Source organism: Eleutherodactylus coqui, chromosome 10, assembly GCF_035609145.1.
Source record: "Eleutherodactylus coqui strain aEleCoq1 chromosome 10, aEleCoq1.hap1, whole genome shotgun sequence".
Classification (NCBI taxonomy): Eukaryota; Metazoa; Chordata; class Amphibia; order Anura; family Eleutherodactylidae; genus Eleutherodactylus; species Eleutherodactylus coqui.
Genome location: NC_089846.1, coordinates 78,434,160 through 78,506,248, shown reverse-complemented (window position 1 = coordinate 78,506,248; position 72,089 = coordinate 78,434,160). Strand labels below are relative to the sequence as shown.

General features: G+C 44.9%; 2 protein-coding genes across 2 annotated transcripts; one reads left to right on the top strand and one right to left on the bottom strand.

Annotated features, from left to right (window-relative positions):
• The first annotated feature begins 40,896 nt into the window (after positions 1-40,896).
• On the top strand, positions 40,897-51,500 carry LOC136581098 (olfactory receptor 5AR1-like). Its single transcript, XM_066582085.1, has 2 exons — positions 40,897-41,810; positions 51,431-51,500. The coding sequence occupies exons 1-2, from the start codon at positions 40,897-40,899 to the stop codon at positions 51,498-51,500; spliced, it is 984 nt and encodes a 327-aa protein (XP_066438182.1).
• A 3,159-nt stretch (positions 51,501-54,659) lies between these two features.
• LOC136581096 (olfactory receptor 6C1-like) lies at positions 54,660-55,604 on the bottom strand. Its single transcript, XM_066582084.1, has one exon. The coding sequence runs from the start codon at positions 55,602-55,604 to the stop codon at positions 54,660-54,662; it is 945 nt and encodes a 314-aa protein (XP_066438181.1).
• Between the last annotated feature and the right edge of the window lie 16,485 nt (positions 55,605-72,089).

Here is a 72,089-nt window from a genome sequence, read left to right as displayed (position 1 = left end):
GGGGGGAGGACACTGTGGGGGGGGCACTGAGGGGGGGTACTGTGGGGGGACACTGTGCAAGAGTGCACTGATGTGTGGATCTTTGTTCTGCCTGTGTCTTGTTCTGTCAGTCTCTTTTATAGTATGTATACATGCGGTTCAGTTTGATTTCTGTCTGTATTTCTCTTGTCTGATCTCTGTCTGATGTTCTGTTTTGGTGTATGCCTGAATTATGTCCTATGTCTGATTCACCCATCAGTTTGTTGGATGCCCGGTCAATGTTTGTTTCTCCTACCCTTTCATCAGTAGGCGGATGAGTAGGATGTGGTCGGGTCCTGAGCTACCCCCAGGAAGAAGATGGTAGAGTCCCATGACAAGGCATTTCTCTACCCCACTGTTTCCTCGGCTGTGGGGCCGCTCCTCGGCTATTGCAGGGCAGAGCTTTGGCGTCATGAACAGGATGATTCCTCCGCACCTTTACCGAAAAGCATTAAGGACGATAAGTGTCCTCACTGTTAGCCGTGAGTTATCAATCACAGATGGCGGAAGGAGGGAAGAGAGACCTGCGAGCCGGCCAGGAGGAAAGGCATAACAGAAGGGCCTCTTGTAACACAACTAGCAGCGGCATCCTCAAGTTAAATGCCACAGTCTCAGTGAGAAGAGCTCAGAGGTAGGCGTGACTGTGCGGAGGTGTGTGAGCGGCAGCCAATGTGAATCTTTTGGGTGTGAACTCTAACTCAGGTGGTCCAACCCACAGCTACTAGTGCAGTATGTCTATACTTCCGGTATAGACATACTGCACTAGTATCTGTCTGTCACAGGAGACGCAGCCTCATTATAATTTTTATCTAGTCAGCTCGGTTTGGAGTATTGACTCAATGCTACCACTCTTCTTGAGATTTAGAGGAGTGATGTTCATGCCACTTTCCTCATATTTTTTCAAAGCCTACCAGTCACCCTTTTCTACTCACATTTTACGCTACAGTGTTGTATCTTTTCTTTAGTCTTTTGGGGAGAAGAATTATGAAACGGACCCATAGTAATACTAGTCCTGGATACGGTCCAGCCTAGTAATACTTTTCTCAATAGGTATGGCCATACCATTTCTTTACATGCTGTAATGTATTACGGCTTTTTCCTTCAAAAGTGAGATCCCAGATAGTCTGAGTACACAGGGATGGGTTATCTCTGAGTAGTAACCGAAGGGGGGAATTGTGTAATGGTTTTGCCTTACACTATCCTAGACTGTGTTAGATAGTTCTCAAAGTGATAATGGGTAGAACAATGAGGAATTCCAATCCTGGACTTATGCTCTGTTTTAAAGAGCCGCCGGTGTTAGCTTTTATTAAGTAGGGGGGAACGGTAGTGGAGACAACCCCGATGCAGGGACCTAAAGAAAAATCCGCACAGCGCTTACCTGAATCCCCGCGCTCCGGTGACTTCTTACTTACCGGCTGAAGATGGCCGCCGGCATCTTCTCCCTCCGTGGACCGCAGGGCTTCTGTGCGGTCCATTGCCGATTCCAGCCTCCTGATTGGCTGGAATCGGCACGTGACGGGGCGGAGCTACACGGAGCCCCATTGAGAACAGAAGAAGACCCAGACTGCGCAAGCGCGGCTAATTTGGCCATTAGACGGCGAAAATTAGTCGGCTCCATGGGAACGAGGACGCTAGCAACGGAGCAGGTAAGTGAAAAACTTCTTATAACTTCTGTATGGCTCATAATTAATGCACAATGTACATTACAAAGTGCATTAATATGGCCATACAGAAGTGTATAGACCCACTTGCTGCCGCGGGACAACCCCTTTAATGGGGCCCCTTCAGAATGTTCAATGTCTGTCTTATGTCAATGTCTTGTAAGTGTCTTGTTTGTGGAGTGCATTTGATTTATGTGTATTGTATTGCTGCAGGCATGAATGGGTTAATGTCTGGGGATGTCTGGAAATGTATTGTTTTGTCCTGCGTGCAGTATAGAAGAAGGTTCACATATCTATGAGAGAAGAGCAAGCTAAAAGGAAAAAAGGAGAGCAAGGAGACATGGAAGAGTCAGAGAGGTGGTCAGCTGTTCCTGCCAGGGCCTAGCCCTGCAAAGAGACTACCTATGGCCTCCATTTGTAGTGAGAGTGAAAGCCCGGACATGATGGGAACACGTGCGTGTACAGCAATGGTACTGCATGCATCCAGAGGAATGGAAAACTGCCACTGAGCGAGAGGAACGTGAGAGAGATAGAGTTTGCCAGAGAGAACTCTTACAGAAAACTTAGACTGTGGATTATACAAATACCCCAAAAATCCTCCCTGCTTCACCACTACAATTTGCTTCTGCACAAAGACTGTTTTATTTTGATATAATTTCAAGAGTTTAAATAAATGAACAGAATCAACTATTCCTGGTTCTCATTCAGAAAATACCTTGTGCGTGGACAACTTTATTACATCTGAGAGATCCGAGGCAGAGGACAGAACGGTGGTGTCACAAGTAACAAGTAGACTACAGGTAACCTCCGTTTACTATCCCTGTGATCTCCCCTAGCAGTAACGTGGTCGGGTCCTGAGCTACCCTTAGGGAAGGAGATGGCAGAGTCCTGTGACAAGGCCTTTCTCTGCCCTGCTGTCTCCTCAGCTGTAGGCCCGCTCATCAAATGCTGCACTACTCCAACTCTCTCATCTCCTTTACTATTTCACAACCCTAAATAACTCTCTGACACTTTTAATTCCCTTCTCAGCCCTAAATTGCAGCCCCCAGTGATGGATCTCAGTGCTGAAGAGCTGGCTGCTTACTTTAAAAAGAAAATTGATGACATCTGGCAGGAAATAACCTTCCAATTTCAGACTAGCCCTGACCCTAGTCTCTTCAGTACTGCATCTAGCTGCTGCTCACTCTCTGTACTCAGACGAATGACAGAGGAAGAAGTTTCCAGACTACTCTCCTCCGCTCGTCCCACCACCTGCGCTAGTTACCCTTTCCCCTCACACCTCCTCCGGTCTCTCTCACTAGTGGTCATCTCACATCTCACCACTATATTTAACCTCTCTCTGACCTCTGGCATTTTTCCCTCCTCTTTCAAACAAGCTATCATATCCCCACTGCTGTGGTGACTACTCCCTACTGATCCTCCTCAACCTCACCGCATTTGACACCATTGACCACAAACTCCTCCTCACTATGCTTTGTTCCATACACTTAAAGGACACTGCTCTCTCCTGGTTCTCCTCCTACATATCTGACCGTTCCTTCAGTGTCTCTTTTGCAGGCTCCACCTCCCCTCCTCTTCCCTTTGTTGTTGGGGTCCCCCAGGGTTCATTCCTCGGCCCCCTCCTTTTCTCCATCTACAGCCCTTATTGGACAAACCATCAGAAGATTTGTCTTTCAGTGCTATCTTTATGCTGACAACACCCAGTTATATACCTCTTGCCGTGACATCACAGCAACATTCCTCCAGAACGCCACCAACTGTCTTTCTGCTGTCTCTAATATTATGTTCTCTCTCTACCTAAAACTGAACCTCTCAAAAACTGACCTACTCGTGTTTCCGCCCTCTGCTAACCAACCTCATCCTGGCATCTCCACCTCAGTGTGTGGCACCACCATAACTCACAGCACACTTGCTCTCTTGGAGTTATATTTGACCTCTATCTCTTCTTTATCCCCTATATCCAATCTCTCACCCAAACATGTCAGCTGCACCTTAAGAACATCGCAAAAATCCACCCCTTTCTCACCGTGGACATGCTAAAAACACTCACTGTTGCCCTCATCCACTTTCTGCTCAATTATTGCAACTGACTGCTGATTGGCCTCCCCTGCGCCAGATTCTCCTCCTTCCAATCCATCCTGAATATGGCAGCCAGGCTCATCTTCATATCTAGCTGCTACTCGGATGCCTCTGCCCTGTGCCGGTCACTGCACTGGCTGCCCGCACAATATAGAATTCAATTCAAACTCACTACCTTCATCCATAAAGCTCTCCATAGCACAGCCCCATCCAACATATCCTCCCTCAACTCTATTCACCACTCAGCCGCGCCCTCCGCTCCGCTAATGAAATTAGATTAAGTGCTCCTTTAATTAGAACCACTCTCTCCCGCCTCCATGACTTCTCCAGAGCAGCACCAGTCCTCTGGAACGCGCTTCCTGGGCAATCCCTGACACACAAAACTTTGGACGTACTCTAAAAACACACCTCAGCCACCACACGGCTTACGTCTGACCATTGTCTATGAGTATAGCATCCCACACTCTCTACTCTGCCATACCGTGCATATCTCCAGCCCCTTTACCTTCTGTATCCCTCCATTATTTGTAGTATGTAAGCTTATTGGAGCAGGACCTTCACCTCTACTGTCTCCATCAACTGATTACTGCATGTAACAGTGGTTTTTGTATTTTTGTTTTTTGTAACTGTTCTCTCCTGTTTTGTAAGCACTGTGAAATATGTTGGCGCTATATAAATAAAGATTATTATTATTTGGCCACCTGTTTGTATTGGTGTTGGTATACACGTCCATTAATGTTGTTGGTGTCCATTCGTAAGTATATACCCCTTCCTAGAAGTTGAATTTGTTTAAGTCGTTGTTCTCATGGCAGCACAGACAGGACAAATAACAAGTGTAACACAGAATACTTAATACTTTCACAATGGCAGTCAGTTTCGGAAGCTGTGGCCATGAAGAAAAAAAATGATGTTCCAGTACTTTAGCATAAGAATAAAATCATAAATATTTATTTAATTTTGACCAATAAAAGCGTCATTTGAACAAAGTAAAAAACTGGAAACTAGAGATAAGCGAGCATACTCGCTAAGGGCAAATACTTAAGCGAGTATTGTCCTTAGCGAGTACCTGCCTGCTCGTGAGAAAAGATTCGGGTGCCGGCGGAGGGGGGGGGGGGCGGTGGGGGAGAGTGGGAGGGGAACAGGGGGGAGATCTCTCTCTCTCTCTTCCCCCACCCGCTCCCTCCTGCTCACTCCTGCAACCCACCGCTCACCTCCGCCGGCACCCGAATCTTTTCTCACGAGCGGGCAGGTACTCGCTAAGGACAATACTCACTCGAGTATTTGCCCTTAGCGAGTATGCTCGCTTATCTCTACTGGAAACGCTTTTTAAGGGGTTCTGTCATTAAAAAACAAAAATTCTATACTCACCTATTCCTCAGGTGTCTATCCAGCCTTTGTTTGAACACTTCCATTGAAAGAGAATCCGACACCTTCCGTGGTAACCCGTTCCAGTCAGTGATCACCATCACTGTCAGAAAGTTTTTTTTAATATCTAATTTGTGTCTCCTCCCTTTCAGTTTCATCCCTTTGCTTCTAGTCTTTCCTTGTGCAAATGAGAATAGGGCTGATCCCTCTGCACTGTTACAGCCCTTCAGATATTTGTAGACAACTATTAAGTCTCCTCTCAGCCTTCTTTTTTGCAAGCTAAACATTCCCAGGTCCTTCTATCGTTCCTCATAGGACATCATTTGCAGACCGCTCACCATTTTGGTAACTCTTCTCTGAACTTCTTCCAGTTTGTCTATATCTTTTTTAAAGTGGGGTGCCCAGAACTGGACGCAGTATTCCAGATGAGGTCTGACTAAGGAAGAGTAGAGGGGGATAATTACCTCAGGTGATCTAGACTCTGTGCTTCTTTTAATACATCCCAGAATTGTGTTTGCCTTTTTTGCTGCTGCATCGCATTGTTGACTCATGTTCAGTCTATGATCTATTAGTATACAAGTCTTTTTGACATGTGCTGCTTAGCCCAATTTCTTCCAACTGTATGTGTTTTTTTCATGTTTCTTGCCCAGGTGTAGAAATTTGCATTTCTTCTTGTTAAATACCATTCTGTTAGTCGCTGCCCACTGTTCAAGCTTTTTAAGATGGTTTTTAAATATTTTCTCTCTCTTCCCTAGTGTTAGCTATTACTCCTAGCTTTGTGTCGCCTGCAAATGTGGTCTGTTTCCTGTCAATTCCCTTCTCCAGATCATTTATAAAAATGTTGAACAACACTGGGCCAAAGACAGAGCCTTGTGGTACCCCACTTGATACATTCTTCCACTTGGATGTGCAACCATTTATGATCACTCAGCCAGTTGTGAATCCACCTAACAGTTGCCTTGTCAATCCCATATTTGGTCATTTTATGAATAAGGATGGTATGAGATACTTTGTTAAATGCTTTACTAAAGTCAAGATATACAATATCTACCACATTTACCTCATGAATGAATGGCTGTGATTGGTGCATCCAGCACTGGCTGTGATTGGCTGAGCGGGCTATCATTCAGCCGACTCAGCCAATCAGAGCAATCTCTTGCTGGAGACGGGGGATTTCAATCCCCGTCACTAGCAAGATGCTTTGCCAGCTTGACAAGTGCCCAGCAGCCTGCACTGAGGTCCAGAGAGCAGCCCCTGGGACACTGACTGCACCTGCAAGGTGAGCATTGATTTTTTTCCTCTCAGATAGTGTAGCTATGGCGTTTAGCACTGCCAAAAACGCAGTATGAATTTGTACCGCATTTTCGGTAGCACTGAAACCACTGCCATTTATTTCAATGGACAACACAGGGCCGAAAATGCATGTGAGAACAGCCCCATGGAAATGAATAGTAATGTTGGACAACATTAAGAGCTGTGCTGAAAAAATTAATTGGATTTACATTGATTCCTATGGAAATAATTGCATCGAGTTTCATTGGTTTCAACTTTAGTCGATTGCTTTTGGCTAAAAGCATTACGAACAAAACTAGAGGTTTGACTGTAGATAGATAAATAGAAAGACAGATACATAGACAGATAGAAAGACAGACATAGATAGATAGACAGACAGACAGACAGACATAGTAACATAGTATGTTAGGCTGAATGAAGACAATATCCATCTATGTTCAGTCTTCTTACACGTTCACAGGGTGTGCAGTCTGACATTCAGTTTAACCATTTCTGTCTTCCAAATAAACAAGCTGTTCTTCTCAATCTAACTAGTTTATTGGTAAACATATCATAGAATACGAGTGTGCGATGATGATGATGATGTGATGTGTGGTAAAACTATAAGAATACAAATAATTTACATAAGTATGATGCATAGGAAGCACGCATAACATTACATAACAGTGACATGAAGGCACATGGTAAAATGGCTGCTACACATAGTGTTGCATGGTTAACTAAACAGTTATAACTCCCTGAGTAACAATACAACTAACCACTGAACATCTCTACATAAGATGCTATCTCAGAAATAAAGGTAGCTTTTTTACCAGATATACTTTTACAAGGATAGTGGAATTTAAAGAGGAGAGTGCAGAAGGCAGGTCTGTTCTCTGACTTGAAGACTGGAAGTCTCTCCTTCCCACAATGCCTTGCAAACTACCCATAATACATTAGTCTTTATGACAGAAAAACCAGGTGTTATACATTTTTAACACAGTTAGATGGTGCTGTAACCGCTATACACCTAAAATAGGCTGCAATGGTACCTCTAACCCTGCTGGGCAGAACACTCCCCGTCTGGCATCAATGGACGTCACTGTTGGGTCTTTCTGTTGAAAACAACAAGACATGGTCCACCACTGGCCTGAGAACTAGCTTGCATTCCGCAAGCTTCCCCACTGACCTCGACCTTGTGTACCTTCCCATCCTTGCTCGGGAATGTGTTGGTGATGAGTCCCAATGGCCACTCATTCCGGTGCGACTAGTTATCTTCTATGAGCACTACATCCCCAGGCCTGATGTTAGGCTTGTCCGTTTGCCACTTCCTTCTTGATTTTAGGGTAGAGATATATTGCTTCTTCCACCTGTCCCAAAAAGTATTAGAAAGACTTTCTACCTGCCTCTATTGTCGTCTGTAGAGATCCTTCTCATTGAATTCTCCGAGAGGAACGCTCAGAGTACTGGTCTTCTGCGCGAGTAACATAGCAGGACTAAGGATGGTCAAATCTTCAGGGTCACTGGAAAGAGTAGTCAATGGTCTTGCATTCATAATAGCTGAAACTTCCGCCAAGAAGGTGGTCAAGCTTTCATGTGTAAGTCTTGTGCTCCCCACTTGCAAGAAGATAGAAGCCAAGATTTTTCTTGCTATTCCTATCATCCTTTCCCATAAGCCGCCTATGTGGGAAGAATGAGGTAGATTAAAGGTCCAAGTGCATCCTTGCTCGTTTAAGTATCTTTCCATGTTGGTAGTGTCTAAGTTAAAAGGAATTTGAAGTTCTTTCACTGCCTCAACGAAATTTGTGCCTCTGTCCGAACGAATATGTTCCACCGGTCCTCTTATGGCAATAAAACATCAGAGAGCGTTTATGAAACTTGACATGTCCATGGATTTGATCACTTCTATGTGGACAGCTCTGCTGGACATACAAGGGAACATGACCGCCCAAGGCTTGGCGCTGGCGTGACTACCTCTAGTGTGCCATGTAGCCACTGACCAAGGACCAAATACATTTAGACTGACGTTGGTGAAAGTAGGATCCGTACTGAGTCTCTCAGTTGGGTTGTTGGCTATCTTCTGGCTCTGGAACATGCCACGAAGTTTGTGACAGGTAACGCAGCTGAAAATGAGCTTGCTCATACACCTCTTTGCTCCAACTATGCATAGTCCTGCAGTTTGCAGACTCCCTTCAGTAAACAATCGGCCCTGATGTTTTACTTGAACATGGTGATGTAGCACAAGCAGAGTTGTAACATCATAAGGTCCGGGATTTACCATAGGATGTCTCTCCATAAATTCCACCTTGGCTGCTTGAATGCGACCGCCTTTTCTTAGCGACTCATCTTGGTCAATGATGGGATCTAGCTTCTTCAAAGCGCTATCCTTGGAGACTGTTTGGCCCTTGCTGAGGTAGTCTAGTTCTTTAGCATAGCATTCATGTTGCATCATGCGAAATATTATGCTCATGGCCCTGTCCAGATTAGAAGCAGTAAAGGCGTGTTTGCAGTGATGCCAACCTTTACAAGGTCTTTGACTCACAGGTAATGTCGACCTGTAAGACTGAGCTATATGACTTAGACAGGCTATAGCACAAACGAGCAACATCCAAGTGGAGAATCTGTCGAAACGATGGGATTTGAGTTAGTGCTCCAAAGTCACCATACATAGAGCAGATACTTCATGTGGGATTTCTACATCAGTATCTGGGTTTACCAATTCAAATGAGTCCGATCCAATGCTTCAAGACGTTAAACGGTACAGGAATGCAGGACCCGTAAACCATGTTATTCTTAGGGTGGACGCACACTTGCGATATTTTCTCTCTTGCGCTGCGAGAGCACGAGAAAACTCTCGCCTCGCAGTGCAAGAAAGAGGCAGGTATAGAACCGGCATATCGCAAGTGGTTTCAATGGGGTCAGCGACATCAGCGCTAGCCCCATTGAAAGCATAGGGAGAATGCCGTGGACTTCTGCCACAGCTGTGGCAGGAGTTTCCTTCATCCATGTGGGGACCGACTGCTGAAAGAGCTTAATAGCAGTGCCGGGGAGCCAGCAGGAGGACGCGGCTGAGCGCAGGAGAGGTGAGTAATAATTTGTTTTACACACTTTGGCAGATTATCGAGGAAGGGCTTATATTTCAAGCCCTTCCCCGATAATCATTCTGCGGGGCTTGGCAGAAAGCATTGATTTCAATGGGATCGGCAGCAGTGCTGATCCCATTGAAAGCAATGGTATAGAATGCCGTGGACTTCTGCCACAGCTGTCACAGCTGTGGCAGAAGTCCCCGGCATTCTCCATCTCTTTTCAATGGGGCTAGCGCTGCTGCCGCTGGCCCCATTGAAAAGACTGGCAATATGTCGGCGTGATGCCAATATCCCGGCGTCATGTCGATTTTTTTCTTGCACTGCGATGCGAGACTTTAACTTTAGTCTCGCATCGCAGTGGAGAAAAAAATGCCAGTGGGTGTCCACCCTTAAGGTGACCCGCTGCTACAGAACTAGTTGCATGGTCTGCCGGATTATGGTGTGTAGGAACATAGTGCCATTGTTTTGGACAAGTGGATCTCCTGATCCTTAGTACCCTATTGCTGACATAGACATAAAAGCATCTGGTTTTGTTGCAAATATATCCTAAGACTACGTTGCTGTCCGTGTAAAATTCGACTTCCTCGATTCCCAGATGCATTCCTGATAGAGATGAGTGAGCACCAAAATGCTCGGGTGCTCGTTGCTCGAGTCGAACGTTTCATAATGCTCGAGAGCTCGTTTCGAGTAACGAACCCCATTGAAGTCAATGGGCGACTCGAGTATTTTTGTATGGGACCGATGCTCCGCATAGCTGATGACTTGTGAAACACCAGAAAACATCAGAAAGTCATGGAAACACCACAGAAACGGATAGGGAAGGGCAGGGGCAGCATGCATGGCTGCATCTGAGGCTCCCAGGTCCTACTATTAAGCCAAAATGGGGGCAAGAGTCTGGCGTCACCCCCCTAACAATTTACTTTGGATAAACCCTCATTAGCAAGGCACATCTTAGCTAAGCACCACACTACCTGCAACCAAGGACAATCACTGCCTGCGGGTGACACGGCTGCCTCTTCTCCTGGGTTACATGCTGGCATTGCTGTCCAACCCACCGCATGACCCTGCATCCACAGCGCACACAAAAGTTTCCCTGCGCAGCATTCAGCTGCCCTCATGCCACACGCTCGCTTCATAGCCACACCACCCACATGTCAATTTATAAGTGCGTAATGGATAAAGAGGAACCGGAGGCACACACTACAGAGGGTTGGCTGGGCCAGGCAGCAACCCTCTTTGAAAGAGTGGGCGATAGCCCACAATGCTGTTGAGAATTGATGATAAATTGATGTACGATCATCATTCCAATTCCATGCCACCTCCGTCACAAAATTGTCAGGAGCCGCAAACCTGGGCATAAAGGTGCCAGAACTTCTACACATCTCCACAATGCAGCAATACTCTGTGTGGGAAGCACGTGAGCAGGCCCAGGGTCAGGCTCGGTCCCAGCCTCCACCTTGTGTGACCCAAGGTGTCGCGAGTTACATAGCAATGGGAAATCCATGTGTCCCCACACAATTCATTCTATGTAGGTGTCAGATAGCTCAATACCGCAATGGAAAGTCTTTGAGTTCCTTGGGCTTGCCTATGGCAGAGTTTCACCCCGCCAAGGACCTCGGCCCACATTTCTACCCTAGTCAGTCAGTGTATTTGTGCCAGACAGGTAAAACACAGCTATGGGAAGTCTTTGTGCACCCACAGCATAGGTGAGCCCTAGGAACTTAAAGATGGTATTACGCATAAAGAAATCACAGCGCCCAAACATGGCAGTTTCACCCCACCAAGGACCTCGGCCCACATTTCTACCCTAGTCAGTCAGTGTATTTGTGCTAGACCGGTAAAACACTGCAATGGGAAGTCTTTGTGCACCCACAGCATAGGCGAGCCAAAGGAAACCAAGGAAAGTATTACACATAAAGAAATCACAGCGCCCAAACATGGCAGAGTTTCACCCTGCTAAGGGCCTCGGCCCACATTTCTGCCCAAGTCAGTCAGTGTGTTTGTGCCAGACAGGTAAAACAACGCAATGGGAAGTCTTTGTGCACCCACAGCATAGATGAGCCCTTGGAACCCAAGGAAAGTATTACACAAAGAAATCAGAGCGCCCAAACAAGGCAGTTTCACCCTGCCAAGGATCTCTACCTCGGCTCACACCCTCAGTAATCATGGGCATAAAGCGGACTCGGATGCTAGTGCAGCTGTGAACGTCTCATTAATGCAGTAACGCTCCTTTTGTTTGGCTCAACCCAGTGTCTCAGATAACCGTGGTAGCATGAGAGAAAATACACGTTGCCCAGTGCTGATCCCCTGACCCCAAGCAGGAGGAGGAGGTGGCATAACAAGGCCAAGAAACCATGACCGAGGTAGGACCCGCAATTATCTGTGTGGGAAGTTTGTGAGTGGGCCCTGCGTCAGGCTCGGTGCCAGCCTCCCCCGTCAGTGACCCAAGGTGCCGCGAGTTACATAGCAATGGGAAATCCATGTGTCCCCACACACTATTCATTTTGTGTAGCCGTCAGATAGCTCAACACCGCAAGGTGTCTTTGAGTTCCTTGGGCTTACCTATGCTGTCAGTGCACAAAGATGGTATTACACAGGAAGAAATCAGAGTGCCCAAACATGGCAGAGTTTCACCCCGCCAAGGACCTCGGCCTTGGCCCACATTTCTGCCCTTGTCAGTCAGTGTATTTTTGCCAGATAGGTAAAACACCGCAATGGGAAGACTTAGTGCACCCATAGTATAGACAGTCCCCTGTAACATTCCTGTAGCAAAGGTATAAACAGACCCCAGTAACATTTCTTTTGTAAAAGTATAGGCGGACCCCAGTAGCATTTCTGTAGCAGAAGTATAGGCAAACAAACACCAGTAACATTTCAGTAGAAAACGTATAGGCGGACCCCAGTAACATTTCTGTAGCAGAAGTATAGGCAGACCCCAGTAACATTTCTGTAGCAGAAGTATAGGCAGATCCCAGTAACATTTCTGTAGTAACAGTATAGACAGACCCCTGTAACTTTTCTGTAGCAGAAGTATAGGCAGACCCCTGTAACATTTCTGTAGCAGAAGTATAGGCAGACCCCAGTAACATTTCTGTAGCAAAACTATAGGCAGACCCCAGTAACATTTCTGTAGCAAGAGTATAGGCGAGGGACAGAAAAATTGGTGTACTATGAGTACAAGTGCACCCCTGAAAAATCGCTCAACCGCAAGGGCAGGTGAAACCCATAAACATTTTTTAAAGATACAGCTCGCTGTTGCTTAATTTGTAACCGAGCCTGGAGGCAGCCCTGTGAAAAAAATTGGTTTCTGTTAAAGTATCAATACTTTTGAAACTTTGAAAAATTGTAAAAAAATTATAAACAGAGCCTTTTGGGCCTCAGAAAAATTGGCAGTTCAGCGTGATGACATGCTGTTTTAGGAGGAGGAGTAGGAGGAGGAGTAATAATATCCGAGAGTGATTGACAAAGCTAATTCCCCCTTTTTTTCTGGTGATAGCGGATGCATTTTCTTCTGTTGCAGAAAAATTGGCTGTTCAGCGTGATGACATGCTGTTTTAGGAGGAGGAGTAGGAGGAGGAGTAATAATATCCGAGAGTGATTGACAAAGCTAATTCCCTCTTTTTTTCTGGTGATAGAAAATGCTTTTTTCTCCTGTTGCAGCGAAAAGAATCATTAGGTTCTGCTGCTTTCCGCCGGTGGAGAAGAGAAGTCTGGGGAAATCCAGCCTTTGTTCATCTTTATGAGTGTAAGCAAGTCAGCACTGGCAGTTGACAGGCGGGTACGCTTATCCGTGATGATTCCCCAGCTGCACTAAACACCCACTCTGACAAGACGCTAGCAGCAGGGCAGGCCAGAACCTCCAGGGCGTACAGCACAAGTTTGTGTCCAGCTTTGATACCCAATAGTTGTATGGAGCAGAGACATCACGGAGGACGGTGGTACGATCGGCTACGTACTCCCTCACCATCTTTTTACAGTGCTCCCTCCGACTCAGCCTTGACTGGGGAGTGGTAACACAGTCTTGCTGGGGAGCCATAATGCTGGCAAAGGCCTTGGAGAGTGTTCCCCTGCCTGCACTGGACATGCTGCCTGATCCCCGCGCCTCCCCTGCTACTTGGCCCTCGGAACTGCGTCTTCTACCACTAGCGCTGTCAGATAGGAACTTTAGCATCACTTTCTCCACCAGGGCCCTGTGGTATTGCATCCCTCTCGTACCCCTTTCCTCTTCGGGAATGAGAGTGGAAAGGTTCTCCTTATACCGTGGGTCGAGAAGAGTGTACACCCAGTAATCCGTGTTGGCCAGAATGCGTCTAACACGAGGGTCATGGGAAAGGCAGCCTAACATGGTCAGCCATGTGTGCCAGGGTACCAGTACGCAACACATCACTGTCCTCACTAGGAAGATGACTTGCAGGATCCTCCTTGTCCTCCTCTACAGCCCATACACATTGAACAGATGAAAAGCAAGCAGCATGGGTACCCTCTGCAGTGTGCCCTGCTGTCTCTTCCCCCTCCTCCCCCTGCTTCTCCCCCTCCTCTTCCTCCAAAATGCGCTGACATATAGACATGAGGGTGGTCTGGCTATCAAGCGAAATACTGTCATCCTCTGTCTTTTGTTCCAACTGCAAAGCATCGGCCTTTATGCTTTGCAGCGAACTTCTCAGCAGGCAAAGCAGTGGGATGATAACGCTAATGATTGCCGCATCGCCACTCACCATCTGGGCAGACTCCTCAAAGTTTCCGAGGACCTGGCAGATATCTGCCATCCATGCCCACTCCTCAGTAAAGAATTGCGGAGGCTGACTACCACTACGCTGCCCATGTTGCAGATGGTATTCCACTATTGCTCTACGCTGCTCTTACAGCCTGGCCAACAGGTGCAGCGTAGAATTCCAGCGTGTGGGCACGTCGCACAGCAGTCGGTGCTCTGGCAGCTGAAACCAATGTTGCAGGGTCCTCAGGGTGGCAGCGTCCGTGTTGGACTTGCGGAAATGTGCGCAGATGCAGCACACCTTGCCGAACAGGTCAGACAAGTGGGGGTAGTTTTTCAAAAACCGCTGAACCACCAGATTGAAGATGTGTGCCAGGCAGGGCACGTGTGTGAGGCTGCCAAGCTGCTGAGCCGCCACCAGGTTATGGCCATTGTCACACACGACCATGCCCGGTTGGAGGCTCAGCAGTAAAAGCCAGAGGTCAGTCTGCTCTGTCAGACCCTGCAACAGCTCGGAGGCCATGTGCCTTTTGTCATCTAATCTGATTAGTTTCAGCACGGCTTGCTGATGCTTGCCCACCACTGCGCAAGCATCACACTTCTTAATTGAGAGGTAGACGTGGTGGAGGAGGAGAAGGGGAAGGGTTTGTAGGAGGTGGCCTAAAACGACGCAGATACCAGCACCAAGGTAGGACCCGCTATTCTGGGTGTGGGTAGGACATGAGCGGTCCCAGGCTCTGACTCAGTCCCAGCCTCCACCAAGTTCACCCAATGTGCCGTCAGGGAGATATAGTGGCCCTGCCCACCAGTACTTGTCTACGTGTCCGTGGTTAAGTGGACCTTCCAAGTAACCGCGTTGGTGAGGGCACAATTGATGTTGTGGGAGACGTCCTGGTGTAAGGCAGGGACGGCACACCGGGAAAAATAGTGGCGACTGGGAACCGAGTAGCGCGGGACCGCCGCCGCCATCATGTTTTTGAAAGCCTCCGTTTCCAAAAGCCTGTACAGCAGCATCTCCAGGCAGATTAATTTGGCAATGTGCACGTTTAAAGCTTGTGCCTGCGGGTGCATGGCGGCGTATTTGCGCTTTCACTCCAACGCTTGTATTAGCGACAGCTGAATGCTGCGCTGAGAGACATTGCTGGATGGAGTGGAGGATGGTGAAGGTGAGGGTGTGGGTGCAGGCTGGGAGGCGCTCGTGCCTACGTCCTGGGAGGGGGATTGGATCTGTGTGCCAGGTTGTGGCACAGGGGAAGAGGCAGTGGTGTGACTCGGAGGTGGTGAACGGCCTTCGTCCCACCTTATGGGGTGCTTGGCCATAATATGCCTGCACATGCTGGTGGTGGTGAGGCTGGTATTGGTGGCTCCCCGGCTGATCTTAGTGCGACACAGGTTGCACACCACTGTTCGTCGGTTGTCCGCGCTCTTACTAAAAAAATCCACACCTTTGAACACCTAGCCCTCTGCATGGAAGCTTGCCGCGAGGGGGTGCTTTGGGAAACAGTTGGGGGATTCTTTGCTCCGGCCCTGCCTCTACCCCTGGCCACTCTACTGCCTCTTCCAACCTGTCCTGCTGCTGCACTTGCCTCCCACTCTGAAGCCCTGTCCTCAGTAGGCTTAGCAAACCAGGTGGGGTCAGTCACCTCATCGTCCAGCAGCTCTTCTTCCGAATCCTCTGTGCACTCCTACCTCAGACTTACTGCCCTTACTACTACCTCACTGACAGACAACTGTGTCTCATCATCCTCATCCACAAAAAGCGCTTGAGACAGTTGCCGGAAGTCCCCAGCCTCATCACCCGGACTCTGGGAACTTTCCAAAGGTTGGGCATCGGTCACGACAAACTCCTCAGGTGAGAGAGGAACCATTTTCCCCACTCAGGGCAGGGACCCGAGAACAGTTTCTGGGAGTCTGCCTGCTCAGAATATGTAATTTTCATGGAATGAGGGACTAAGAAGAAGGAGTAGCAGCCAGAGGATTCAAAGTTGCAGTCCCTAGGCTGGGAGTAGTGGACTGCGTCAAGACTGGGTGGTCGATACATTGCTGGACGTGTTTTCTGCCATCCACGACAGGACCTGCTTGCACTACTCTGTTTGTAATAAAGGTCTACCACGCGGACCCGCAAATTGTGATATGAAGCTGGGAAGGCCAGAAACTTACCTCTCTCCTAATCCCCCAGCAGCCAGCTGTGATTCACCCCGCCCAGGAACTCGGCCTGTGCCAACACCCTCACTTGGACGACCGCGTCCGCGTCCACGTCCTCGACCCATACCCCTACTCCTCATCATGGCGGATTAAGAATAGAGCAGGGCCCAAACAAATTACCCCACTGTACAGCGCTGACAACTGTGGCTAATTCACCGCACACAGAGACTTGTAGATAGCGGAGGCTCTATGCTGGGAATTGAAAAAAATTAACCCGCTGTCTTGCGCTGATACCTAGGGGTAATTTACCGCTCACAGAGATTTGCAGATAAGAGAGGCTGTATAGAGTGGGAGAAGACTCTAAAGCCAGTGGATAGTGCTGGTAACTGCGGCTATCTCAACCCCACCAAAGAAAGGGTATTGTGAGACGCTCTGCACAGTGGCAGAGCTGAAATACTTTGCAGTGGCCTAGAAAATATTAGAGTGCAGTTTCACGGTGAGAGCTTGTTGTAAGGCACTGCAGGCTGAGAACGCTATAACTGCAAGGCTGGGAACAGGCCTAGTTGCATAATACAAAAGTTGGTGCACTACTGCTCCCAGCCAGCCACAACTATAATGCACACGGTGAGATGTAGCCCTAAGAAGGACCGTTGAGGTTCTTGTACAGAGGATCAGGAGTCCTGTAAAACATTCCCTATATAGGCAGCTCTGTCCCTAAACTCTGTGTTATGCACTGCACACACAGAATGGTATAACTGAAATATTTTGCAGTAGCCTAGGAAATTTTAGAGTGCAGTTTCACAGTGAGAGCTCGTTGTAAGGCACTGCAGGCTGAGAACGCTATAACTGCAAGGCTGGGAACAGGCCTAGATGCGTAATACAAAAGTTGGTGTTCTACTGCTCACAACCAGTCACAACTATAATGCACACGGTCAGATGTAGCCCTAAGAAGGACCGTTGGGGTTCTTGCACAGAGGATCAGGAGGACTGTAAATCTTTCCCTATATAGGCAGCTCTGTCCCTAAACTCTGCATAATGCACTGCAGACTGAGAACGCTATAGCTAAAATGGCCTGCACAGCCCGAGATGCTTAAAAAAAAAAGTTGGTGCACTACTGCTCCAAGTCAGCCACAACTGTAATGCACACGATGAGGAATAGCCCTAAGAAGGACCGTTGGGGTTCTTGAAGACTGGATCCTACACTAACACTATCCCTGTATAAGCAGCAGCACTTTCTCTAACCTCTGCCAGCACGCGTCTGAGGCAAGCCGCGGGCGGGACCAGTGTAAGTACTCGGCGATCACCTGATCGGTCCAGCCACTCACTACCGTGGGGTGGGATAGGGCTGGCACGTCACAGCAGGAAGTGGTAGTGCCTTCCCCGCATGTTTATTGGCTAGAAAATGGTGCTAAATATGCGGGGAGGGAAATGCAGTTGACTCGAGTACTGCATGGTGCTCGTCTCGAGTAACAAGCATCTGGAGTACCCTAATACTCGAACGAGCATCAAGCTTGGACGAGTGTGCTCGCTCATCTCTACTGGGAATTGAAAGCCAAGCCAGAATGAGTAGTAAAACATGTTACTTGTATTGTGTTCCAGATTTCTGAGAAGACTGCAGCAACTTGAAATGTCAATTAGTTGAATAATGTTAAAAGTAGAAACTGTGGAGATGAAACTAGAGTCAATGGAAACAAACAAGATAAAGCAGTCAAACCTGATGGATAATCTGCCGAATAATATGGCAAAGGTGAGTATTATGGTCATTTGTTTCTGAATTTTTGCTCCAACAGATACGACCCAACAGGAATTGGACGATCTACAGTAACAGATGAACTACGGCTGCAGTACTGCACATTTATCCACATGACGGGAGAATTTTAAGTAAAAATTACTTTATGTTTCACATCTTATAATACCAGTAATTCGGTATTTTAAAGGGCTCCAGACATGGAAATATATGGAGTGGTTTCCATCCAAAATTCAACCGGTTTAATTCAATTATAGAGAGATGCTATGAAGGTAACGTGACACAAGAGGTGATACATATCATGTGGACAATTGTATTGCCAGGTTCTGAGCTGATAGATTAAAATGACTGGCTGACTATGTAATGAATGGACAGGTGGGTCTACTAGAGTACACAGAGGTGTTGTTCATATGTCCCATAGCCAAGGAGTTTTTTGCGCAAGCACCCTTAATGTTCCAAAGTAACATTAGGCAACTCATCAAAACACTCCAAGAATACGTGGAAGGGCATCCATGGGCTGGCATAAAGATTTTCCCATTATCTTATCAAGTTCCTTACATCCTTCAGCACCTAGAACCAGTTATCTGAAAACATCCCTTTAACAGAGCAGTCTATAGTAGAGTAATAATAGAGCTATACTTACATGACCACCATCGGCATCTAGCGCTGCACTCCTAGCGTTTGTTGTTAAAGCAGATGTCACTGGAAGTCAGGTGACCACTGCAGCATCATTGCTTGCTCTCCTGGCATCAGCACTGACTTCCTGAGTGTCATGATGCTAGGAGAGTGAGTGGTGATGCTGCAGCGATCACCTGACTTCCGGTGATGACGGCTGTCACAACAAATACTGTGACCACAGTGGATCAGCAGTAACTGCACTTAAGAGAAAAGGACAGAATAGGCGATTCGTTTAATAGCTTGTTCTGTACATTTTACGTACAAAACCCCGCTTCAGCGATGAAGCTTGGTTGAAGACCGTGCTGAAAAATCCATTTTCACCTAACCACTGTAATTCCATAACTGAAGAGGGCGCTCCAGCTGTGCCTGCACTGTTCTCTCTAGAGCTGTCACAGCTGTTCGATAGGATAGTGTAATAAATGTCTGCTTTATATTTTATTTACTTTCAAAACTACTTGGTCCTCTTGTGCCCCAAGATGTGTCCTGCAGCACTGGTTTTAATACACTCAGATCTTGGGTGGCACTGTTCCCCAGTGCTGTGTAATAAGAAGATGTTCTGTGCTGCAAATAGCTTCTCCCCTTCGCAGTACCTATTCCCCGCTGCACTCTGTGCATGGTCAGGGTTAATGCATCCGTTGCAACATAAAGCACTATGTAACCAATGCACTGAGATTTTGACAGCGCAACAAGTCTGGTGGTTAACAGGTGCTGTGAAGAGGAGCAGCAGTCTGAAGCATAGAACGGCTTCTCCTTACACAGTTCCAGAGAACAAAGCCGCCAGAACAGGAGATTAATGACACTATCACTGGGGACACATTTTGGGGGCACAAAGCGACCGAAATTGGTTTTGAAAATAAACAAAATAAAAATACAGATATTTATGAATACACTGTTATAAGGAAGCGCTGTGCCGTCAATAGAGAGCAGTACAGGCCCAGCTGGAACACTATGCAGTTACAGTAGCTAGCTGAAGACTGATTTCTTAGCATCATCTTCATGTTCATGACACCATAAGCTCTGCCCTGCAGCATCTGAGGAGCGGGCTCACAGCCAAGGAGATAGCAAGGTAGATGAGGCCTTGTCACGGGGCTCTACCATCTCCTCCCCTGGGGGTAGCATGGGACCCAACCAAGTTACTGCTGGGGAAGTTTTACAGGGAAAACCCAATCCGCGGTTTACCTTAAAGTCCATTTGGTCACTCGTGACGCCACCGTTCTGTCCTCTGCGGTGAATTCAGAAGTTGGAATAAAATAATCCACACACACAGGTATAACTTTCTAAGCAAAGCTATGAATGGTCGGTAGTGCTTGTTTACTTGAATAAATTTGTCCAAACTTCATAACATCAGGCTGATACAAGAGCAACAAATGATAACGATGTGACCAGGAAAATACTCAGGAGGTAAGAAGAATCCACAGTCCCAGTTATCTGTAGGGTTCTGCTCCTGGTGACTCAATTCTCTTTCTCACTCTCTCTTTCTTGCTTTCTACTTGTCCACACTCATGATTAATGTTGCACTCTGTACTTCATGCATGAATATGTATTTGAGCTGACTCATGTTATCTGTCACTCTCTAATACCCTTCTGATTTATTCAAAGGAATACAATTGCTTTTACGGACAAATGTTACATCACAAAATAGGAGTATACAAAAAGAGTTATTGTGCTCATACAGGATTGGTTAATACAATAATATGGTAATTCACATGTTAGTAAAGTATCAAAAGTGAAAAAATTTGGAAGAAGCATATAATGTTATCTGTAAGGGAGCAGCCTGCTCAGACGAGAATGCAGTTACTCGAGAAGAGCGATGCTTGCTCGAGTAACTGCCTTATCCGAGCGTGCTCGCTCATCTCTAGAGCTGAGCTGAAATACCAGACACAACCCATGGACAAGGGTGACACTGTGCTTGGAAGAAAGCAGCCATATATTTTTCTAACTGCATGAACATCATACTTTTGAACCTTATTAAGAGTACAAAGTGGTCCCTCAACATACTATATTAACTGGTATTGGAATGATCACTGTATGTTGTAAATATTGTATGTCTCGCCCCCTACTGTCTAACAGATTGTGAGCTCTTGTGAGCAGGGCCTTCACTCCTATTGTTCACTTTATACTGTATGTAATGTTTCATTATGTGTGCTCATGTACCCTCTGATTTGTAAAGTGCTGCGGAATATGTCGGCGCAGTAAAAATAAAGATTATAAACTATAATTTGATGGAAAACTGTTAATTGGGTCCGAAGCCTCCAAAACATCATCAACATTATTCCAAGATGATTAAATGTGAAGCAGATAACTATTAGAGATAAAGCATGCAGTAGTTACTATTCCAGTAGGTGGCACTTCACCTGGAGTCCACAGGGGCCCCTCATCCTGGAGCAGGTAAAGGGCAGCACAGAGCATGTAGTGTAATGGCCCAGCAGGAACTACAGTACACTAGCAGCACACTTGTCCTGTCTGACCTGTCTGTTTGCCATCCCAGGATACAGAAGGTGCCTTCTGTGGGAGAGACCTTATGTCTCCCCTTCTGCTCTAAGCTAGAGCTCATCACTGACATCAGCTGGCCTCTCATTGGCTGACAGTCAGGTTTAATCTCACTGGTGTAGAGCCCCAAGGGTGGAAAACAAACATACAAGTCCCTATGCAAGTGGGCGGGTAGAGAGAGAGATGATAAAAGGAAGTGATGCAGAGCAGTTAGCAGACTGAGCCAGGAGAGCGTAAGGAGGAGGTTGCAGTTCTGTAGTCGGCGAGGAGGAGTATTCAGCGAGTTATCCCTAACCAAGGTAGAGTATGGAGGACAACCTGCTCCCTTGCTATTCTACAGCAGAGTTTCAGAAGACCCTTTTTCGAGGTCCATCTTCATCAAACAGGGAGTTATAGCTACCCGGTGAAATCAAAGCCAGGATCAGCATATCACTAGTCTCTCTGCTTCACAAATATACCTTCAGTTAAAGCGAACTTAAATCTGTTCATCTAACTTCACGAGGGGGGAAAATTGTCTAGTATATCAGTCTTCAGCTAATTGATAGAGAGAGCATTGAAAAACAATACCAAAGTTAGTAAAACTGCTCTTTCTCAGTTTAAGCTATACTGGACTGGTCTCTCTTATTTCTGCATCATCATCATCCAGAGTGTCCAAATAGAGTGTGGCGTCACCGTGACAACAAAAGGCCTCCGGCCATACCAACTGTAAGTGTATTGGGGTGTTACAGTATTACCGCACTGTACTGTAGAGAGGCGCTACTAGACAGCTAATCAGGGCTCACATTACCGCAGTAGTACAGGTGTTAAACCAGTGAAATGCTCATGCCGATTGCTGGATTTTCCAGTAAATTGCTCGGGTCGCAGAGTCGGACTGGCTGTATTTTGAATGTGGTTTCAAGTAAACTGGCCTGAGAAAGAGCATTGTACGCTGAAAATGTTGTATTTTGAGGCCATTGTAACTTGAGGGATCACTCTATAGGTATAGCATCAGTAAGCAAATGATGTAGCTACATGTGTCGGTGATCCCACAGACTATTCTTTTTAGTTACTATTCGATGTATGAAACAATAAGCAGAGTCCAATCATAGTGGAGGTGTCATAGTATAAAAAGCAGCGCCCTATGCATCCCAAATATTCTGGACTTTATTAGGGCACTTTCTCTCTTTATACACAGTTTGCTCAGAGGAAATGATGGCATTCAGCAGAGATCTCCATTTGGAGATGGTAGAATATCGCTGACCCTTTCATCTAATGCCTATAGTCTTCCTAAGACCACAGAGGGTCTTCCCTAAGGCAGTGATGGCAAGCTTTTTAGAGACCGAGTGCCCAAACTGCAACCCAAAACCCACTTTTTTATCGCAAAATGCCAACATGTCAGGGGGCGGGGCTTATCATGACATATGATTTTGACCCCCACAGTGGCCTCAGTAGTAATAGTGATATTCACAGTGTCCTTAATAGTAATAGTGACCCTCACAGTTACCCCAGTAATATTAACCCCACAGTTAACTTAAATATTTATATATTAACCCCGATCAGAATTTATATAACTTTTTTTCTGATATGTCCTCATCTTATATGATATATGTATGTGTGTTTGTTCTTCTTTATTTTAAGTATTCTAAAAAGTGTCAAAGTAAGTGTGTTCCAAGGGTTACAAGGAAGTTGAATTGAAAGTATGTTTATGTACAGTAATTTAAAAGCTATCCATACAAAATATGTGAATTGAAAATGTGTGATTTTTACTGCAGAAGACAATTAGGATGCAATACTTGTTGATTCTGACCATAAATAATGTGGATCTGTTATTTTTGTGAATTTTTGTGTGTGTGAGCATGAAGGACCCATATATGTGTTATATATGAGATATGCACTGTTGGATCACTTGACCTGAAGTGTGAGAGTGATGCTATAACAGAGAGTCAGACTACAAGGGGTGGAGCTAGGTGATATAAGGAAAGGGAGTTAAGACGAATAGATTTATGGTGTCAGAGACTTACCCAGTCAGCGTATCGGGGGGGGGGGGGGGGGGGGGGGGGGGGGGGGACATGGTTACAGTTATACAAGCAGAAATTGAATATACCCCAAACATTATTATTGATACTAGGCCCTTAATGAACCAACAGTTAACCACTATTTGTGCAGTTCTTTTGGTTGTAGATTGTAAATTCTTCCACCTGTCTGCAACAAGTTTTTACGCAGGTTCCATAGGTGTTGTGTTCCCCTTACTGTCATGATCCCTCCTGCAGGCATGGAAATTCTGCATTAAGCACAAATTAAAACAATTTCAGCTACCATATTCACTAAGCATAGAGCCTTCATACAACTAATAACCCTTATTAAATGATTTTCCCATTGATCTGCTATGGAGTCTGTGGGAAAGAATAGAATTGTCAATCCTCACTGGTAGGGGGTAATTATTATGCCCCTGTCCCTGGCTAATTTTATTGCCATTATGATCAAAGACTTCCTTAAGCCCAATGCATGCCAGAGACCTTTCAAATGTGAGGGTGGAAGGGCATAATAAAAACATTAAATTCATTTTTCCCAATATCCTGAGTGCAAGTTGCTACAGATAGTTGTGGGATATTTTATCAATGCCAGTATAACACACAAGTTAAATCCCGCTACATTACTTTCACTTGGATTCAAAGTGGGTGGGGTGGGGAATGGACACAGTAACCACTGAGCAGCCTGAAAATACTCAATATTATAAATCACCAGAGCCCACAGAACAACAAGATGTCTTAGGTCAACATGATTGCATTGCTCTCATGACACAAAAAACTATTGGATTTGAGCATGTTAAAGATGAACCAATTGCTAATACAGATTTTGCGTTTTTAATAGATTGTTCCAGATATCATGAAAATGGACAAGCAGAATGGGTTATGCAGTGGTAACCAAATTTGTTAATTTTAGTAAAAAAGAAAACTATTCCTTTCCTGGGATGTCTGCTTAGGAGCTCAGAGTTCATGGCGCTTGCTGAAGTGTGTAGACTGACTGAAGGTAAGACTTAGTGTCTGCACCAACTCGAGGTATGCTTTTTTGGAATTGCATTCGATTTCGAACCCATGTGGCTCAATGGAAACTTAATAATATGTTGAAAAATGATTGGAACAATAAGTATGTTAAAAAACAGAATAATTGTTGAATGTGCACTTATGCCCCTATAGCATCCTCTTCTATGCCCTTTGTGTCCATACCCCTCACTGTTGAGAAGATAAGGTTATGGTCTAATAAAATTTTTGGTACCCCTGTGTTATCAGAAAAACACCAGATCACAACTTCCCCAATAATGGCTGGATGTTACGGCACTCTGCCCCCCGAGCGCCAGTTGGGGTGCCCTGATCTCCTGCACCCCACTGTCCCTGCCTACTTGCCTCGGCCCTGGCTAACCCCAGGCGGACAACTGGGCGGCAGTCCCTGCGCTGGCTAGGGACCTGGCGACTACCTGGATGGAACTACTAACAGGGGACAGAGTGCCGACAGAAGAGGCAGATGTAACAGACCAACAAAACTACTAGGTGAATCAAGGCTGGAGGTGAAGCTCACAGGCAAACGAAAGGATACTGACAAGCAACTAGGACAGACTAGAATAGACCTGACTAGAGGCTAGCAGAACCAATAACTGGCAGTGAGTTCAGGTCACTGCCAGCCTTTTAACTAAAAGCCTCCGCCCCGGGGCGGAGAGTGGGAGGAGCCGACTCTCCCACTGTTGCATAAGGGAGGTGGATGAGAGCGGGCGGCACCCTACGGGCGGACACGCCCACGCCGCCGCACGCTGGCTGCTCCACGCTGCTGCACGCTGGCTGCTCCACGCCGCCGGGAGATCCCTGACAGCACAGCTCCGGGACGCCGAAGCCGAGCTCGAAGCGGCGCGCGCCGGCCGCGGGACCCAGCGCCGCCCTGCATGGTAACACTGGAGCATGGTTCGGTGACTCCTGGTTGGTTCCTAATTGCTCCAGGACTGGAAATCATCATGCCATCTCATTTCCCAGGAAAATGTCACTATAGGCTGTTATCCCTCTCAGACACAGTGTGTGTGTGTGTAGGTTTCAAATTTTGGAACAACTCATGGGACTGTATCTCAATATTAAGAAAACAAAGCTGCTGACAACAGCAAGCGATGTTGTACCACGCATAACAATCGACAATTAAGAAATTGAATCAGTTCAATATTTCACTTTCTTAGATCATGAATCGACCGCAATGGCAAATTGGGGCCTGAAATCAAATGAAGAATCAGCCTTGGCCGTAGTGCAATGCAAGGAATGGTGAAGATGTGGAAGAACAAAGACAGCATTACAACAAAGATCTAATCAAAAAATCAATGCAACCATTTCCCCAATAACTACAAATGCATGTGAAAGCTGGACACTCAAGAAAGTAGTCAGAAGAAGTATCAAAGCCTTTGAGCAGTTGGGCTGGTGGCGTATGCTGCAAATACCATGGACAGAGATGGTCACAAATAAGGCAATCCTAGATCGTGTCAGACCAAAAGTTTCACTAGAAAACAAAATCAGCAAGTTTTCATAGTTTGGTTATGTCATGCGAGCCAATTCTCTGCAAACAACATTAATGCTAGGCACAGTCAGTGGGTCCAGAAGAAGAGGATGCCATGTTTGCTAGACACAAGCAAGTTTAACACAAACATAACTGTGGAAAATCTGAAGGAAATGGCAAAAGACAGGGAAGCATGGAATATGCTGATCCAGAAAGTAACCGAAAGTCAATAATGACTGAACGGATAAATCATAATCATCAGTCATAACTGTGCTTAATCATTCCCAAAAGAACATGTCAAAAAAAAGTTTGGAATTGAGTTTTGATGGACCATACCAGTTGACAACTGGCACTTTGGTCAAATTTGAAGGAAACGACAACTGGATACATGCCAGCAGCTGCAAGAGAGTCCTCGCTCCTGAACCAGAAAAAGACTCTTGTTACTGTTGTTTGGTGCTGCCATACACACACAAACTCAATAATGTGTTGAAAGAGGATTCGAAGAATAAGTATGTAAAAAATCATGAAGTATTTGTTGTGGATGACAGCTGTCTGGATCACATGGTAGTAGCCATGCCACTTTTGTGTTACCGCATGATGGTCTGTCATAAAAGCTCTGAACACACATTCTTTAACCCCTTAACGACCAGCCCATAGTGTTTTTACGTCCTCCCGAAGTGGGCTCTATTCTCTGAGGACGTAAAAACATGCTTCCTGCAGAGAATAGTGCCCCTCGGGCTGTGGACGTGACAGCTCCATGCTGTCGGTGTCCGCAGGTAGCTGACAGCATGGAGCTGTCATCCCGGGCTGTTCGGAGCCCCCCCCGGCATTGCGATCGGCGCTATGCAATGGATAGCGCCGATCGCAAAAAAAGTAAATAAAAGTACATAAAAGTTAAAGATTCAGCTGCTCTGATGGATCGGATCCATCGGAGCAGCTGAAATTACTCACCGAGGTCTGGCACGCTGCTCCCCGCTCTCCTGCCGCTCCGGGGCCCGAAGCCGGTCTTCTGCGCATGCGCGCCAGGCGGCATTACGTCAGCCGCATGCACAGAAGGCCCGGCGGCGCGGGAGATTTAAAATCTCCTGGCTCCCGGCTCCTGTAGGTAGCCGGGAGGCAGGAGATGTCAGCGGGGACTGCGGTGAGTGGTCCCCGGTACCGCGATCGCCGTTATCCAATGGTTAGCGGCGATCGCGAAAAAGTTAAAAAAAAGTTTTAAAAAAGTCAGTTTCACCTCCCCTCATGGATCGGATCCATGAGGGGAGGTGAAAATACTCACCCCCAGTCCTCAGCGGTGTCCCGATGTCCCGGCACCCGAATCCCCGTCTGCGCATGCGCGCCCGATGATTGACATCGGGCGCGTGCACAGACGGGCTCGAGCCCCGGGGAATTTAAAATCCCTCTGCTTCTGGCTGCCATGTGTAGCTAGGAGCAGAGAGATTATACCGGGGACATGATCACTGTCATCCAATGGATGACAGTGATCATGTAAAGTGAAAAAAAAGTGTAAAAAAGTAAAAAAAAAAAAAAGTAAAAAAAAGTTTTTAAAAGTTTAAAAAGCGTACGTTTCATCTCCCCTCATGGATCATATCCGTGAGGGAGGATGAAAGTACGTACCTAAGGCCCCCAGATTTATCCGCGGACCTTACCACAGCTTCTGCACACGCGCCCGTCGCCAAAATGGCGGGCGCATGCGCAAAAGCTGTGGATTGCCAGGATAATTTAAATTCTCCCTGCTCCTGGCTACAAAACGTAGCCAAGAGCATGGAGATTTAATGGGGGTCCGCGGTGAGCGGTTCCTGGTCACGTGTTCGCCATTATCCAATAATGGCGATCACGTAAAAGTAAAAAAAAAAAATTGGAGTTTCATCTCCCCTCACTGATGCGATCGGTGAGAGGAGATGAAACTTTTTACCGGAGGCCTGCGTATTTGAACCCCGACGCGATCTTCCTCCGTGGACCTTCCAGGATTCTGCACATGCGATTGCCGGCAAAAAGCCGGACACATGCGCAGGAGTCAGGGAGCCCAGGAAACTTAAAATCTCCTTGCTCCCAGCGACCAACGGTCACAGAGAGCCTGGAGCAGTGACAGGTGGCCTCGTTGAGCGGTCCCCGGTCACGTGATAAAAAGGTAGCGATCTACCTTAGGCCGGTCTCACATGACCGGATAGGAATGACGGATTCCGCATGCGTCTGATCCGTGGTAATACGCAGATCAATCGCATTGGATTACACAATTCCGCTCACATTAGCGGGTCAGAATTGCGTAATCCACTCGCAGAAAAGAGAACGCAGCAGGTTCTATTTTACTGCGGATATCGGCAACATAGAGCCCATTGTGCTCCATATACCCGCAGTCCATACGCAACTACATTGTATACGGGCTGTGGGTACCCGCGTCATCGCTAAGCGATGGTGCGGGAAATACAAACAAAGGTGTACTGTGCATGACCGCCTGTGTGAGTAGGCAGTTATGCGCAGTACATTACGCAGCCGTACGCAGGGTCACAGCCGGGCTCACAGATGGGATCCGCTGCGGGCCTCCGCAAGCGGATTCCGCCTGCACCCGCGTGAGCCCGGCGTTATTCAGACCGCTACCTGTGATACGTATTTTACAAGAAGCCCCGGGAACGCTCGCTTTCCTGCAGTTCCAGGAGCAGCTTGTTGAGCGCCTTCTGTGTGAGACCGCCGCACCTCATCAAGCTTACGGAGACTCACGGAACGCCACTTTTTACACCCCATACCCGCCACTGAGGTCATGAAATACCCCCAAAAAGCATGAGAGGAGGGGGGGGGGGATACCCGGTTTTATTGCCCCATGGGCCCATTCCAACCAGCCTCCGTAATTACCCCTGTCTTCGGAAATACTACACAGTTCACATTTTTACTTTTATCTAAGATTTGCGAACGCCAAAAAGGGCGTGGAGGGGGAGGGGGGGAATTTTTAGGGAGTCAATCTTTATTCTGTACAAATAAGCAATGGGGCCTGGAATTTATTCAGTTGTGCCCTAAAATCCAACAGGTGTTCCGTCCTTTATAGGCCTTGCCATGCGTCCTGTAAGTAGATTAGGGCCACAATGGGTATGTTTCTGAACTCGGGACAAACGGGGGTATCCATTTTGGGGTGAACGTCTTCATTCCTATGTGCACTGTACAAAAAAACTGTTTTTAAATTGAAAAAATTGCCAAAAAAATTGAAAATCGTAACTTTTTCCTTCTGCTTTGCTTAGATTCATTCAAATACTGTGGGGTCAAAATACGCAGTACACCCCTAGATGAATTCGTTAAGGGGTCTAGTTTTCAAAATGGGGTCATTTGAGGGGGTTCTTTATAGTTTTGGCCGCTCAATGGCTCTATAAGTGGGCAATGGGGCCTGAAATTTATTCAGTGGTACCCTGAAATCCAACGGGTATTCCTTTCATTGTAGGCCTAGCCATGGGTCCTGTAAGTCTATTAGGGCCACAATGGGTATGTTTCTGAACACGGGACAAACAGGGGTATCCATTTTGGGGTGAAAGCCTTCATTTATATGTGTGCTGTACAAAAAAAACTGTTTTTAAATTGACACAATAGCCCAAAAAATGAAAATCCTATTTTTTTCCTTTTGCTTTGCTTGAATTTATTCAAAAACTGTGGGGTCAAAATATGCAGTACATCCCTAGATAAATTCGTTAAGGGGTCTAGTTTTCAAAATGGGGTCATTTGTGGGGGTTCTATATGGTTTTGGGCGCTCAAGAACTCTACAAGTGGGCAATGGGGCCTAAAAGGACTTCAAGCAAAATCTATGTTCTGAAAGCCACCGATTACTCCTTTTATTTTGGGCCCCGTTGTGCATGCGGACATAAGATTAGGGCCACAATGGGTATATTTCTGAAAACAGCACAAACAGGGGTATCCATTTTGGGGTGTAAGTCTTCCTTCATATGTGTGCTGTACAAAAAAAGCTGTTTTTAAAATGACAGAATTGCCAAAAAAACAAAAATCCAAATTTTTTCCTTTTGCTTTGCTTGAATTTATTCAAAAACTGTGGGGTCAAAATGCGCAGTACACCCCTAGATAAATTCGTTAAGGAGTCTAGTTTTCAAAATGGGGTCATTTGTGGGGGTTCTCTATGGTTTTGGGCGCTCAAGAACTCTACAAGTGGGCAATGGGGCCTAAAAGGACTTCAAGCAAAATTTGTGTTCCGAAAGCCACCGGTCGCTCCTTTCATTTTGGGCTCCGTTGTGTATCCAGACATAAGATTAGGGCCACAATGGGTATGTCTCTGAACACGGGACAAACAGGGGTATCCATTTTTGGGTGCAAGTCTTCCTTCATATGTGTGCTGTACAAAAAAAGCTGTTTTTAAAATGACAGAATTGCCGAAAAAACGAAAATCACAATTTTTTCCTTTTGCTTGGTTTGAATTCATTCAAAAACTGTGGGGTCAAAATATGCAGTACACCCCTAGATAAATTCCTTAAGGGGTCTAGTTTTCAAAATGGGGTCATTTGTGGGGGTTTTCTATGGTTTTGGGCGCTCAAGAACTCTACATGTGTGCTATGGGGCCTAAAAGGACTTCAAGCAAAATTTCTGTTTTGAAAGACACTGACTACTCCTTTCATTTTGGGCCCCGTTGTGGACTCAGATATAACAATAGGGCCACAATGGGTATATTTCTGAACACGGGAGAAATAGGGGTATCCATTTTGGGGTGTAAATCCTGATTTTCATGTAAACTATAGGAAAAAAATATGTCTTTAAAATGACAGATTTGCAAAAATATGAAATTTTACTTTTTCTCCTCTAAATTGAATTAATTCCTGAAAAAAAACTGTGGGGTCAAAATACTCATGACACCCCTCAGTGAATACATTAAGGGGTGTAGTTTTTAAAATGAGGTCATTTGGGGGGGTATCTATTATTCTGACACTCATGAGCCTTTCCAATCTCGGCTTGGTATAGGAAAACAAAGTGTTCCTCAAAATGCTAAAAAGTAATGTTAAATTTGTACGTCTCCTAAATAGTTAAAAAAAAACGAAAGTTTTTCCAATGTGCGCCCAAAATAAAGTAAACGGGTGGAAATATAAATCTTAGCAAAAATTTCTATATTATGTTTGCACATATTTAAGATATTGCAGTTGGAAATGTGAAAAAATGACGATTTTTTCAAAATTTTCCCAATTTTGGCGCTTTTAATAAATAAACACAATTTCTATCGGTCTATTTTTTCCGCCTAAATGAAGCACAACATGTGGCGAAAAAACAATGTCAGAATCGCTTGGATATGCAAAACCTTTCTGGTGTTTTTCCATGTTAAAGTGACACATGTCAAATTTGCACAATTTGGCCTGGTCATTAAGGCGCAAACAGGCTTGGTCACTAAGGGGTTAAGAGAACTGCGGATAATTGGTCGCGGCCAAATGGTAATCCTCAGGTAGTGTCTATTGGCATGGCTAACAGGTTGGTTGTATTTGCCCATTCATACTATTAATAGGTATTAGTTAGTAAAAGCTGTAGACTGTCTAAATTCTCAAATTTTCGCAGTATTGGGGCTAGTTAATCAAACTAATGCAATTCAAGCTAAATTGATTGTTACTAATAGTGATAGATTACCTTACAGCTGCCCAGGTTGGAATGTGTCAAATAATAGGGCCACCGGCTGTCATTATATAGATCCAGAGAGTGATATGCCCCAGTGTACAAGTTGTTGAAGAAATGAGAGACAAGTGGTTGAAGAAACACGAGCAGAAGTGAGAGTCCTGCTGGAGTGACACTTTTTCCATGTTTAATCCAGCAAATTTGTTCAAGTTGATAGGAGGATGGATTATAGATATAATGCAAGTTATCCTCCAAATATTGCTGATATTGTTTGCAGTCTATTTTAGTTTTATGTTACTGTTGTATTGTGTTCCACAAGCCTTACAGGTCTGTATGTATGGACAAAAAAGGTAAGTATTCCACAGCAAACAACAAGGTACACTTCTCTGAGCAGTACGACCCTGTCATTAATAAGAAACAGTTGTGATACACTTTCATTTCCTACCCTCGGGCAGGATGAAGATCAGAGGGGGTTTGACAGATGTTTTTGGTTCTCTTAGGCTAACCTCAAAGTCACTGTGGCACAAACGCCTTTAAATCTTTTTGTCTTTCACCGAAAAGAACTTTACTGATATTTTAAAATATAACCTTTATTAAATAAGTCTAAAAATGGCATATGTATAAGAATAAAATAAAAAATATCCCTTTCTTAGAACAGGGAAATGATGAGACAAACGATGGTGGTCAGAATCTTTTTAAGATAATTTGTTAGGCATACTCAGATTCGGATGACCACTTTTTATTGTACCCACATAACAGAGGGTGTCATATTATTTTCTGACACACTCTATTGTGTTTATGACAATTCAACTGTCTATATGCATCTCTCTTAATAAATGAGAGACCAAAGTAGAACAGTTTCATCAAATAACCATTATACTGTCCACTCCCTGATTAATGTATTTGAGGATCCTAAATTAATCTCTTATGGAGCTTATCATTCCTTAAACCATCAACGCGTTTCTATAGCACCAAGTTTAAATGCTATTTCATCAGGATGGAAAATGACAGTTACACTGGATAAGCAGATTAGCCACCCAGGTAACTGAATACTGTATGTAAACATGTGCTCCAGCCCACTTTTATGGGGCGTGATCAATAGCGTTATTGCCCGTGCTGATAAAGACAATAAAGGGCTCAATCAATAGCGTTATTGCCCGTACTGATGGACAAAGGTAAATAGGTTCTCCAACCCACATTTACAGGGCATACCAAGCAGCTATTCAAGCTAAATACAGAGCTATAGATACTCCAACCCATTGATTGATTGCGCCCTTTATTGTCTTTATCAGCACGGGCAATAATGCTATCTTAAAAAGATTCTGACCACCATTGTTTGTCTCATCATTTTCCTGTTCTAAGAATGGGATATCTTTTATTCTGTTCTTTAACTTATATACATATGCCATTTTTAGACTTATTTAATAAAGGTTATATTTTAAAATATCAGTAAAGGTCTTAGGCTAACCTCCCATCACTTTGCGAAAGTTATAATTGGGGATCATGGAGTTTTTCCCATTGTTGAAAACAATGGGCGCTGCAATGTGAGAGCACACAGAAAGATCGAACATGCCGTGATTTGTTTCCTGCAATGCATCGTGATGCAATGCAGGAAAACATTGGTCATGTCTATGACCCCATTCAAAGGAATGGGGTTCATATCTGTGCAAGATTTGTGCTTCTCAAAGTGCACAAATCTCGCACAATTTTCCCACCCGTGTGAAGGCAGCCTTAGGGGAATGTAATATGTTGTGATGTATTTTCCTGGTCCTGGATTTCACCTGCCTGTAGAAAGGGATAATGCAGAAGATAGGGACAAGATGGTGGCATGGGCGTGCATCCTTGTGGAAGTAATCCTCGTGGTGACAGGTTTCTTTGTTGAAGTTAGGGAAAGGCCCTAGGAAATCAAAGAAGAAGGGGGCACTATCCAAGAGACTAAAAATACTCACAAAAGGAGGGACTGTGAGAGTAAATGAGATTTTCTCTATTTTCTTATGTGTGTTTTATACAATTTCAGCTGTATACATATAATATACACATATACCAATACACATATATATATACTTTCACTTTGATTGAAATGTCTTTGCGTATGTGTTATAAATAAGAGGCCTTATTGAAAATAAAGACAGCTGACTTCCAATGACATTCAATATTGTGTGTGATTTATAGGCTTGCTTGAGCTCGAACATTAACTCTTTAAATTTGACCCCCTGCAAACATGCCAACTAGCGAATATTGCGCTAACAACTGCATGTTTTCTTATCTTAGGAGCAGGATATGTCTAAAATACATTGTTCATTAAAACCAGTCAGATGATTAAAAGGTACCCAGAGCAGATACACATTAATTCTCTATAATGATTTTTTGTACTAACACATTTAATTGCAGACGATTCTCCTGGGTGTCACATAATCTCTGAAGACGTTCTATACTAATATTTAGTTTGCAGCCATAAACACAGACTTAGAACAAGATGGAAGTTGGAATGACACGGGGTGTGATCTATTACATAGCCTTATTGTTGCTTACCAGTATTTAATTTTATTTTTCTTCTAACCTAAAAGCCGTTCTTATTCTAGTGAAAAAATTGTATTTCTGTGTAGTGTTTAGGCATATATGAGAATCCATTGAAAACAAAGCAGCAGACATCCTGCACAAATACCACCCATATAGATATACATATTTTGGAGGAATGCAGTTATCCGTAAAGGAAAGCATACAACTTAAAGGGATTATATGGGACTTTTGTGTCCGCTGCTCAGGATCTCTGCCCATCTGTTGATTCCTGGCACAACTGTCATTGTGGACAACCCAGGAGGCAGATTGCACCGTGTGTAGTGCAGGGTTAGTATTGCAAAACAATTGAAAAAAGTTCAAACTGTTGATATGTGTAACCCAAACCCTTTTTAAGCAGCTGTACATGTACATTAGAAGTGTGCAGACAGAAATTGTGTCCAACTATATTTTTGTGAGTTTCTCCATCCCTCTGCCTTATACACTTTTGCTATTACAGTTGAGTGACCTTTTTGTGGCCAGCAGATGAAACTATACATATAAGAGGGTGCAAAGGGGATTGTTGGGCTGCGTTCACTATTCCAAGCCAGTCTCCTCATGAATGCTTACACTCTTTTTTAATAACATGCAATCTAGCAGACATGGAGAGATAGAGGGAAGCTGCGGCTACACCCTCCTCCACTTCTACTAGTTACAGTAACTCCTCATGCACACACCATATATGCAGCCATAACAGTAAAAACACCTATCTAATATTCTATAGTTTCTATTTGTGTAGCAGGCTGCCCCTGCTGCAATTAGTAGCACGCCAGCTCCATTAAAGTAAATGCTGCTAGTTTGAGTTGCTTCCCCACCTCCCCTGAGGATGGTCTGGACACCTGATCTCCTGTCTGCACATTATGCAGGCCCATTCTCTTTTCCCTTTTACCAGGTGTGGCCTCCAGACATCTGATTTCCTGTTTGTTGTCAGGTGGGTGATATCTGATAACATGTTCCTTTTATGTCAGATTGGTGGCTAACGCTCTTTCTGCTTACGTGGTGTGTGGACACTTGAAGTGGCTACTGTTTTATCTATGCATGCATGAGGTTCTGAGTGGAGTTTTTTCCATCTGTGAGTTGAGCAGACTTCAGGTGTGAATAATGACTTGTCCTATGTATGTCTGTGGGCGTTGACTACACTTCGTGTGAACTGTCCTTTTCAGTGTGTGTGTTGTATTTGCCTTGTCCGGTGTTCCTGCCTGTTACCATTGAGGGTAAGCCAGACCTCGAGGTTCATACATAATAATGCACTTTGTAATGTACATTGTGCATTAATTATGAGCCATACAGAAGTTATAAAAAGTTTTATACTTACCTGCTCCGTTGCTAGCGTCCTCGTTCCCATGGAGCCGACTAATTTTCGCCCTCCGATGGCCAAATTAGCCGCGCTTGCGCAGTCCGGGTCTTCTGCAGTCTTCTATGGGGCCGCTAGTGTAGAATGCCGGCTCCGTGTAGCTCCGCCCCGTCACGTGCCGATTCCAGCCAATCAGGAGGCTGGAATCGGCAATGGACCGCACAGAAGCCCTGCGGTCCACGGAGACAGAGGATCCCGGCGGCCATCTTCAGCAGGTAAGTATGAAGACGCCGGACCGCCGGGATTCAGGTAAGCGCTGTGCGGGTTGTTTTTTTAACCCCTGCATCGGGGTTGTCTCGCGCCGAACGGGGGGGGGGGGGGGGGGGGGGTTAAAAAAAAAAAACCCGTTTCGGCGCGGGACAACCCCTTTAAGTTCTGTGATTTGCTGGGTAGGGCATCTGTTTGGACTTGTTTTTCCAGCATATTCTACAGTAAGGGAGGTAATCATCATGCCCTTCTCTTTTCTCCCTGTAGGTAAAAAAAAACTGCATGTTTCTTTACTACTTTTTGCCTGAGAGACTGCTCAGCTGTTTGCTCCTGTTATAGTATGTTTTGTTGTTACATGAAATATGTATATGTTTTATTGTCTTTTATGTGTTGCAATACTTTCATGGGGCTGAATGCCGGCAGTTCTCTGCAGCACACACAATATTCCACTACGTTGGCTGGCAGTGAGAACAATTTGTCACCCAGCTGTCAGAGGGTTCTAGGATGTTACTAGGGATGACGTGGACCTGAAAAAAGTGCCTGATACTAGTATGGGGATCTTCTTGTGACATCACAATGCTGAAAGGAGGAAAGTCAATATAAAGTTGTTTTCTTGGTAGAAGTGGGTGTGTGTGATTTTCCCCTTGCTTGATAATTAAGGAGCATTTACTGGAAGGCCAGAGCCCGTCAATACTGTAGGAGACATGTGAGATCACAGTGACTTCTCAAGGGAGAACACCCATGAGGGAAAGTTGAAGAAAGTGACGCTAGGTTTACATAGAAGCTGTAGTGTGGGTCATCCACGTATTATTGGAGGCCCAGTGTCAAGAGTTGTACCTCTAGAATTTTTCTAGCTGGGCCTGCATAGTATCATTAGAGAACACAGTGACCTACTAACCTACCATTTGGACCGCCGTTTGGTTAGAACCGAAGAAAGTTAGCTGTAGAGGTAGATAGAACATGATGCGGGCAATCTCCAAGTACATCTTGGGAAGGGTATTCCATAGTTTGACTTCTTTACCTGTAGAGAACCCTTTCCTATATACATGTCTAAATTGCCTCTCCTCCACACAGAATGTTCCCTGGATTTTTGTACAGTCCTTGGTAGAAAAAGACTTCCCAGCAGAATATTTTCCAAAGTATCACACTGCCTCCACCAACTTGACTTCTTCCCATTGTACATCTTGGTGCTATTTCTTCCCCAATTGAGTGACTCACACGCACCCAGCAATATAAATGATGTAAAGGAGAATGTAATTCATCAAACCAGGCCATCATCTCCCATTGCTGCACAGTGAAGTTTGGATACTCACATTCAGGTGTCCCCTAAACCTTTATGCTGCCCGAGGCAAAGTGTGAATTAGGTCCTGCATTGTTTATTACTTGTTTGCTGAGATATCTTTCATAGGCAGTATCTCCATACAAATTTGTTGCAAGTCGTTCAAAAACAAAGGACTATACGATGTTACACCAGGCGACTATTGATCAACCACAGACTTTTTTAGGTGAACTGAAATTAAATGACTAGCGAGCGAATAATCGCTCATCATCCTGTTGAAGGTTGTGTTTTTATGGAATGACTGTTGTTTGCATTTGTTCTTTTGAGTTATTATTTGGAGAATAGTTGTCCCATATAAAGCCAACATATAAGTTCTGAAAAAGTACACCATATTAGCTACACCTCTGACATCAGTGTGTTTGCCACTATGTTATTCTGCCTTCAGGGATATACACTATAATAATAATTTCACAGTAAACTGATATATAAACTTCACGTCACCATTGAACTAGTATACATTCTTTGTAAAGAAAAAATACAGTCCCTAGAAGAGGTTGTTGTTTTGATGCAAAACCCGGCATGCAGTTACATTTCAGGCAGGCATACAAATGATTAAAGCTGTGGTGTGATTAGATAACTAGTCTGGTGAGGGCCGGAAAGAAGCCTACAGGGCCATAAGAGGTGGCCCGGCATGACAAGGTTAACAGGAAAGTGGGAAATTAATGGGTTAATTGAAAGAAATAGGGGTGGAGCTAACATGAGAGACGCAGAGTTATGATGCGAAGAGGGGCAGAGCCATAAAGTGCGCAAAGAACGTTGGTTGACATCAGAGGCGAAGAGATCGCATGAAGAAGAAGACGCAAGTCCCACCCTCCTGCCCTATGAATGTGGTAGTTTGGGGTGGTCATTTGAAGAATTTTAAAGGTGAACAATGGGGGGGAAATAATCGCTTTGTCACGGCAGTGGCAAGGGGGGGGGGGGGGTTCCTTGGAGTTGGTAACAAAATTGGTTGGACAGGAAGGCAGGGGGTAGAAAGCCACCTTCCCCCTTGGTTATCGATGGTTGGTCTTGGGTCTGTCACCTCTTGGCTCTGACAGGGGGTAGTCCCTGGAGAGATGGTGGTGTGTCCAGCCTTGTAAAGGCTAGTGTTTCTCCGAGTCAGCTGGAGGAGGTTACAGGTATTTTGGTATATATATTTTCTTTAAAATGGTGAGGTAACAGATGTTGGGGCTCAAAGGACCTCCCCTTGTATTGGGTGGTTAAGTTGGGTTAATTTATGTAAATTTGTTTGTAATAAAATGGCTGCTGTGACTAAATTATCCAAAACCAGAAGTGTTATGTCTTCAATTGGGAGTGTGGTAACAAGTGGCTGGTAATGGATAAAAAAGTACAGCAGGGCACGACTTAGTTATGCATATGTCATGTCACCTGAGGCCTTAAAAGTGGTCCCTCCAGGGCATATAAAAGGCTCTCGGAGGCTCCTTGTGTGTAGTGATCTCTTCTTCCGCTTTTGTAGAGCTTGTTGACCACTAGAGCCCTAAACAACACAGAGAAGAGATTTTACCTCATTACCAGAGCCTGAGAGGGGGCGCATTATTGGAATATGAGAAGCTGGATGGTCATATCCATGAATTGTCCCCCACCTGGGCCGTTCTGACCACACTGTTAGGAGGTGTTGGGACCAGTGGATGCGTGCGAGCACACAAAGTTACCAGATTCAGGATGTGTTCAACAGACCACCAGTAAAGAGGATCATCTGATTGTCCAACAAGCACCAGCAGCTCCAACTATTTCATTTCTACCATCCAGAGACAGGCAGCACCATCTTTACATGGCACTGTATCTGTTGGAACATTACCAGGTGCTTGGCTGAAGGACGTTTAGTCTCATGGCGCCCATTGCATGTATGGCCACTGCTGGTGTGATGGTCCAGGAGGGGAGGGGCATATGTCCTATGACAGTTGGGCACCCCTAGTAGTGGTATGAGGGACATCGACAGCTCAATGATATGTTTAGGGCATCCTGCAGCCATATATGTTCCTCTCATGGTGGCTTCCAAGCCCTGCAGTATCAGGTGATGCATACTTGGCTTCTTTTTCTGTGAGTTATGTCTTTGTACATTTTTTCTCTCACCTTTGTGATTTTTTATTTAGTGATTAGTGAGATATCGCAGGTTCTGACATGCACATGGTGGCCTTGACATGGTCTGTCAGCTTACGTATTTTGGCCAAGATGCAAACTAACATCCGCATTTATCAGTTTCTTTTGTGTGCAGTATGCTATAGATGCTGAGGGAGCCTGGGATGCCCTGCCCTTGACAAAGACTCAGTTAAAAAGAGTTGAAACGCTGTTTATTCTGTGTTGGGAGGAATAAACCTTCACTATTTTTGCACCACGACTCCTGCCTCCATTGTTGCTTCTTCATTGAAAATTATCGTTGGATGGTCTGCTCTGGATCCACACCTGGATGGCGTGTTGTAGGATCCTTGTCCGCCCTCACTAGGGCATAATTCATGCTGCTGATGAAAAGACTTTACTTGCATTTATCTATGGCTGGCATCCTTGGTGTCAGTTGACATGTGCAGACTATGTCGTCTGCAGTCACCCCTCCCTAATCTTGAGTTGAGGTGGGTGGCTGCACATTAGTCTACACTGAACATGTGGCTCTCTCATATTGCAATCTAGCTGTCTGCATGCTGTTAGGATATATGGTGATTGCTCCTACCTTGCAGTATTGGGTGATGCATATTTGCTTCTTTTTCTGTGAGGTATGTCTTTTATACATTTTTTATCTCACCTCTGTGATTTCATGGTGGCTTCCAAGAGGCATTTTCCAGCAGGATAATGCTTAGCCCCCCCCCCCCCCCCCACACACACACACACAAAGGAGTCACAGGAATGTCTCCACAACATTGTCACACTTCTATGGGTGCCCGATCTCAGATTTCTTGCTAATAGAACATGTATAGGACCATCTGGGACACCAACTTTGATAGTGATTTATGTCAGGATACCATATGGAACATGTATGCCTCCATTCCCACCTGTATCACATCTTACATACAAGCTAGAGGCAGCCCAACAGGGTAATAGAGCCTCCCGGCCCACCTGAATCACATCATATATCCAAGCTGGAGGTGGCCCAACAGGGTGCTAGAGCCTCCATGCCTGCCCTTATCACATCTTGTATCCAAGCTAGAGGGGGCCAAACAGGATACTAGAGCCTCCATGCCTGCTCGTATCACATCTTGTATCCAAGCTAGAGGCGATACAACAGGGTACTAGAGCCTCCATGCTCACACGTATCACATCTTGTATCCAAGCTACAGGCAATACAACAGGGTACTAGAGCCTCCCTTTAAGAGGTCAATTTTACGCAATAAATGATGCATTTGCTCTGATATTCTAATCACTTACTTATATCAACACTACAATCACACAGCTTCAAAGTTTCATTCTATTCTGACAACTTTTTCTAAGGGAGAATTGGGTTTTGACAATGAGTGTGCATGGCGGGTTCCATTTTATTGGGTTGTGTAAGTTATAAAGTTATTTCTGATCCACAGGACAGGGAATAACTATACTGCTGGAATCACTGGGGTCCCGAATTTTCCTGCATGAATAGAGCGGAGGTTGTACTTGTGTGCTGCTACTTAATTCTTTTCAATGATAGCGCTTAATATTGCCAAGCATTTGTACTTGGCAAATTCTGTCGCCCCAACTTATATGAATAGACCAGTGGCGCCCATGCATAACATGCGGGGACCTTAGGAACCATTGGGGGTCCCAGTGGCGGATTTCTATCAATCGTAAACTTACACCTTATTCTGTGGATAGAAAATAACTGTATAACTTGGCACAATCCCTTTAAAGTATTTAGTTACATGAATTACTGATGCATACTAGATAAAGAAATGATTGCAAATGGCCTTAGAGATAACATACAGTATATGACAGTTTTTATTAGCTGCTTTTTGATTTCTTCATAACTTGCAGGTTGAATTTCATTATCATCTCTCTTGTTGGAGCACTCCTTAGATTTTTTTAATAGCTTGAATATCATAGTGATATCAAAAGCAGGCCTGAACCAGTTGCTTCATCAACCATGGCTTATTGTTAACCCAGTAGTGACTTTGATAGTTTAGTACCCCCTTGCAAAGAAATGGACAAAATAAACAAGACCCTAATCAACTATTTCATTATCAAAGGCATAACCGATGTTCCAGGGTTACAAGCTTTCATTTTCTTACTGGTTCTTCTCATTTATCTTCTCACTCTTGCCGGCAACATGACCATCTTTCTTCTAATTTGCCTGGATCGCCAGCTTCATAATCCCATGTATTTCTTTCTGGGTAACCTGGCCATCCTCGACATATCTTGTTCCACTATTACACTGCATAAACTTCTTGCCATGTTTGTAACAAGAAATAATAAAATTTATTTCCCCTTCTGCATAGCACAGATGTATTTCTTTTCTAGTTTCACATCCATCGAGCTACTAATATTGACGGCTATGAGCTATGATCGATACGTGGCCATATGTAGCCCGTTATATTATTCGAGTGTTATGAACCCTCAAGCTTGTATATCGTTGGCTTTGGCATGCTGGCTGATTGGTTTTATTGAACTTGTGCCCTACACAGTTCTTCTGCTAAAGCTATCCTGTTATAGATCAAACATAATTAACCACTTTTTCTGTGATATTATGCCCATCATTAAGTTGTCTTGTAGTGACACCTCTGCCCTGGAACTCTTGATCTTCACAGAGGGTGTTTTCCTTATGAGTGGGACCCCATTTCTTCTCACTCTCATCTCCTATATGTTTATTATCACATCAATCATGGGGATACAGTCCAGCTTAGGGAGAAGAAAAACATTTTACACTTGCTCTTCACACCTTACAGTTGTGGTTCTACTCTATGGGACTCTTTTCTTCCAGTATCTGAGACCGACCACAGACACATTAGACTCCAATAAAATGTTCTCTCTCTTTAACACCATTGCCGTCCCTGTACTCAATCCCATTATCTATAGCCTAAAAAATAAAGCTGTCAAGTCTGCTCTAAAACGAAGAATATTATTATGATGAATATAAATTAAAGGGGTTGTTCAATTGGGAACAAACCCATCCAGAATGCGAGGTCTAGGGAAAACAGCTGATAGCCCAAGATCCAGATCTCAGCACCACGGTGTTGGAGTATTCCTCTTAATTTAGAATCGTCAATAAGGCTACCGGGATCTGAGTTCTCTCATGTGTCCAAATGAATTAACGATAATTGTCAGAGAAAGAACAAGAGATATTAACTGTGAGAAGTCACCACTGTGCTCTTTCTGCCCAGCCCAGTGTTAAATATATTCATCATGCAAAATAGAACAAAGGAAAGCATAGTGTCCAATTATGATGGCCCACCAGCCTAAGTGTAGCAAATCATACAAAGTCTAGCACTGACAAATGCATACATAACATGATGTTTTGCTTACCTTATCTTAAACTGGTGAGTGAAAGAATGCAGATATAATGACTAAATATGGTCTCCATGAAATGCTGCTTCTACAAGCTTCAACTAAGATACGTATTAATGCTTGAATAATGTTATGTTGTGCTCCTGGGACCTGTGGTTCTGTGGGTTTCCAGGAGCACTGCTGCAGGTGTGGTTGATTTGGCTGGCTGATTGTGTGGAGTTCTCCAGTTAGCCAATCACCATCAACCTGACCAATACCAGCTCCTCTTACTAGATGGTACTGGTCATTTATAATTTTACATTTCCTAAATTACTTGGGTGTTAGGATGCATTCTGTGCAGATCATTATACCATTTGTGTCTTGTTCTGTCAGTCTTCTTTGTAGTCGGCATGCAGTTTGGTTTCTGTCTGTATTTCCCTTGTCTGAACTCTGTGTGATGTTCTGTTTTGGTGTATGTCTGAATTATGTCCTATGTCTGATTTACCCATCTGTTTGTTGGATGCCCAGTCCGTGTTTATTTCTCCTACCCATTTATCGTCCGTTGGTAGGCAGCTTGTTTTGTCTGCCTGTAGGCATGCAGACTCCTTGTGTGGACGATGTCCTGTTTGTGGTTTGCTGTCTTATTTGTATTTGCTCTGTTCGAAGACTGGCCCTTAAAGGAGATGTCTCGAGGCAGGAGTGAATTATTTTTTTTGCCCAGTCCCCCTAATTAAGCAAACATTACTAAGCCCCCCTGTAAATGACTTTTCTAGCTGGTTTGTACTTACCGTTCCAGCGTTTCAGCAACTTATAAAAATTTTCCCAAGATGGCCGCCGGCTCTTTTCCCTTCGCTTGCTGCAGCCCGACGTGCGCGCTCCCGAGACGCTACCAGCTGTGTCTCCCTGACAACCAGACGCCCCGCAGCCGCCGACCGGACCCCTGGAGTGAACACGGCCGACCAGTCACCCACCGCCAGGCAGCAGGTAACCGGCGCAGCCCCCCCCCGGCACAGCAGCAGCCCCCCCATCGCTGCGGCAGCCCCCCCCCGGCACAGCGGCAGCCCCCCCATCGCAGCGACAGCCCCCCCATCGCAGCGGCAGCCCCCCCATCGCAGCGACAGCCCCCCCCATCGCAGCGACAGCCCCCCCATCGCAGCGACAGCCCCCCCATCGCAGCGACAGCCCCCCCATCGCAGCGACAGCCGCCCATCACAGCGGCAGCCCCCCCCGGCGCAGCGGCAGCCCCCCCGGCGCAGCGGCAGCCCCCCCGGCCCATCACTTACCAGGACGGCGGAACAGCTGGACGGCGGGACAGCTGGGCGGCTTCTCCGGACAGCTCGGCAGCTCTGCACCTTCTTCTAACAGAGGATGGTACAGAATGGCCGCTCCAGCGCGCTCCCGAGCAGTGACAGCTCGTCTGCGCATGCGCAGAAGAGCTGTAGCGGGGAGCACACTGAAGCGGCTCGTGCTGAAAGGAGAAGACCGGACTGCGCAAGCGCGTCTAAAAAAGCAAGCTGCCAGCGAATTTAGACGGAACCATGGAGACGAGGATGCTAGCAACGGAGCAGGTAAGTGAATAACTTCTGTATGGCTCATAATTAATGCACAATGTACATTACAAAGTGCATTAATATGGCCATACAGAAGTGTATAACCCCACTTGATTTCGCGAGACAACCCCTTTAAGCACAGTAAAGCTGCCAATACAAAGTGTATGTTTAAAAACAACTAGTGGTTAGGTGTTGATAGGTCCAGTGTTTCTGATACTTATAATATAATATTAGGGGCAAAAGATGTAACTCACTCATTCACAGACAGGTACGGTTGGAGTTGGTCAAAATACAAAATATTTAAGGACCTGTAATAATGCCACCATCATGTGATCAGGGGCGGAGTATGTAACTCACTCAGTCACTCACTCTGGGACAGGTAGTAATGATGATGACAGTTGGAGTTGGTCAAAATATTGAAGGACCTGTGATGACATCACTGTCATGTGATTGGGGCGGAGCATGTAAGTCACTCACTGACGGATAGGTGGGTATTAGTAGGACCTGTGATGATGACAGTTGGAGTTGGTCAAAATATTCAAGGACCTGTGATGACATCACCGTCATGTGATCAGGGTCAGAGCATGTAACTGTCTCACACAGTCACTCACTCACGGACAGGTGGTTGTTAGTATTTTTGATAGAACATTCCCCCTATATAGGTGTATGTTACTTAATCATTCATGTGATCACTATCATTAAGCCTTAACGCATACAACATACAATGTAGTAATCATTTCATAGTATACAGATATATCAGCTCTATGCCACCATAGAACTAGTATACAGTATATATCAAACTTGTGTAACAAGACAATTACTACCTCATTTTGGGAACAGGCGGTGGGTAATATTTAAAGGTTTTAGGCAAAGACATTACTAAGATATACCTTGTTTATGAATATGTATAGCTTATTACGATTAATTTGTTATCATTGGTCCTTATAAATTAGTATGTGCAGTGATGCTGGTCTGAAGGCAAAACTTTCATCCGGGTCGTTGTTTGGTTTGTCTATATGCTCTCCAGAGTTAATTCTTCTCTGGCCATACTTGTATGTTACCTATTTCTAGGATCATTAATTAGTTAACACATATATATTTCTAAACTTACACGCTGGCAGTGTTTAGTAATTATTAATCAGTTAAGCCTACATAAAGGATATAAACTCAATATGTTTATAAAGTATTATATGAGAGATATATACACACACATATATAGACACAGAGTATATTTGCCCTAATATATATATATATATATATATATATATATATATATATATATATATATATATATGTGTGTGTATATGTGTATATAATAAGAATCTTTATTTGTATAGCGACAACTTTTTACGCAGTGCTCGAAAGCCTTCAAACTGCAAACACTCATACAGCATTTGCACTGACAAATTACACCTCTCCAGGCAATAATGGAAGGACCCCTGTCCCTTACAAATCAGGGAAAGTGGGTCACTCCTGCCTAAAAGCAGGGTGATTGTCCCAACAAGGACAGCCCCACTGTCTTCGTTTGGGACCTGGCTATCTCTGATAAGGAACCTGTAGAATGCACAAAAACACACATAGGACACATCACTGTTCACACACACTGTACACAGAACAGGACTGCACATAAAGCACATGTCTGGACACTTGCACAGACATATCACACACGTCACTGTCCACACCAACATAGCAGGTTGTGCATACAACATATAACAGGAACCCCAGCCAGAGCTCACATGCATAAAGAAGGAAAACCAGAGCTAGTCCAAGTGTCCTCACTCCACAGGGAAAGAGAGTCAGCCACCATGCTGAGGTACAGGGATCACTGACAGGCATCACCCACCTGACAGACATATGACATCAGACGTCAGGAGGACGCACCTGCCAATGGATAAGGAGAAACCTGGGGGTGTATGCACCTGTGTGGTCATCGTACCACACACTATTCAATGTATGCACCCCAGAATGCAAGGAGGGGAGGGACAGCAGGTGTCCAGACTGTCCTCAGGGAAGATAAAAGAGAGAGACACTATGGACAAGCATGCAAACACCAGCTCTGAGTGGGATTAACACAGAGATACATAAATTGACAAGCTATCTTTCACAAGAGTATTTATTTGCCACAGACAAGGGGGATTGGCTGGTGGAGAATACCACACCCAGCCAACTCAATTAACCCCTACCTGTGAAGGTGTGCACATGGAAACCTGTCAAACCACAGGTCCCAGACACACAAACTTAACACATACCTTTTTTTCAAAGCAAAATCCAACTTCTAATTATTTGTTTTATTCCTCCCAGTTCCCCCTTCTGCGTATACTTGGGTAATTGGGTTCTTCATGCAAAATGACCTTAAATTTCTCTTAACTGCTCTATGGAAGAGCCAAACAACCTGCATATACCTTTTAGCAAAGTCAAAAATATACTTTTGGATGGACAAAGGCAAGATGATGTATGAGTGAGCATTATGGCTTCTCTCACACCACTATGGAGGTTTGTTCTCGTATGGTGAAACGCAAAAGCACCATATTGACGAAACTAATGCATTTGCCCGTACCAAAATACTTTGTGGAAAAAGGCCATTTGGTAAACCAACTCAAATATTGTGTGATTGATCATGTTTCTGGTTCCAAGATAGGCGGAGATAGGTTTAGGATTCCAAAGAAGAAAGAGTTGAGGAGGATTTACACCTTGGATAGTTTATTTCCAAAAGGCCTGAATATAGAATACAAACATCATGCATTTGTTTCACTGGAGGATCATGTCTCTCCGATCTGTCCATGTGTATGGGAGATATTGATTTTAAATTGTGTATTTTGGTATATGTATGTTAGATTTTTTCATTTTTGCCTGTTTTCTTTCTTTATGTAATTAATGTTTTTTTTATACATTTTTCTGGAGATTTGACATGCTTCACCTCATGCTTCATCCCACCAGCAGAGGGGATATCCTTTGCTCATCTTTGGGCATTGCGCATGATTATTGCTTATGATATGGTGGAAGACAGATGGCTCACTGTTTACTGCCTTGATGGCTGTGTTACTAAAGAAATAGAAGTTGAATATGGAGCATGGGTCCAATGTTATTGGGTTTTGCATGTTATGGGGTGTGTTGGTGGATACTGACTCCTTCTTTAACTATGCTAGATCCTTTTTGGAATGGTCCTAACATGTCTCCACAGCACCCTAGGGCATCCCTAGTCCTTCAATGGACTTGAGAATACATTAAACGCATGGCAGAGGAGCTCCATATCGCAAGAAAGGCTGAACAAGTTAGCACTACTCGAAATAGAAAAAGAATTGGCAAAAACTGTTGATTTTTCAGATATTATAAGTCAATTTGCTCAAATGAAAGCTCACAAAACGCTTTGTAAATGTTTGTACTACTTGTGGAACTCACTTTGTAGTTTGTGTTTTATGAACACTTATCTAATAAAATAACTTTGTTATCTATTGTTTGATTTTTTTCCAGCTTGACTAAAACGCGCAGAGTACCGTAACAAGATTTTTAGAGGGCTAGAGAGTAGATGGGCTGGGGAGCAGCGTATGACGGGGGGCCCTGAAAAAATGCGGGGGCCATGCTGTGACCTTCCCAATTTCCAAATTCAGACGTTTTTGCTTTTGTTCATCTTTGCTGGTGTTATTGTACACTGCTGCTTCTTAGCAGCTGGGCTGAGATAGTCATGTGAGCATATCATGTGACCTTGAGAAAACACCTGACCGCTGTGGTTCAATTGCCTGCTATGCTTGGATAGGGTGTAAGCATGCTCATTATGTGAGATATTGATGTCCACGCCCATTGATCTCCACACTTAGGGCGGCCTCACACAGATGCAAGCGCACTTTACCAGTGCGTTTGCTTAGTGTTTTTGCACGCTTGACCTTGCAAGTTTGTGCGGGTTTTTGCCATTTTTTGCACTCATATTTGCGTGTGAAAAAAAACAAGCACAATCTTGCTCGCATTAATATCAATGTCAATTAATTTTAATTAGTTTAATATGTTCTATTTTTGTGCGCAAATATGCATGAAAATCAAACATGTTGCATACTTTTTTGCGTGAACAAAATGAGCGCACAAAATATGCTGATGTGAATTAACATATTGAGATCAATCGGCTCTATTCACTGCGTATTGCGCGTGCTAAATTTGTGTGCAGACAAATACATCCGTGTGAATAAGCCCTTATCGCTATACAGGAGTCACATGTTCTGCTTTAGGTGAGCGCTTCTATGTACTTATACGGTGATGTGTATTGTGATTCATTACTATTGGTGTAGATGCTTGTTCTTTCTTATATATATCTTATGCATTGCCTGTCATTATGCCGACGGGTCGAAGCGTTGCTGCTGGTGACGGAGGAATAAATGTAACTTTTACTATTTTTTGCACCTTTAGGGCTCCCACCCACTAGCATTTTTTTTCACTGCGAAATTCGCATGTTTTTTTTTTCTACACGGGGTCTATGGGACTTGTAAAGCTAAAATCGCGATCGCGCAAAATCGCGATTTAGGCCTCCTTCCCACGAACGGATTTCCGCCGCGTAATTCGCGGCGAAAATCCGCTGCGTTGCCCGCAGCTATTAGGTTCTATTGAACCTAATAGCACAATGCTCACGATGCGTAATTCCACCGCGGAATTACGCACCGCGATTTCTCCCGTCCTCACCCGCAGCATGCTCTATTTTCTGCGGGTGAGGACGGGCTGTACGCACTGACGGCTTCCATTGCAGTCAATGGAAGCCGTCCGTTCACGCTATCTCCCGCTGTAACCAGCGGGAGATAGCGTGAAAAAACGCTTTCCCGCCCACCGCCGCGCGTCATATGACGCCGTATGACGCGGCCGGCCGCGTCACGTGACACGGCCGGCCGCGCACGTGACACGGCCGGTGACGCTTTGGCGGTGGGCGGTGACGGGCGGTGACGCGGCGGCGGTGGGCGGGGAAGCGATTTCACGCTATCTCCCGCAGGTAAGTATAGGGGCTCTGGGGGGCGCCGTGACGGGCTTCACTGCGTAATATTACGCGGCGGAGCCCGTGACGCTCGTGGGAAGGAGGCCTTACCGCGAAATCGCGATTTTGCGCAATCGCGATTTTAGCTTTACAACTCCCATAGCCCAAAGACCCCTGCAGAAAAAAAAAAACGCTGCGAATTTCGCAGTAAAAAAACGCTAGTGGGTGGGAGCCCTTAAGCGGTCACATTCTTTGATTCTTTTGCTATTTTTTGGTCCTTTGGACTCTGTTTAGTGACTTTGCATAATTGATCATGGCTCGGTATAGGAGTGGTGCTGCTGACATAGACTTCATCCAAGGGCCGTTCTCAAGTCATTGTGGCCATGCTCTACATCTCGCACATGAGCAGAGAGCAAAGTGATAGGTGCATTCGCAGTTGATTTGTCCGTGTTGTGGTCAGATTCATGAAATCCAACTGCGCATGCACCAATCACGAGGCTAGTGGCACTTGCACAAGATGCAGTCCGCAGCAGTGATGACAGAGTGGGGTGGTGTTTGAGGAGGTACGCAGGCCTCCCAAGATGGTCCGCTTATCCCACCACGGATGGTCCGGCACGCACACTGGACCGATCAAATTTGTGTGCAGCACAGGAAAACTAAAACCCTGATTTTACAGGTAGAGGATAGGTAAGAAAGTAATTATGTAATTGTCCATTACATCACAGCTTAAATGATATAGAGGGTTTAATAGGTGAACACACGGTGACAGCTTCCCTAAAAGATGGTTTATAGTTCAAAACTTCAGTTTTCACCTAAATATATGGACATTACACTTAATAAACCATTTTAAAAATAGGATTATTATACAATAAAAAAATCACAGGCAGAAAGTACGAACCCCTTAATATTACATTCACATGTTCATCAAAATATCTCAAACAAAGCCTCTGGCTTTGGGACAAAATTCTCTGCTGCCCCTCTGATCTGCTGGTTCTGGCCCTGTTTTCTGCCATCCAAGATGGCTGCAGTAATTTAACTACCTAATGCACACTGTGATCATATGTCCAGCTCTGGCCAATCACAGAGCAGGTAAAGTACATTAGTAGTCTAACACTACCAATGCACTGTTGGGATTAAGTAGTCTAAAGATTCCATTGGCCATCTCAAATGGCCAAGATCAGGAACTGCAACTGGTGGCATGGAGGGACAGCAGAGAAGAACAACTTGAAGTAATATACCCCCTAGAAACCAGATTTACCACCCCAAAATGCATAATGAAATTACATATTTGGATTTTGATGCAGACCAGTGCTATCTGTGATAGCGGTAACTGAGAACTACACAGACATTACATATTAACATGTTTATATGACCACACAATTGAAGGGACCATTTAAATCCTCTAAAATCCAGTGATTTTGATCCATATGTGGCTTTATTTCAATAAGGAAGCGACAACATCTTACCACTTGTGGTATAATTGTTATGCATTTTTCAGATTAAAAATTGCACATTATATCGCTGCTCTCACACGCACCATTTTTTACAGCGTTTAACTACACACTGTAAAATGACTTCATTGAGTTCAATTGGGCTTCTCAGACAAGCGTTCGAACGCAACGTCTCTAATGCCGCGATTTTCGAACACTGTCTGCTCTACTTTCTACTTTTTAATGCACCTCTTCACCCATTGTAATGATGAGGCGTGTTAAAAAACGCTGGCAAACGCTGTCAAACGTGTTTAAAGATGCAGTTCAAAACAGCGTTACAATGCCGTGTTTAAAATGCAGCGTTTTAACAGATGCCTATGTGAGAGCAGCCTAATGGCTATGCACATAAATAACAAAGCTGAACACGCTACCTCTATAATCACATTTTTTTCAATTAAAAGTCTATGGAAACCTTTGTTCATGAAAAATCAATATACACTTATGTTACTAAAAAAATGTCCTCACGCATTTAGAAAGCGTCATACTAGGTTTAAAGACTCTCCTACATTCAAGTTTCTGGCTTCTGGGGGGAAAGGGTGAGGGGATCATAGCATTGATCAGTCGGTCTCTTTTAAGAAGGTGCACAATCTCAGCTCCCTATCTCCTCTTCTCTTTTAGAGGCTGTGTAGCATAACCATGCCCATTTAATACAACACAGCTATCTCTCAGTTTATTACATCCTACAGAGTAGCTGCTGGTCCTGTTCCCTCTCGCTGCTGATAAGAATAGAAAATTCACCTGAGCTGAATTAAAGCCCCCTGTAATAGTAGCTTTCTCTGCTCTCCTCCCCATCTTCTGCACTGTCATTCAGCCCACTGTAATAGCTCAGTGTAAAGGCAGTAAATGCACCTTAACAGCAGGTGAGCACGCTGTGGAGGAGCTGAGGAACAACCCATCAGTTTACTCTGACTGGGTTTCAGTCCTGCAGTCTGCAGTGTTTTGGAAAACAACACTAGCAGAGAAATCAAATAATCAGACATTTTTAGTGAAAACCAATTACAAAATGTTTTTGTTTCCAAAACACATTGATTAAAGAAAAGTGCAAAGCTGTACAGAGCCTTCAAGTATTTTGGATTCAGTTCCTCCATCTGGGTGCTTGTATGTATTTACTTTATGCATTTATATAACGCTTCCATATTCCGCATCGTTGTACGCAGATTGTTATCACTTACATCCGGTTATATGAAGTCTAACCACAATACAGACATTTACTGTCACACATTTACAATCCAATGCTGCAAAAGAAATACAGTATGTCAGCCGCACTCAAATCGCCAAGTATAGAAAAATACTGTGGCTGGGGAAAAAAATGGTCACATCAGATGCGTGTAAATAATGCCAAGCCAACCTCAAGGTTGCAGACCATCAACCAAGAAATGAACCAATATATAGAAAAAGAGGAGGCAGCATAAACGGTGCTTCAAAAGATAAAAAGATGTATCTTTTATTGTTCCATTTTTAAAAAAATGGAACCGTCTGCCTTTTTAAAAAAAAAATGGAACAATAAAAGATACATCTTTTTATGTTTACAATCCAATGCTGATGCTTAGATGATAAACTTTTATATCAGCATTTTACAAATAAAAGAACCTTCTGACAGGCTGAACTTCCTGTTCCCTCGGATCCCCCTCCACCCTGATATACAGCATTTTATCCCTACATATCATTCATGTTAGGAGTCAAAATAGATTTAGAAATCATTGATTACACAGCAGTTTTTTATCCCCTGATATTATGGGTTCTGTCTACATTGGGGCTCATTATTTTCAAATTCTCCTATTAGTATGTTTTTGGAATGTCGGAATGATGTACAACATTTGACAAGACACCCTGGACCTCCTTAGGAAATGGTATTTATTTTATGTGCGCACAGACACTGGTGGATTGACATCCCAAGCCCAGTGTGTCTATACAAAGAAATTCCAACAACGTTATACAGCGTGGGCCGGCTTATTCATAGTCTGCCTGGTGTTTTAAGTTTTGAGTGCAAAACAGTCTAAAATTTCTGAGTGTGAACATTTGTATTTAGATCAAGAGGGGTGTCCTCTCTGCATTTGTATATTATATATGTGCCCCATGCAAACCAGTTTCATCAGCCTGATGAAGGGTTGATAGAAGACCCAAAAGCGTGCTGTAGCATTATGTATTTTTGTTAGCCATTAAAAGATATCATATCTACAAGAATACTTGGTTTCTCTTACTGAGAACAATCACAGTAAAACCGTTGTTGCTCAACCATTCTCTGTGTTCACAGGTACATTTTTTTCAGTCTCTGATTTAATTTTTGCCCTCTCTCTCTACCCTGCATGTTCAACGCTGTTACTTAGTATACGACCCATACCTTACCTAAGACTTCTCTCTCATACGATACAGGTCCTGGCTTGAAACCACTCGACACACCAACACAAGCACTTACAGTTTGATCACCTGGTCACAATTTTAGAGAAACCCCTGGAGCTGCTTTATTTCCACCACTTACAGCACAGATCTGTAATACAGAAAGAACTCCTCTCCTTGCAGTCTGTAGAGCTCTCCGTAATTTGCTGAAACCGCTCAATGTGCACCTTATTCTACTCTCTATAGTAGCATAACAAGGTACCTTATCCTGGGAGATATACCTGAACAATATTGCTAAGTACTCCTGTTGTCCTGCTTAAATCTCAGATTATATGGTCAATGCAGAAGGATATATACTTGAGAGAACAGAAGTAAAACCAAGATTATGCCAAATTAATATATTCTCTGTCTATCTCAACAACAAGAGGGTATAAAGAAACTGTTTCTTTGGTCAGGTACAATATTTCAAATACATTTCAAATTTGCCATATTCAATTGCTACCATCTACAGTGTTAAATCATCACAATTGTCTGTAAATTTACAACATGGTAACTATGCATTGGACTTGGACGTCCACTGTCTTTTCAGGAATGTCAGTCAGAGGTTGAAGAAGAGGGGGTGAGTGAAATATCACCAGAACCCACGCATTCCAAAGACACCAGTATAGGATATAGCGTATAACATACCTTCAGAACTTATTGAACCATCAAATTATTTTAATAACACAGCAAACTTTTATTCACTCAAATTGCTACTGTAGCATTCATTCACAATCTCATTTCAGGGCAATAAAATCATGTAAGTTCATAGCACTAAAACACTTACCTCAATTGTCCAGACAGCATTCACATACGGATTTAAAACTCTACCCAAAAGCACACCTCTCTGTCTGCTGGTTCTTTGCATGGATCAAAGCATGACAGGTGTGCCCTTTTTCTCTAGTGCAGATGGTCAATCACAGCCTCAGGAAAAAACAGACACTTTGGAAGAAATCTTACTTTTTGTAGCTTGCACTCTGTCTGTTTATTAATCGACAGGCAGAAGTTTTAATAAAGGCACATGCTTGGATTACAATAATTCAAATTTTATATAATTCATTTATTACCATTGGTTGATAAAACATAAACATAATATGAATATGCAACATAAGGAATTTAACATCTAAAATTAAAGTAAAAAACCATGCAAGCACAGAAAAATTCATACATGATTAATAGAGATGAGCGAGCGTACTCGGAAAAGCACTACTCGCTCGAGTAATTTGCTTTATCCGAGTATCGCTGTGCTTGTCCCTGAAGATTCGGGTGCCGCTGCGGCTGACAGGTGAGTCGCAGCGGGGAGCAGGGGAGAGCGGGCGGGAGAGAGGGAGAGAAAGATCTCCCCTCCGTTCCTCCCCGCTCTCCCCTGCAGCTCCCCGCTCCGTGCCGGCACCCGAATCTTCAGGGACGAGCACAGCGATACTCGGATAAAGCAAATTACTCGAGCGAGTAGTGCTTTTCCGAGTACGCTCGCTCATCTCTAATGATTAACTTCTCAGAACATAAAAGTACAGTAATTTTAAACAATAAGTTATTTAGAAAGAAATAGGAGACCAGGGCGCAATGACCAGAGACATTCAATCTAGGACCTTGGAATGTTCTAATCATTCAGGTCCCTCTTTATTCTTCAGCACATTTGAGCAAATTTTGTTAAAGGAAAAGTTCAAAACATTAACACAGACTATATCGTACAAAATGGAAGGAGCATACTATAAGACCGTGAAGAGAAAATGGAGTCGTATTCATTTTACTAACAGCAGCATAAAGTCACATGACATGTTTTCCGTGGATCAGTCTCAGTGTTACTCTACATTAGATCAAAAAATCCAGTGACCGGAGCAAATTCCAATGAGGCCTGCTCATTGATACTAGACTAGCTGGGGGCTCACTGCCAACCACAGGGGGGTTTCTCATGTAACAGTTTGGAGAATATAAAGGAAATGATGTGATTAAGGAAAAGCATCCTGTGAAAGGGGATCCTATGGTTAGAAACAAATTGTCACCAAAATTGGTAAGAGGAGGATGTCAAGAATTATTCCAAAGAACTGGCGCTGCTCACTCAAGTGCTGGTGCTTCAACTAACATGTGACCCTCTTCTGTTGTGTGATTTCACACTAATCTAAGCACCTTTCAACTGGATCATAAAATAATGGCATTTGCGTTGAATAGCTGACTTCACATCTGTATTTTTCAGGCTATAGATAATTGGGTTTAACATGGGCACTACAGCTGTGTTGAAAAGAGCTATAAGTTTATTGGACTTGAAGGTACCAATTGGAGTCAGATACTGACAGACAAGACTAGAGTAATGGAGACCGACTATGGTGAGGTGGGAGGAACAGGTATAGAAAGCTTTAGCTCTCCCAATACTGGACTGTATTCTTATTATGGCAGTAATAATAAACACATAAGAGATGAAGGTGAGAAGAAATGGAGTGAAGGTTGAAAGTAGGACCCCCTCAGTGAATATCAGTAACTGTATGATGGAGGTGTCATTACAGGTAAGATCAATCAACGGCATGATATCGCAGTAGAAATGGTTAATGACGTGAGACGTGTAACATGTGAACCTTGCTACAATAACCATAGAAGGTAAAATTTGTAAAAAACTAATTGCCCAACAGAAAGAGGCTAACGCTGCACAGAATCTGTCATTCATTAGTGTCATATAATGCAATGGGTGACAAATGGCGACATAACGGTCGTAGCTCATTGCCGTGAGTAGTATCAACGCATTGCCAGATAGCCAGCAAAAAATATACATCTGTACCATACAGGCAATAAAGGCTACTGTATTATTGCCTGTTACAAACATGAAGAGGACCTTATGTAGGGTAACTGTGGTGGAAGATAAGTCTAAAATGGAAAGGTTACACAAGAAGTAGTACATGGGGGTGTGGAGCTCAGAGTCCAAGAAGACCAGGAGAAGAATGGTGATGTTGCCACCAAATGTGATGAGATATATGAGAAGAACCAAGAAGAAGACAAGAGCTTGCAGATCAGGAACATCCGATATCCCTTTCAAAATGAAGTAACACACCATTGTTTTATTTTTAGGATCCATAGACAGATGGAGATATTCCATAAGAGGACAGTATGTGGTTCCTAGACACTTCTAGTCATGGCCAACTCCTAAAGCAAGGGTTAATATATTGTATTATGAATTAACCTCCAGTTCTCTTCAATAATGCAATCAAGTGCAGTAGGACAGCAACAACATATATTACATGTTGAGGGTCCATATTGGTAGATGTCCAGCAGGTGTGCTCAATAGTGAAATAATATAAATTGCCGAGTTTCAAGAAAAAATTTCTATGGTCTTTATGCACAAACACTTCTGTTATATTTATGGGAGTCTTACAATCTCCAGATGAGCTTCATAACGAGTCCTTAAGGGATTGTTCTCCAACGTGACTTGTTATTTTGTTATTATTTGCAATCTCTTAATTTATGCGATTATTTTTGCATCTGCTGTTTGAGAGATACATACAGTAAAATACATTTTTGGCCCCACTAAAACAAAAAAGAAGAAAGTAATGGCCGAAATAAAATATCTAGAGTAAAAATATATAAAAACGGACTTTTGATAAATGATAAAAGTCTGATAAGTGGAGATCTCACTGCTGAGAACCCTATTGATCCTGAAAAACAGGTTCACTGAACCCCCTGCAGTGAAGAGGAGATTGAATGGAGCAGGCGATCATGCATGCGCAGTGCTGTTCCATTCATCTCAAGTGAGTCCGCCAGAGATAGCTGAGCACATCTATTCAGCTATTTCCATCAAGCCCATTGAAAAGAATATGGCGGCACCGCATACATGCTAAGGGGAGCTACAGCTAGCAAGAGTGGCAGCAGGTAACTTGAATCACGGTGATTATCACTAAAACTTTTTTCAACCAATGGCAGCTGTAGCGGGTGAAATGGGTATTTATGCTTTTTAGTATAGATTGTAGTCGTAACGCCAATGTTGGGTAGCACAATAATGAAATTAATAGGAATAATGCAGAAGCAGAGAGTAAGTTGCAATTAGTAGGGTCACTTTTACTAACACTTGTAGATATCCACTGAATTACAACTTTCATAAAGACACGTTTGCATGGAGACTAAACAGCAGTAAATTGTATATAAGCAGAAATGGCGGAGAGTGCAGACTGTGGAGACGTTTAGTATTAAACCACTGGTTAAACTGACTGGGAGCCCAATTGGATTTTTCTAATAGGGGAGAACAGTGTACAAATGCAGAAATGGCCATAGCCCATGGGGCAACCTGTGAGGGGCTCTCCAGCCCTGTTATTTGAGAATGGGGCCTAACTGCACTTTCCTAGACCAGGCTTCAGGTGTCAAGTAGCACTTTCAATCATGGTTCCAGATTTGGATTTGGTTGCTTGAGGTCCTGAGACTTGGCATTTCCTCCAATCCCAGGCTCTGTATTGTTCCCACACCACTGTCTTCTGACCAATTCTGTTATTTATCTCATTTGCCCAATACCAAAAATCACTGCCTGTAACCAATAGCAAGGGTCTATCATACCTTGTTGATAAAACCTAGGTGTAATACCGTTGGCCCAGGTAGACAGGCCAAACTACCTGATTAGACTTCGTCCCCAGGTGCAGTGTGGGGAGCATAGGCCATTAGTGTTTCTGCACTCACTGTTTTATCATCACTGTTCAGTTGGTGGAATAACAATAACTCCACCTAATCCCAACAGGAACAGAGCTCCCTGTAGTCTCTTGGGGTATGAATCTTAGTTGCAAACTTGAGAACTGGTCACTGAGTAGTCTCTTTGGGTGCAGTTCTTGATGGTTAACGCATGAGTTCACTGAGTAGTCTCTCAGGGTGTGATATTGTTACATAGCACATAACTTGTAAATCCATTGGTTATTCAGAAAGGAATGTCCTTAGCCCTGGGAGCAGACAGGAAGTCATCTGAAGTCATTCTTTGTGAACATATCAAGCTGGGTATTTGGTGTTATCAGCATGGTAGTAGTCACTTATGGTTCATTATTCCTCAGATTTATCAAATGGTTTAGATACAAAGTCATGCGGCTGGTGATGTCAAAGGTTAATGTTTCTTCTGGTTCTGAACGGGAATCAATAGTTGAGGCTTGTTCTTTTTGAATTGAGGTCTGTGCTTGTGGCCTAGTGACACATAACTTTCACCTGTTTCTGTTTACTAACTTGGGTGTTGTGTTGGGTTTGGCAATTTGGTACAGATCTCCAATTACACTGTATGGGTTTATTTCCCATCTCTCATCAAGCTTTCCAGATCTTTGTTCTTTTTTCAGCCCCACTTGATCTCCAACATTAAGTGGTTTGGCATGTGCTCATTTGTTAAAGTCTTTCTCTTGCTTTTGATGTACACTACAGCTTTCATTCTCTGATCCACGATCTTTTGGGCTTCTTTCAGTCGTCTTTGATGGTTGTCTACCCAATTGCTGGAGGGTAATGGATTTATCTATCAGGGACTTGAACTCTTAGGGCTATTAGCGGACCAAAAGATAGTAGGTTGTATACCCTGTGGAACAGTGTACAGTATTATTATACATGCAGATAAATTCTAGAAGTATATCAGGGCAATCCATTTTCTTGTTTGATGGGATGTTCTTAAGAGGTTGAGTATGGTCTATTTCATCTTTTCATAGAGACGACTTCCTTATTGGTGATCAGTGGTGGTTCTCAATTTAGTGCATTGGTATAGTTGGCACTATCATAGATGGGAGAGATGGGGAGACCGCAATCGATCCCACCTCTATCACCAATTTGTCATGGATTGACTAAACTGAGTACTCTCGCTGCTGAACACACTGGTCATGGCAGAGTATCAATTGATCACTCTAGCAAGATTGTAAGCATGGAGTCATTAGAATACAGGTGGATTTGTACCCAGCTTTCCCAAGCTTCTGCATGCATGCAGAGCGAAAGATCAAATTCTCACGTGATCCAGTCTAACGGCACTAGCGCTCTACAATACCCACACACACTCCCTGCCACCACAAGCTATTGTTTCCCAGGTAAACTGGAACCCAGACTTATGAATTATTAACACACTCTTCAAATTTATGGCTCATTTTAAAATGAACAAGGTTCGACTAATAAATTGCAGGTTTATTCTAAAAAAGACTAGCCATGCTAAATACTTATATATACACACAGAAAATAGAGGAAAAGATGTTACAGTGGAGATAAGGTTTACAGGTATACATAACAAACAGTATTTAAAATTAAACAAGGAAGAAATAAGGCAGGTACCAGATTTGGGATGTTCGGCCCGATATTCTGATTTGTGCGCGGGAGGCAAAGGGAAAGTCCTTACACTTTCGTGTATCTCCGAAAGTCTGACAACTGGGTCTCTCTGAAGTCCTAGTTTTTAAAGTTTCCCCAGAACACACCTTCACCCTACCCCCTCTGAGGTCATTTAGAGAAGGGTGGGGTAAATATGTATAGACCTGTGAAAAAACATAACTCCCCATTTTTGGCCATATTTCTGCAGGAGATCCTCCGATCGAGAATATATGCCTGGCATATTTATGGTCATGATTTGTTATTTGCTCAGCAATACCAAATATGACACTGAAATTATTACCAGGTAAGCGGATATGCCCTCGCCCCAATGAGTTTAGATGTGTTTTGTTCAGCTTTTTATTCACTGAGACAAACAAAGGCTCTAGAGCAAAGTTGAGCTATTCACTGAAAGGCCTAAGCTAAAATATAACTTTTATTAGATAAACAATAAAAAACTATTCCTCACGCAAGATAGTTGTATATACATAAAAAGTGGACAAACACACAAACATATGAAAAATATCCACGATACTGGTGGATGGAGAGGTTAAGGAATTTGGTGGGTATGTTTATTAAATTCCACCTTTATTTTATGTTTACTAGGTGCCTCATCAAGGCAAACCCCCGATTAAATCAGGTCCTTGAATAGTAAATTTATCAATTTTAAAGTGGGTATGCTCTGGTGCTAATATGTACGATATGCCTTAGAGCAACCACTATAATCAACTGTTATATGATGTCAATATAAGTATGACCGAGGACAACCTAGGTTTCACTGACCACTAATAAAGGAATTGTCTAACCAGGTGATTTAGATCTTTCAGACTTAATTTGTGAGTCTGTGAGATAACGGAGTGTCAGCACAACTTGGTTGATGCCAAAATTGTCCTGTACAGTTTCCCTGACCTCTCCATCCACCAGTATCGTGAAGATTTTTCGTATGTTTGTCCACTTTTTATGTATATACAACTATCTCCCGTGAGGAATAGTTTTTTTATTGTTTATCTAATAATAAAAGTTATGTTTTGTTCAGCTGGCCCACCCAATTCTGAAAATATGATTCACATCAGGCTAGGACCTTCACACAACCAATAATATTTTTTAAATATTTTTCCCTAATTTGAATGTCAGAGCTCGCACGTCTGTGAGAACCCAGCTCCTAGGTGAATGATTTTCCTTAGAATTCATTAACAAGTAAATGGTCACACAATTGGGTTTCCTCATGTTTATTCTAAACCAAACAGACAAGTGGAGAAAAGAAAGTAAGGGGGTTATTTACATCACAGCTCTTATACAAGGTAAGATGAGCCCAGTTGCCTTTCCAAATGCGAATATCTTCAGGCAGGAGTGAATAAATGGGTGAAAGGTTGACTGAAAACTACAAATGCAATCTAAAATGGCTGATGGCACACCAGTCTCTATTTCACAGGCACCCTGTCAACAAGCATTCAAAGACAGGTCCACAATCGGATAATATTTTCTCAGGGCAGTATTTTCTCAGAGCAGTAATTTTTTCAGTTAGATCATAAATGGGTAGTGCAATTGTAAACTAAGTGTAGTGGTCGATGATTGTCAACCACATGGTTGTAACCAGTTTTACTAGGTTCTTCGGGTGATCTAATGCAACAAGTTTCAAAGGTTGCTTACTGGTCATGTAGAGGTGCTGTCAGGACTCGAACCTGGCAGCTCTGTATGTTGAGCTATCCAGTTTGCTGGACAGCTCCCTTACTAAATTCTAGCATTGTCCTTGTTCCGGTTATGTTTCCCTGTCTGTCTCCGCCCATTCCCTTGATTAGGCACAATATAAAACCCTGGCCCTACCACTCCCTCAGTGCGTATTTACTTAGCTTGGAGCCCTCACCCTCTAAACCAGCTCCTACCTCTACTTGCTCCCTTTAAAAAAATCACCCTCTCTGTGTACTGACCACTGGCTTGTTCCTGACTACGTCTCTGCTGACCTCTGTACTGCATCACCCTCTTTGTGTACCAATCCCTGGCTTTTTTGACCACGTTGCTCGCCCTTGCTGGCTAGCATCCAAGACTCCAATCCAGTGCCAGACCATTACAGGCAGTTTTTGGTCAGTTTTTACTCTATTTCTGGTTTTACAAGTTGGACATTCTTGACACCAACTCTCAATGTCCTGTGCAATAAAAGCTTTGTCCCACTGTAGCTTCGGTCTTTTCTATCCCATAATGTCCTGATTGATTATGATATGCTGATAGCACTAGATTAGCATGTCTTCAAGGAATCAGAATTTGATGAAGTGTATTACCAATGATTGGGTCAATAGCTTCTCTGTATATTAAACCCTTCTTTAGAAATAGTCTCTTTCTTTGCCTCCTCAAGCATTGAAATTCAGGGTCATTATTTCCTCAGTGAACTGTTTTAGGGATGGTACAGTGAACAAGAAATTCCTGTATTTCCCCTAACGTTCTGCTTGATTATTACTTCCCCTAATGTTTTGCTCTCATTTTGAAGAGAAATCCACTGTTTTTCTTAAACCAAGTTGCTAGGTACGGAAACTTGAACTGCGTTTTGGGTTTCATGATGGAAATAGAAATCTGTCATTTCAATCTTCTCCTACTAGTCTTCTTCAATAAGAGAATTGGTTTGTAAACAGGATAACGTATCAGCATGGTCATTGATTTTACCAGCATGATACTTAAGAGCTCAGTCACACGGGCGCATCCGGGCGCGGATGCGCCCGTGTTACTGCAGGATAAGATGGCCGCACTGCAGGTGCAGACGACTCTCTGCACAGCCGGAAGAAAGAACACATGCCCGGCTCCATTGCCGGTCATGTGTTCTTTCTTCCGGCAGTGAGGAGAGTCGTCCGCACCTGCAGTGCGCTCGTCTTATCCTGCAGTAACACGAGCGCATCCGGGCGCCGATGCGCCCGTGTGACTGAGCCCTAATGATAAAATCTAAATTGGCCTATTTTGATGCCTGCATTTGTTCCAGAGGTCCCAATTTTGCCTTTTTTTTAAATAGGCTAATGGATTGTTGGATATATGCAGTGAATGATGATGCGGCTATGTAATCTTTAAATTTTTCTGTTATGGCCCACACTAAGGCAAGAAATTCCAGTTTAAAGGAACTATAATTCTGATCATTGCACTCTGCGCCTTTAAGAGAACAAGTGGCGAAGGAGATAACTCTTTCTTCTCCATTTTGAACTTGACTTAAGATGGCACCAAGTCCTTGTTTACTGGCATCAGTGTATAGGCAGAACGGTTGATTCTAGTCAGGATACCCCAGTACAAAGGGAGTAATCAATTTTTGCTTTAGTCATTGGAAAGCTAATTCATGCTCTTCCAGCCACTGAATGAGTGTAGGGCTTTTCTGATGCTTTCTTGGATGTATTCTTAAATATTTTTGAAGAATTTCTGTTATCCTGGTGAAGTTGGGAATAAAACATCGGTAGTAACCTGCAAAACCTAGGGAACTGCAGACTTCTTAAATTTTTTGGGGGGTAAGCAAATTCATTTTGGTTTTCTCTGGATCAGACCGGATTCCTTCTCCACTTACTACATGACCAAGATATCGGACTTGACTCTGTAATAGCTGGCATTTGGATGGTTTGACTTTTAGACAGTAATGTTGTCAAGGTAGAGCAGTTTGGTTTCAAAATTTTAATGTCTGAAACAATGTCCCATAGGTCTTTGAAACGAGCCTGGTGTGTTGCAAAGTCCAAATGGCATGTATTTAAACTTAAACAAACCCATTGGGGTTGGGAATGCAGTCTTCTCACGATATTCTCTTGCCATTGGCACTTGCCAATATCCACTGTAAGGTGGAAAAGTAAGCAGTAGATCCTAATGCTGTTAGTGTCAGAACTGGCGACTCTTGGGGCCTCTGTGCCCGCACTACCGGTCCTACCACCCGGGTTGCAGGAGTGCGGCGCAGGGGAGCCCCGGTTCTAGTGATCTCCCTTGGGCGCTGTAAATCTGGTCTCCGCCGGGTCACTAGGGAGGCACCACGGTGTTCCCAATGTCTCCTTGACTGTGCCCTGCAGCTGTCAGGCTCCCTGCCGCAATCAGCTGCTGGGGCGGGAGTTCTGACAGCATTTAAATGTGTGTGTTTTCCTTCCAGCTTTGCCAGTGTTAGTTTGGTCTTCCAGCTGCACCCGCGTATTGTTTTGACTCCTGTTGTGACCCCGGCTTTCTGACTTCTGCTTTTGGACTTGACTTCGTTTTTGCCTGACCCCTTTGTACCGCCTACCCTCCTATTGCCGACCCGGATAGTCTGACCATTCTACTGTTTGTTTTCCTCTCCAGTGTCTGTTTGTCTTCCCCGTGTCCCACTTCCCTAGTGAGTGTAGGGACCGCCGCCCAGTTGTCGCCCTGGGGGTTAGCTCAGGGGGGCAAGTAGGCAGGGACAGGGGTTGCGGGTTTTCTCAGGGACTTCCATTATCCCAGACCCTGTGCTGACAGTAACACTGGCCGAAGGAAGCTCAGACCCTTGTATCCGACCGGCAACTTTGAACCCCTCGATGGAGGCTGTGGCGGCTTTAGCAAACCTGGTCCTGGTCCTTACGAACCTTGTCCAGGATCTAACCACCCGCTTGCAGCTACAGGAGCAAGTGGTGGCTGCGGGTTCCGTGCAGCCCTCTTCCGTTCAAGGAACTGTGTCAGAACCTCGGGCTACACTTCCTGATTGCTTCTCCGGGGAGAGAAGTCAGCTTTTTGCATTCAGAGAGAGCTGCAAGCTCTACTTTGACCTCCGACCCCGCTCCTCCGGTACTGAATACCAGAAAGTGGGATATCATTATTATACTAGGAGCCATTGTGAGATGTCACTATTATACTGGAGGGCCATTGTGGAATGTCACTATTATACTGGGGGCCACTGTGGGATGTCACTATTACCGCGCGGGGCTGCCGTGATATGTCACTAATACCGCGGGGGGCGCTCTGGGGGATGCCACTATTTCCGCGGGGGCCGCTCTGGGGGATGTCACTATTACCGCTGGGGCCGCTGTGGGGGATCACTATTACCGCTGGGGTTTATTTACGTGTGGCGGAAATGGGCAGGGCTGTTTCAAAATAGACAGCGTGCAGGTTTTGACTACTTTTTGGATGCAGAAATGCTGCAGAATGTGTCACAGAAATTTCTGCTGAGGACATTCTGCAGCATTTCCACATCCAAAAAGCAGTCAAAATCTGCACACTGTCTATTTTGAAGCGGCCTTTTCCTTTTAAGAACGACGGAGGTAAAAAAATCATTCGTGGTGATAAGCCCCGCCCCCTGACGTGTTAGCACTTTGTGATAAATAAGTGGGTTTTGCATTGCAGTTTGGGCACTTGGTCTCTAAAAGGTTCGCCATCACTGGCCTAGCATGTCTACTCAGCTACTTCCCTCAAACCCATTGAAATGAATATGGCAGCACAACAGATGAGCGACCACTGCTACATTTAATCTCCATGTCATTGGGAAGTTGCAGCGAACCTGCAGTGACAAGAAAATGGGGTCACAGGACTTCTGTTATCGAAAGTGGTGGAACGGTGAGACCCCAACCAAGCAGACTTTTACCAACTGTCCTGTGGACTAGTGATAAAAGTCTATTTTTGTACAACCCAGTTAATTTTAAAGGTGGAAAGAAATAGACTGAAAGTGACTCACTAGTTATAGAACAAAATTAGCCCAGAGACCGAAGGGGAGAGTTATGTTACTTGCTGCCCTTCTGTTTCCCAGTTCAACTACCAATCTGCTTGTTCCTGTATCGGTGGTCTAAGACATTACACAAAGCTCTGATTGGCCTGCTCTGCTGATGTGGCCAATCAGAAAGCAGCATGCAATGTATGACTACTGATGCACAGTGTGGATAGAATGCCACAGCCATCTTGCAAAGATGAAGAGGATCCTCAGGAAGAAGTGAATGAGATTGCAGGTAGCATAATTCCCTCTTCTGGTCCCTAGATAAATTATGGGTGCAGCTTCAGGGGTAGACCCTTGATTATATGAAAAACTAGCTGATATACCCAGCTTCGCCCGAGTTAATTTGGTACTGGTGTTTATCTGGTGTTCACACGGAAAATCTTCTGAAGTCGTGGTTACTTTAGATAAATGCGTTTGTTTTGCTGAGAAGATAACCATCTCATATATTGCAGGGTACAGATATGTTATTAGTTACATAACATAGGAATGGTCATGCCAAATTTCAAGTTTGTGCAGTACAGATGTGTGTTATTAGTTACATTGCATAGATGTCACTTACTTTTATGCATAGGATTGAATAATCAATTTCCAACCCTTTAAATTTCCAATATTTAGTACGCAAAGAATGGTCACGGCAAATTTTACGTTTGTGCGGCAAAAATTTGTGTAATTATTTGTTGCATCGGAAAGTGAGAGAATTAGATTACATACGTAAAATTGGGACGCTAATTCTTTTGCGCTTAGAATTGAATAATCGAGTTGGGACCTATTAACTTTTCCTATATATGACATAATCAATGCTCGTGCCAAATCTCAAGTTTCTATGACATCGGGAAGTGAGAGAATTAGATTACGTACATAAAATTTGGATGCTAATTATTTTGCGCTAGTATTGAATAATCAAGTTGGGACCCATTAACTTTTTCCTATTTATGACATAATCTATGCTTGTGCCAAATTTCATGTTTCTACGACATCGGAAGTGAGAGAATTAGATTATGCGCGTCAAATTTGGATGCTAGTTCTTTTGCGCTATAATTAAATAATCGAGTTGGAACCCATTAGCTTTTCCTATTTTGGACATAATCAGTGCTCGTGCCAAATTTCATGTTTCTACGTAGAGATGAGCGAGCACCAAAATGCTCGGGTGCTCGTTACTCGAGACGAAATTTTCGCGATGCTCGAGGGTTCGTTTCGAGTAACGAACCCCATTGAAGTCAATGGGCAACTCGAGCATTTTTGTATATCGCCGATGCTCGCTAAGGTTTTCATTTGTGAAAATCTGGGCAATTCAAGAAAGTGATGGGAACGACACAGAAACGGATAGGGCAGGCGAGGGGCTACATGTTGGGCTGTATCTCAAGTTCCCAGGTCCCACTATTAAGCCACAATAGCGGCAAGAGTGGGCCCCCCCCTCCCAACAATTTTTACTTCTGAAAAACCCTCATTAGCAAGGCATACCTTAGCTAAGCACCACACTACCTCCAACAAAGCACAACCACTGCCTGCATGACACTCCGCTGCCACTTCTCCTGGGTTAACATGCTGCCCAACCCCCCCGCACGACCCAGTGTCCGCAGCACACACCAAAGTGTTCCTGCGCAGCCTTCAGCTGCCCTCATGCCACACGCTGGCCTCATAGCCACACCACCCTCATGTCTATTTATAAGTGCGTCTGCCATGAGGAGGAACCGCAGGCACACACTGCAGAGGGTTGGCACGGCCAGGCAGCGACCCTCTTTAAAAGGGGTGGGGCGATAGCCCATAATGCTGTACAGAAGCAATGAGAAATCCAATCCTGTGCCACCTGCATCAGGAGCTGCAAACGTGGCCATAGCAATGGGGAACCCATGTGCCACACACTATTCATTCTGTCAAGGTGTCTGCATGCCCCAGTCAGACCAGGGTTTTCTATAAATAGTCACAGGCAGGTACAACTCCACAATGGGAATTCCGTGTGCACCCACAGCATGGGTGGCTCCCTGGAACCCACCGGCTGTACATAAATGTATCCCATTGCAGTGCCCATCACAGCTGAGGTAACGTCAGCTTTAATGCAGGTGGGCTAAAAATGACTAGGATTACACTGTAGGCGAGGGCCCAAAAAATTGGTGTACCAACAGTACTAATGTACCTCACAAAAATTGCCCATGCCCAACCAAGAGGGCGGGTGAATCCCATTAATCGCTTTGGTTAATGTGGCTTAATTTGTAACTAGGCCTGTAGGCAGCCCAGTCAAAATAAAAATTGGTTCAGGTGTAAGTTTCAATGCTTTATTGAATTGAGAATTGAAACGTAGAAACATTGTTTACAAAAGTTATATGACTGAGCCTTGTGGGCCTAAGAAAAATTGCCCGTTCGGCGTGATTACGTGAGGTTTCAGGAGGAGGAGCAGGAGGAGGAGGATGAATATAATACACAGATTGATGAAGCTAAAAGGTCCCCGTTTTTTATGGTGATAGAGAACGATGCTTCCATCCGCGGGTGCAGCCTACGCATTGTTTAGGTATCGCTGCTGTCCGCTGGTGGAGAACAGAACTCTGGGGAAATCCAGGCTTTGTTCATCTTTATGAGTGTAAGCCTGTCGGCACTGTCGGTTGACAGGCGGGTACGCTCATCCGTGATTATTCCCCAAGCCGCACTAAACACCCTCTCTGACAAGACGCTAGCCGCAGAACAAGCAAGCACCTCCAGGGCATACAGCGCGAGTTCAGGCCACATGTCCAGCTTCGACACCCAGTAGTTGTAGGGGGCAGAGGCGTCACGGAGGACGGTCGTGCGATCGGCTACGTACTCCCTCACCATCCTTTTACTGTGCTCCCGCCGACTCAGCCTTGACTGGGGAGCGGTGACACAGTCCTGCTGGGGAGCCATAAAGCTGGCAAAGGCCTTGGATAGTGTTCCCCTGCCTGTGCTGTACATGCTGCCTGATCTCTGCGCCTCCCCTGCTACCTGGCCCTCGGAACTGCGCCTTCTGCCACTAGCGCTGTCGGATGGGAATTTTACCATCAGTTTGTCCGCCAGGGTCCTGTGGTATAGCATCACTCTGGAACCCCTTTCCTCTTCGGGTATGAGAGTGGAAAGGTTCTTCTTATACCGTGGGTCGAGCAGTGTGTACACCCAGTAATCCGTAGTGGCCAGAATGCGTGTAACGCGAGGGTCACGAGAAAGGCATCCTAACATGAAGTCAGCCATGTGTGCCAGGGTACCTGTACGCAACACATGGCTGTCCTCACTAGGAAGATCACTTTCAGGATCCTCCTCCTCCTCCTCCTCCTCCTCAGGCCATACACGCTGAAAGGATGACAGGCAAGCAGCATGGGTACCCTCAGCAGTGGGCCAAGCTGTCTCTTCCCCCTCTGCCTCATGCTCCTCCCTCTCCTCCTCCTCAACGCGCTGAGATATAGATATGAGGGTGCTCTGACTATCCAGCGACATACTGTCTTCCCCCGCCTCCGTTTCCGAGCGCAAAGCGTCTGCCTTTATGCTTTGCAGGGAACTTCTCAAGAGGCATAGCAAAGGAATGGTGACGCTAATGATTGCAGCATAGCCGCTCACCATCTGGGTAGACTCCTCAAAGTTTCCAAGGACCTGGCAGATGTCTGCCAACCAGGCCCACTCTTCTGTAAAGAATTGAGGAGGCTGACTCCCACTGCGCCGCCCATGTTGGAGTTGGTATTCCACTATAGCTCTACGCTGCTCATAGAGCCTGGCCAACATGTGGAGCGTAGAGTTCCACTGTGTGGGCACGTCGCACAGCAGTCGGTGCACTGCTAGATTAAACCGATGTTGCAGGGTCCGCAGGGTGGCAGCGTCCGTCTTGGACTTGCGGAAAGGTGCGCTGAGCCGGCGCACCTTTCCGAGCAGGTCTGACAAGCGTGGGTAGCTTTTCAGAAAGCGCTGAACCACCAAATTAAAGACGTGGGCCAGGCATGGCACGTGCGTGAGGCTGCCGAGCTGCAGAGCCGCCACCAGGTTACGGCCGTTGTCACACACGACCATGCCTGGTTGGAGGCTGAGCGGCGAAAGCCAGCGGTCGGTCTGCTCTGTCAGACCCTGCAGCAGTTCGTGGGCCGTGTGCCTCTTCTCTCCTAAGCTGAGTAGTTTCAGCACGTCCTGCTGGCGCTTGCCCACCGCTGTGCTGCCACCCCGCGCGACACCGACTGGTGGCGACGTGCTGCTGCTGACACATCTTGATTGAGAGACAGAGGTTGCGTAGGAGGAGGAGGAGGAGGAGGGTGGTTTAGTGGAGGAAGCATACACAGCCGCAGATACTAGCACTGAGCTGGGGCCCACAATTCTGGGGGTGGGTAGGACATGAGCGGTCCCAGGCTCTGACTCGGTCCCAGCCTCCACTAAATTCACCCAATGTGCCATCAGGGAAATATAGTGGCCCTGCCCGCCTATGCTTGTCCACGTGTCCGTTGTTAAGTGGACCTTGGCAGTAACCGCGTTGGTGAGGGCGCGTACAATGTTGCGGGAGACGTGGTCGTGCAGGGCTGGGACGGCACATCGGGAAAAGTAGTGGCGACTGGGAACCGAGTAGCGTGGGGCCGCCGCCGCCATGATGTTTTTGAAAGCCTCCGTTTCCACAAGCCTATACGGCAGCATCTCCAGGCTGATCAATTTGGCTATGTGCACGTTTAACGCTTGAGCGTGCGGGTGCGTGGCTGCGTACTTGCGCTTGCGCTCAAACACTTGCGCTAGCGACGGCTGGACGGTGCGCTGAGAGACATTGCTGGATGGGGCCGAGGACAGCGGAGGTGAGGGTGTGGGTGCAGGCCGGGAGACGGTAGTGCCTGTGTCCTTAGAGGGGGGCTGGATCTCAGTGGCAGGTTGGGGCACAGGGGGAGAGGCAGTGGTGCAAACCGGAGGCGGTGAACGGCCTTCGTCCCACCTTGTGGGGTGCTTGGCCATCATATGTCTGCGCATGCTGGTGGTGGTGAGGCTGGTGGTGGTGGCTCCATGGCTGATCTTGGTGCGACAAACCTTGCACACCACAGTTCGTTGGTCGTCTGCACTCTCAGTGAAAAACTGCCAGACCTTTGAGCTCCTCGGCCTCTGCAGGGTGGCATAGCGCGAGGGGGCGCTTTGGGAAACAGTTGGTGGATTATTCAGTCTGGCCCTGCCTCTACCCCTGGCCACCGCACTGCCTCTTCCAACCTGCCCTGCTGCTGCACTTGCCTCCCCCTCTGAAGACCTGTCCTCAGTAGGCTTAGCAAACCAGGTGGGGTCAGTCACCTCATCATCCAGCTGCTCTTCCTCCGAATCCTCTGTGCACTCCTCCCTCGGACTTACTGCCCTTACTACTACCTCACTGATAGACAACTGTGTCTCATCGTCATCGTCTTCCTCACCCACTGAAAGCTCTTGAGACAGTTGCCGGAAGTCCCCAGCCTCATCCCCCGGACCCCGGGAACTTTCCAAAGGTTGGGCATCGGTCACAACAAACTCCTCCGGTGGGAGAGGAACCATTGCTGCCCATTCTGGGCAGGGGCCTGAGAACAGTTCCTGGGAGTCTGCCTACTCCTCAGAATGTGTCATTGTAATGGAGTGAAGAGGCTGGGAGGAAGGAGGAGCAGCCAGAGGATTCAGAGTTGCAGCAGTGGACGGCGTAGAAGTCTGGGTGGTCGATAGATTGCTGGATGCACTTTCTGCCATCCACAACAGGACCTGCTCACACTGCTCATTTTCTAATAAAGGTCTACCGCGTGGACCCATTAATTGTGAGATGAATCTGGGGACCCCTGAAACTTGCCTCTCTCCTAATCCTGCAGCAGTCGGCTTCGATACACCTGGATCAGGAGCTCGGCCTGTGCCCACACCCTGACTTGGGCCTCCGCATCCTCGCCCGCGTCCACGTCCTCTAGGCCTACCCCTACCCCATCAGCATGGTGTATTACGAGTAGAGCAGAAACAGAATGCTGTAATTAAATGTGCCGCTTATTGGCCTGTGGTTGGAGGCTGACTTCGCTTACGGAACGCACAGCAGAGCCAGGAAACAATTTTGCGCACGCCTGTAGTGAGACCTAGGTGCGTATCACTGAGCTAGTGGAATTCACAGCTCAGAAGCAGTCAAGTGGCCAAAGGCCAGTAGTAGGCCTTAAGTATTTTGCTTCTATTTTTTAAAATGCTGAGCTGATACAGCAGACAGATACTGTAGGCAGCGTATAATATTATGTATACTGTTTCCCTCTGCCGGGATGACGGCGGTGATGTAACGGAGACAGCAGAGGCAGGAAACAATTTTGCGCAAGGCTGCTGTAACGCTTAGCTGCGTATTAATTAGGACTACTACCCCCAGCAGACAGATACTGTAGGCAGCGTATAATATTATGTATACTGTTTCCCTCTGCCGGGATGACGGCGGTGATGTAACGGAGACAGCAGAGCCAGGAAACAATTTTGCGCACGCCTGCTGTAACGCTTAGCTGCGTATTAATTAGGACTTCTACCTCCAGCAGACAGATACTGTAGGCAGCGTATAATATTATGTATACTGTTTCCCTCTGCCGGGATGACGGCGGTGATGTAACGGAGACAGCAGAGGCAGGAAACAATTTTGCGGACGCCTGCTGTAACGCTTAGCTGCGTAATAATTAGGACTTCTACCCGCAGCAGACAGATACTGTAGGCAGCGTATAATATTATGTATACTGATTCCCTCTGCCGGGATGACGGCGGTGATGTAACGGAGACAGCAGAGGCAGGAAACAATTTTGCGCAAGGCTGCTGTAACGCTTAGCTGCGTATTAATTAGGACTTCTACCCCCAGCAGATAGATACTGTAGGCAGCGTATAATATTATGTATACTGTTTCCCTCTGCCGGGATGACGGCGGAGATGTAACAGAGACAGCAGAGGCAGGAAACAATTTTGCGCACGCCTGCTGTAACGCTTAGCTGCGTATTAATTAGGACTTCTACCCCCAGCAGACAGATACTGTAGGCAGCGTATAATATTATGTATACTGATTCCCTCTGCCGGGATGACGGCGGTGATGTAACGGAGACAGCAGAGGCAGGAAACAATTTTGCGCAAGCCTGCTGTAACGCTTAGCTGCATATTAAGTAGGACTACTACCGCCAGCAGACACGCAGTTAACTGTACACGGTCACAGGCAGCCCAAATATAGTATTTTTCCCCAATTTTTTTTAAAAAGCCCACTGCCTATATAGCCTGTATATCTCTTTCCCTGCCTCACCAGTACTGGCCCTATACTCTGTGCAATGACTGCAGACTGAGGACGCAATGCTCTGCACGCCCGATATACAAAAAAAAATAATAATTGTGCAACACTGCTAAAAGCAGCCTCAACAGTACTGCACACGGTCAGATGTGGCCCTAAGAAGGACCGTTGGGGTTCTTCAAGCCTAAAATAACTCCTAACGCTCTCCCTATAGCAGCAGCAGCAGCACTGTCCCTGATCTCTGTCAGAATGCATCTGTGGCGAGCCGCGGGCGGGGCAGATTTAAATACTCAGGTGTCACCTGATCACCCCAGCCACTCACTGCAGGGGGGTGGTATAGGGCTGGAACATCACAGGAGGAAGTTGTAATGCCTTCCATGTCTTTCTATTGGCCAGAAAAGCCAATGTCTCAGAGATGA

Coding starts and splice junctions, on each gene's coding strand:
- LOC136581098 (XM_066582085.1), top strand. CDS start 40,897: ATGGACAAAATAAACAAGACCCTAATCAACTATTTCATTATCAAAGGC. Junction 41,811..51,430: donor TCTGCTCTAAAACGAAGAAT/ATTATTATGATG, acceptor TGTCAGCCGCAC/TCAAATCGCCAAGTATAGAA.
- LOC136581096 (XM_066582084.1), bottom strand. CDS start 55,604: ATGGATCCTAAAAATAAAACAATGGTGTGTTACTTCATTTTGAAAGGG.